This window comes from Chanodichthys erythropterus, chromosome 22, assembly GCF_024489055.1.
Source record: "Chanodichthys erythropterus isolate Z2021 chromosome 22, ASM2448905v1, whole genome shotgun sequence".
Lineage (NCBI taxonomy): Eukaryota > Metazoa > Chordata > Actinopteri > Cypriniformes > Xenocyprididae > Chanodichthys > Chanodichthys erythropterus.
In genome coordinates this window covers 6,003,495-6,075,583 of record NC_090242.1, presented here as the reverse complement: position 1 = coordinate 6,075,583, position 72,089 = coordinate 6,003,495, and the positions used below count along the sequence as shown (strand labels likewise).

General features: G+C 39.0%; 3 protein-coding genes across 5 annotated transcripts; 2 read left to right on the top strand and 1 right to left on the bottom strand.

Moving 5' to 3' along the window:
* Positions 1-8,616: 8,616 nt before the first annotated feature.
* Positions 8,617-9,862, bottom strand: gpr34l (G protein-coupled receptor 34 like). Its single transcript, XM_067377040.1, has 2 exons — positions 9,813-9,862; positions 8,617-9,680 (listed from the first exon to the last, which is right to left on the bottom strand). The coding sequence occupies exon 2, from the start codon at positions 9,598-9,600 to the stop codon at positions 8,617-8,619; it is 984 nt and encodes a 327-aa protein (XP_067233141.1). The 5' UTR covers positions 9,601-9,680; positions 9,813-9,862.
* A 25,279-nt stretch (positions 9,863-35,141) lies between these two features.
* Positions 35,142-62,645, top strand: mpp1 (MAGUK p55 scaffold protein 1). 2 transcript variants are annotated; one of them, XM_067375047.1, is made up of 12 exons: positions 35,142-35,497; positions 46,831-46,959; positions 51,628-51,706; positions 53,139-53,224; positions 54,043-54,111; positions 56,118-56,314; positions 56,439-56,545; positions 56,642-56,722; positions 59,016-59,096; positions 59,640-59,842; positions 60,032-60,106; positions 61,334-62,645. In XM_067375047.1, exons 1-12 carry the CDS (start codon positions 35,375-35,377, stop codon positions 61,508-61,510), a joined length of 1,407 nt encoding a protein of 468 aa, XP_067231148.1. In that variant the 5' UTR covers positions 35,142-35,374; the 3' UTR covers positions 61,511-62,645. The 2 variants fall into 2 exon arrangements, with proteins under 2 accessions (XP_067231148.1, XP_067231149.1); XM_067375048.1 differs by lacking the exon at positions 35,142-35,497 and adding an exon at positions 35,933-36,082.
* A 1,316-nt stretch (positions 62,646-63,961) lies between these two features.
* Positions 63,962-71,187, top strand: ndfip1l (Nedd4 family interacting protein 1, like). 2 transcript variants are annotated; one of them, XM_067376575.1, is made up of 8 exons: positions 63,962-64,134; positions 66,396-66,483; positions 67,035-67,165; positions 68,952-69,039; positions 69,299-69,417; positions 69,695-69,761; positions 70,687-70,787; positions 71,081-71,187. In XM_067376575.1, the coding sequence occupies exons 1-7, from the start codon at positions 64,105-64,107 to the stop codon at positions 70,785-70,787; spliced, it is 624 nt and encodes a 207-aa protein (XP_067232676.1). In that variant the 5' UTR covers positions 63,962-64,104; the 3' UTR covers positions 71,081-71,187. The 2 variants fall into 2 exon arrangements, with proteins under 2 accessions (XP_067232676.1, XP_067232675.1); XM_067376574.1 differs by having other exon boundaries at positions 69,299-69,423.
* Positions 71,188-72,089: the final 902 nt, after the last annotated feature.

The following is a 72,089-nucleotide window of genomic DNA, read 5'->3' as shown; positions in this document are numbered from 1 at the left end:
ACGACCAGCAGATGGCACCATAGACAATGAATTTGACAAAAAAAAAAAAAAAACACATTTGTTTTTTATATTATATTATATTATATTGTGTGTGTGTGTGTGTGTGTGTGTGTGTGTGTGTGTGTGTGTGTGTATGAAATGTTATTTTACCAGTGCCACATCATATAAATAATAATCCTAAACCATTGTCATATACTTATGAGCACTCACTTTTAAACAATTGACATGACAGTACAATATTTTGTACAACATAAAACAATTAAATCAGGAATAAATATCTGGACCATTATATTATATTATAATTATATTATATTATAGTATATTATATTCAAGCTTCAGAAAACATACGCACACTATAAAAGTATAAAAGTGGTCCATACAAGCTATACAGTTCTGTAAAAATATGAATAATTTTAACAAAATAAGAGATCATACAAAATGCATATCATTTTTTTATTATTATTTAGTACTGTCCTGAGTAAGTCCTGAATATTTTACATAAAAGAGGTTTGCATGTAGTCCACAAGACTGAATTTATTAAAATAACCCTGTTCAAAAGTTTGGGAATCATTGCTTCTGAATACTGTGTGTTGAACCATACCTGGATGAACGGTCTAAGTTTTTTGTTTTGTGATGAATCTTTTGGATGTTCAGGAGTCCCTTGTTTGTTCTGAGCAGTTAAACTGAACTATTTTTCATAAAAACCACACAGAGTATAAAGAAGCAATAGTTCCCAAACTTTTGAACAGGGTCATTAATAAATTCATTATTTATTTTTTTTGTCTTGTGGACTAGACGTAAACATCTTTTACGTAAACCATCTTACTCAGGACTAAATTAATAAAAATAAAAAAATAGCATGCATTTTGTATCTCTCTTATTTTGTTAAAATTATTCACATTTTCACAGATTCTGCAAGTGGTTCCCATACTTTTTCATGCAACTGTAAGTAACATCGTCTGACAAAAAGACCAAAATGAAAAAAAAAATAAATAAAAATTCACAGCTAAGTCATTTTTAAAGCTTGAAAGCTTCAGTACCTGTTCATTATACTTTAATACAGGTTCCACAGAAGATAATGACAGAATGTCATTGATGGGGGAATGAATGGGGGGGATGTTTAGCGATCAAGGAATGAGCAGCTCACTCTCGGAAACTGTAACTCTGCAACTATGAAAGTTCATATGTGCAAATGCACTGGTGACCTCTCACTTCATGTAACCACATCAGGATCAAAAGAAACACTGACTGTCTGATCAGTCAAGTCTTTCACAGATACTTTGTTTTATAGTCCCACTGAAGAGCCTTGAAACGTGTATTATTCAGTTTGTTGACGTAATTTCCACTGAAAGAGAAAGACAAGGCGGCACATATCGAACAGCTCCTCATCTTTTTAAAATGGCCAATAGTGTTTCGTTTCACCACTTGGCCTTAGTGTCACAGGAAGTCACAGAGACGAACAGGCAAGATCCATTTGCAGCAATTTAATGGTGTAATCCAAAGCGTAAATCCAGAAACAGGCAAGGGTCAAAATCCACAGTAACAGTCCGTACACAAAAAAATAAAAAACACAAAGAAACCAGGAACATCTATAAAGACACCATAACAAAAGAAGAGACAAACCAGGTATGAATAGACAGACACTAATGAACAAACACAAAACAGCTGGGTGCAATGAAACATGATAATGAGTCCGGGAAGTGAGTTATGGGTAATGAAGTCCAACAGTGAAACCAAGAGTCCGGGTTGGAGTGCCCTCTAGCGGCTGATTAGGGCACTCCCACTAGTGATCATGACACTTAGTCTTTGAGTGCATTAAAGCCACAGTTTCCTCCTAATCTCTAACCGTTTCTCCTCTTAATCTCCCCCATATCGCTTTAAAATATAGCATTCTGTGCAGAATTCAAATGGGTCTGATATGTTTTGTAGTGTGCAATGACTTACGCATTTGATCTGCTCTGTGTCGTTGTGTCTCTGGACCGGAGCAGACTGTGTGCACACTGCGGCGGTTCGCGTAACACTAATGTGAAACTAGATGTCATTCCCCCCAGTGGAATGCATATTTACACTGTCTGAATCATTCACTATCCTCTATATTGTACTATGTGCCATTCACCATGTAGAAAATAGTAAATGTGAGAACAAGTGACCGGTTTTAGATGCAGCTTCAGTGTCAATTTATAATGTAGGGGGTGGGATTTTAGATATAGAGACCATTTGATTGGACAAAAAATCTTATGAGAAGCTGAGGTGCAGAGTGATGTCATCAAAATCATTGATCCATATTGGCGGAAGTGAGGATGATTTCACACCTGTGTAACAAATTAGCTCAAATGGGTGAATATATATGGTCTAGAATTAGTTGTAGTTTTAGAATTAACTGAAAAAGGAAACTGCAGGTTTTGTCCGCCAAAACTTAAGTCGGACGATCTTTTATCAACTTCTTCTGGCCAAGAGGAATAATCTTCTATCCTAGCACCAGTAGTACAAAGCATATAGCTAGCAAAATCAGATACGTTAATGTGACTTGGTTAATTCAGAGCATCAACAGAGACAATAAAACGTGAATATAATGAATTTAATATATGAAACTATGAATACATATGACTAACTCTAAGCAAAGAATACATGTATATAGAATAAACAAAAGTAAAGTCAGGAAAAACAGGGATGATCAAAGAAAGGCAATTTACAAACAGTTAAACGTTTGAGAGCCAACAAGGAATCACATCAGACAATGTATGATTAAAACGCATCAGAAGAAATGGCTTTATACTTGCATAAGTAATATTGGGTGCTGTGGTTAATGCGCCGTTCTGCAGAAGTTTCAGTGAGTTCGAGCTGGAGCGTCCGATGGGTCTTTCCCCAGGTCAAATCATCAGCAGGATTTTCAAACGGAGTTTAACTTGAAAGTAAAATGGCCAGAAAATAAGAAAAGAAGAATCAATCTCGTCCAAAGATAATGAAGACTGACAATGAATGAGTGTGTGTTGATCTGTTATGTAGGTGAATTGTTCACACCTACTTGGGATGAACTGGCCAATAGCTAGTCTGGATTCTTGAAGCGGGAAAATCCTTTGTGTGCTTTTACGACTTAATTTGCCTGATTTACGAAGTGTCAGATCTGAGTAGGTTTTCTCAAAAGTACTTTAAAAATAAAATAATGCATTTTACCGTAACATAACACCTATAGTTGGTTAAGACATCCGTAGAGGATTAAAACAAGACCAAACACGATATAGTGAGAATACATTAACTCAGCGATATATCCTTACACTTGAATATAAACATTTAGAGTTTAACTAACACAATTAAAAATCGTGACTAATGCTTACATGACAGGGGAAAATGCATACACACAGGGAAACATTTTGGAATAGTCATATTTTAGGTTTAAATGCAGAGAAAGTCTCTAAGTGTGTGCATGTGTGTATTGGTGATCGTCTGGCCACACAAAGAATGTGCCTAGTTTGGGAAATTTGATCTGACTTGATTAAGATCTTTGTGAAGTCAAAGGGGGAGGTCAGTGGTCGCCTGTTTACCATCGACACAGGGCAACAAACGTGTCAAGTGTTTTGTAAAAGTCAGCCAGGCCAGAGCCAACGTGAGATTTACATAAGAAGTTCAAGAGGCTAAAAGCTTTCTCAAAATTTAAAGTTGGTTTGATAATGTGTAATAATTTGATAATCTAAACACAATCCACCGTGCCATCTGCAGATGCCAACTAAAGCTCTATTCATGCAAAAAGGAAGCCACGTGTGAACATGGCTCATTTAAAATGGACTGTTTCAAAGTGGAAAAGTGTTCTAAGATCAGACGAGTCCAAATTTGACAATCTTGTTGGAAATCATGGACGCAGTGTCCTCCGAGCTAAAGAGGAGGAAGACCTTCCAGCGTATTATCAGCATTCAGTTCAAAAGCCAGCATCTCTGATGGTATGGGGGGTGCAAAAGTGCATAAGGTATGGAATGGTTTTGGAAGGCACTATGAATGTATATAAAGGTTTTAGAGCAACATATGCTCCCCTCCAGATGACATCTATTTCAGGGAAAGCCTTATGTATTTCAGCAGGACAATGCAAAACCTCATACTGCAGGTATTACATCGGCATGGCTTTGTTGTAGAAGAGTCCGGGTGCTGAATTGGCCTGCCTGCAGTCCAGAGCTTTCACCTATAGAGAAAAATATGTCAAAGACGACCACAAACTCTTCAGCAGCTGGAAACCCATATCAGGCAAGAATGGGACCAAATCCAACACCGAAACTCCAGAAACTCTTAACCTCGATGCCCAGACGTCTTCAAGCTGTTTTGAAAAGAAGAGGAGATGCTACACCATGGTAAACATGCCCCCGTCCCAACTATTTTGAGACCTATAGCAGGCATCAAATTTTAAATGAGCTCATTTTGTGCATAAAATTTTAAAATTTCTCAGTTTAAACATTTATGTTATCTATGTTCTATTGTGAATAAAATATTGGCTCATGTGATTTGAAAGTCTTTTAGTTTTCATTTTATTCAAATTTAAAAAACGTCCATTTATGGAATTCGGGTTGTACTTTGTTTGAGCTGACCAGCCAGCTATGGTAGTGTTCAATGATTTTCTAATATGCATTTCTAATTACAGAAGTACAAATATTAAATTGTACAAAAGGAAGCGCAGGCAGTCAGACTATTCAAAATTTGAAGTTATTTTTGGAAAACTTAGACGCCATGTCATCCGGACTAAAGAGGACAAGGACAACCCAAGTTGTTATCAGCGCTCAGTTCAGAAGCCTGCATCTCTGATGGTATGGGGGTGCATGAGTGCGTGTGGCATGGGCAGCTTACACATCTGGAAAGGCACCATCAATGCTGAAAGGTATATCCAAGTTCTAGAACAACATATGCTCCCATCCAGATGTCGTCTCTTTCAGGGAAGACCTTGCATTTTCCAACATGACGATGCCAGACCACATACTGCATCAATTACAACATCATGGCTGCGTAGAAGAAGGATCCGGGTACTGAAATGGCCAGCCTGCAGTCCAGATCTTTCACCCATAGAAAACATTTGGCGCATCATAAAGAGGAAGATACGACAAAGAAGACCTAAGACAGTTGAGCAACTAGAAGCCTGTATTAGACAAGAATGGGACAACATTCCTGTTCCTAAACTTGAGCAACTTGTCTCCTCAGTCCCCAGACATTTGCAGACTGTTATAAAAAGAAGAGGGGATGCCACACAGTGGTAAACATGGGCTTGAATAAAATATTGAAATTTGAAACTTCCACATCAGTGCATTCTGTTTTTATTCACAATTTGTACAACGTGAACAGCATCAGCCAATACTGAGCCGGCGTTCTAACGTAGTACACAGAAGATCTGCACTGTCTATACAACATAAACCGCATAGGAGAATTACGGGAGAGACAAATTTGTTGAATAAAGTTGTTATTTTTGTTTGTTTTTGTGCACAAAAAGTATTCTCGTCACTTCATAACATTAAGGTTGAACCACTATAGTTACATTGACTATTGTAACAATGTTTTTACTACTTTTCTGGATAATGAATGTGGTAATTATTGTGCTTTCTGTAGGGGATAAAAAAACCTAATCTTTTGTATTTCATCAAAAATATCTTCATTTGTGACCAGTCACGGAAAGTAGGGACACAAGTCGGTTCTGGGGCATTTTGAGTTATTCACAGATTCTGAAAGTGTAGTCTCCAAGCTTTCCAACGATGTGTGACACATGGAAATCTGATAATATTTGGAGAAGTTAGGCACTTAAGAAAGCTCTATAGGGAGAAAAACGCCTCTAAAGTTGCAGTTCTCGCCTGTTCTCACCTGCTGGGAGTGACAATAGGGCTCATTTACATCTCATTTAGATAAGCCATACCCCCTGTAAAGCTGCATGGACCGAATACTATTAATAATAAAGGTTAATGTGCATTGTAAATGTCAGTAATTTATCTTTTTTGACTTTTATAAAAATGATTTAGAGGCTGAAATATGTGACTTTTTTTGTCAAAACTCTATTTGAAGTTGTGCATTGTGATATGATGTTTCAAGACACTCCTTTAAAATCTGCCCATCATTTTTAATGTTATTATTTTAATGTTTATGTAAAGAAAAAGTACATATTGATGCTAATTGTATTTGTTATTTGCTGGTTTTCCACATAAAACTTGGTGAATTGACTTTTTGAACAGGATTCTGTGACAACCGTGATCATTTTGGTCACAATAATCATGAAATGAAATTTTCTCACATGAGAAGCCTGTTAAAGAAGAATAAGCAATCCAGGAACTAAATGGACTAACAGAGGCCAGAGGTCGCTAACTATGGCTATTCAAAACACTTTTCAAGACAATAAATACACGATTGAGACGATGTATGCATGTATTGACTGAATTTGCATCTGAATAGCGCTCCCTCCGTGGGCGTGGCCGCATTAACGGATAATGAGCTGAATCACAGACTTCTGACATGGCTCTCTTTTCATACAGATTAGTTACATAAACAAAGAAGGTTTGTTTTCGATTTGACTGACACGTTTTAAAACTTGACATTTCAACGTTTTTTCAGACATAAGTATAATTTTTTTATGATTAGTATTCACTAAGTTACAGTTCATTTTCTGAGAACTATCAGATTGGACTTCGTTCAGAGGGAGATGAGAGATCACGCATCATGTTAGTTTTCTTTATTTTTCAAAAAGCACAACATTTTGTTTTTACTCTGAGTGTACACAAATAAAAGAAAACATTCTATAGTTTCAATTGATATATTACTTATGTCTCTATGACAAAAAATGACGGAGTATTTTAAGTCTGTTTTGCTGCAATGTGAAAAAAATCCTGAAAAATGCGCCGGCGCGTTACCCGACTCCAGAGAGGTAATGTCTTATTATGCCGCTTTCATCGTCGCTCAGATCGTCTTCAGAATCAGTGAGCGCTTGTTCATAAGAATCCGGCTTGTCGAAGAAGTACTTCAAAAAATTTTCGGTGTAACGGCCACGGTTCTTCATTGAATTTTGATATCAGCTAGAACCGGCCAGAGCGCTGCATAATAAGTAGCCACGCTTCCCAGTATGGAAATACACACAGACAATGACACGCCCCTACTGCGTGCTAGAATCTCCGAAAAACAAGCCGATTTCAACCTCAAAATGTACGCTTTTAAATATACCAATACTGCTATCTCAAACATGGAAAGGCTTCTTCATGATCTCAACTAATATATTCTGCAAAAAAACGAAAATCACCCATTTAAAAAAAAATGTTTCTTTCTCATTTTGCTCGAGAGTTGTGCTGCCGACTTGTGTCCCTGGTTTCCGTGACGGGTCACATTTGTGTTCTGAAGATGAACGAAGGTCTTACTGATGTGGAATGACATGAGGGTGTGCAATTAATGTCAGAAGTTTTATTTTTGGGTGAACTAATCCTTTAAGTGGAAAATTATCTGAACTTGAAACTCATCAAGTAACAAACAGGATCCTGCAAGTCACCCACACGCTGCAGAAAAAGAAAAAATTTTCTCATCAGCTCATCATCGCCGTTAACAAATCTGTTGATCAGAAACAAATGACAACTTCAAACTCACACAGCAGCTTTGAGCATCATATCAAGCTCACTAAACCTATCATTCTAAGAGATCAGCTGAGAGCTACAGAATTTTCTGCAACAAACAATGCACTGACACACAGTGAGATGTTATATTTAAATTGCATTTATTTTACATTTTATTCTTAAGAACAATACAATATTTATTACACTTACATTAATATGGCTTTAGCCAGATTACAAATTGTGCAAATGTGTATACAGTAATGCATTTTATAACACACAAAATGTACAGTTTCATAGTATTTGTTAGGTTACTAATGCAGTATGCAGCATGGCTAATTTCTTAAAAAACAAAATCAAATTAATTGTTTAAATAAAAAGTGCAAATATCCTTTAATCAACATTTAATATTGGCCCAGATTGCTTTCATGTTTAGAAATAAAGTTTGTGGTTAACACATACGTTTATCACCACAAGCATGGGTGACACTAATAACATAACAGTACTCATGTCAACCACATGGGATCTTTGTCATAAGGGAAAACCATAACATTTACAAAGGTCTTTTTTTTTTTACGTACTTAACTTGCACAACTAAAGGTCATGCTCTCAGTAAAATAAATTAATAAAGGAAATGTAAAAAGTCTATTCACAAATAAACAGTCAGAGTACTCAAGCTCAGTTGTGCTTAACTGATAATGCTTCCTCTATTTTGTTGTTGAAGTCAACAGCTGTGCACCCCAAAAAACATTAGATTAATAAGTTACTTGGTAGAATATAGTCAGATAATACAATGCAAACATGGACATGATGCGTGACATCCTCAAAAACTAAAAATATGAAAAATGAACAAAAATATGACCCACTACAAGTTTTGTTTTTGGGACCACCACAAAATCTGGATCAAAGCAAAGCCGTTTGAGAACCACTGCTCTAGTGCAAATGCTACAGCTACATATTCAGTCATGTGTGTCCAAACTGTCAACCAGTAATGTATGTAATTTAAAACTTACAAAATTTGATTAATGTAGTCATCAAAAGTCACAAATGGAAAAATCATCCATTAAGACTAAATTTCAGTGAGTGAGCGGTTTATGCTGATTCTCCTTCTGTTTAAAGCATGCATGTTTTTAAACTTGCCTTGAATGGCACAGAGTATGGTTTTCCTGTACGCACTGGATAAGAAGTAATAGACAATTGGGTCCAGACAACTATTTAGAGCAGACAGTAGCAAAGTACTCTCATTTAAGATGTGCAACAGTTGTTGGCTATGAAGATCCCCGATCACATTCATCTGAGCCAGAACATATGGGATTCGTATCACATGGTAAGGCAAGAAACACAAAGTAAAAATGGACGGTACCAAGAAAGTCTTCACGATGACCCTCTTTTTGCGACTCTGTGCTTTAGGGTCACCATTACCCATGGACATAGTCCTGAGTTTATTAGTGATCTTCACATAAAAACAAAGAAAGGCCACATAAAAAACAAGGAAGAACACCACCGTTGTCAGGTTAATAGTCCCACCGACAGTCCCCTTGCTGTGGAAGTGGAAGCAAACTTCATCACATGGATGTTTCAGGCTGTTGCTTGTCAAAAAGGGGATCATTCCAGAAATGAGGACTACCCAGACGATGTAGCTTGCCATGTGGCTCCACTTGGTCTTTTGGATGCTGAACACCCAAACAGGCTTGATGATTTTCAAGTAGCGATCCAGACTGATGAGGCTGAGGAACAGGATGCTGGAATACATGTTCAAGTAGAAGAAGATGCCCACCACCTTGCACAAGTAGAAGGGACCTACTTTGTTGTGGTAGTAAACCCGGACAGGCAAACACAGGACCAGCATAGTGTCTGCCAAGGCGAGGTGTCGCATGTATACGGCCATGGAAGAGTCTGTATGCCGCCGAAGGAAAAATATGTAAAGGGTGACGGTGTTGCAGAGCAGACCGATGCAAAAGATGAAAATGTAGCCAATGGGCAAGAGGGGTGAAAGTATGCCATCATGAATTTTGCAGGTCTCGTTCGTGGTTAAATTGACTTCCAGCGACATTGTGACAGCCGAAAAATTGGTGTACACTTGCCGTCCACTGCTTCTTAAAAAATCTTGACACACAGAGATATTTGGTTGTCCTATTGGAGCATAGGGGAAAATGGTCAAAGAATAGTCTGTATTTTGACAGGTTCTTACTTGATCTTTCCTACAACTTGTTGAATTGCTATTGGAAAAATGCAAAGATGTCAAGAAAAGAAGAGCACTCTTACCTGTGTGAGTAGTTTGCTTGCTCTTGAGCGAGTGACTAAGTCCATGTCTGTTCAGAAACTAGAGCACCTATGCAGGAAATTCTGCCTGTATGTGACGTCAGACCTGGTTGCTGTGGTTGACGATGCTATTAACCCCAGCAGATATGCAGATATGTCAGTGCTAGCTAAACCATGTTTCTAGAAAAGCAAAACTCACTTCCACTCTCAGAGCACAGCTAATGATCATTGCCTTGTTTTTACCCCAAAACTGTGCACAGTTGTGGAATATACACTTTAGAGTTTTTTGGCTTGTAACAACCTTACAAGAACCTTAACAAAAACATTTCGTAATATAAGTTTTTTAGCAGCTTTAATAAGATTAAACTAAAGATTGAACCCTCTTTTGTTAGATAACTGCAGTATAAACCAGATTTTTACAATTTATGAAGAAAATATGTGTTATGTGAGTTTTCAGGGTGGTTGTTTACTGGCAGAAGTAGAAGCAAAAGTTTCTTTAATATTCTGTTCTCACTTGGTTTCAATACAAGTTTATAGGATTTTTTTTTTTTCTTTTCTAGTTTTATTTTCCCTGTCATTTATGTCTACCACTGGACAAATGTCTGCCATTTAGACAATAGTATGTACTATATCTCACTTACTATATGTGTGTGTGTGTGTGTTTGTGTACATATATGATACACAAACACAAATGTGTATAATGACATGGGTAATACAACATAAACCAAACGACGTAAAAAATACTAAACTGTTTTTTGAAATTTGAGTTTTCTGTGATGTATACGTTTGGCTATACACTGTGTGCAGAATTATTAGGCAAGTTGATTTTCTGATCATTCTTTTTTTCCAAACACATTTTATCAATTCCAAACCACATCATTCTTAATAACTACTATGATGTTTGTATTTAATCATTTATAAATGATGTATAATTGTCAAGGAAAGCTGGAAGTGAAAATGACATATTCAAGCGTGCATAAGTATTAGGTAGATTTTCTTTTACAAATAAAATGAGCGAAAAAAGAGATTTAACTCAGACTGAAACGTCAAAAATTATTAAATGCCCTTGAGAAGAATGCAATACTATGCAATAGAAATTGCAAAGTTAAAGCATGACCACTGGACAGCAAAATTCTCGTTGGGTCAGCAGGGTCAAACAAAAACAGACATAGAAGAAAAGACACATATTAACTGCAAAATAATTAATAAGTATAAGGTAAAGAATTAAGTATGAAAACATCAGGAACCCTTTAGTCTCCAGCACCACCATTTTCCAGAACTGTAACCTACCTGGGGTCTCCAGAAGTGCAAGCGGTAACAGAATCTCAGAGACTTAGGTTAGGCAAAGAATCCTAAAAACTAACCCTACTTAATGAGAATCACATACTGAAGTGTTGTAAAATACATGAAGAATGATTTTTATAGGCTTTATATACAGACAGATTGAGAGTGACTCTTGAAGAACCATCACCATATCCTCTTGTACCACTGTTTGAAGAATTTATCTTCCAGAATCTGGCAACAAGTTTTGCAAATTCATTTTTTCTATCCTTAAAAGTCTTGCAGAGATGGACTAAAAATGATCATCCAAAACTTGCTGCCAGATTCTGTGCTCATTCAAACACCCTCCTCAGTTGAAAAAACATAGGTGTATATTTGCCAGAGTTACTTCCTATTTCACATGGTTAACCACATAGTATGCTTGTTAGAGTTGATAGTATTCCTTGCCACTTAGGTGGAGCACACTGATCTCTCCATACAGTGCCATGGCATTGTATCAAAAACAGCATTATAGGCGTAGGACAGATGTCTCAAACATACTCATGATCATGAAAGCACTTTCTTTGTAGGACATGCCAAGTCCTGCCCCAAAGGTTTTAACTTTGCAATAGCACTGGACAAGGTTCCAGTAGTGAAATTAATTACTGCAACAGAATCCGATATTCAGAGTAACAACATTCCAGAAGTGGAAATCGAACAGCTTTGCACACAAATTTAAATTAACTCTGTCTATTGTTAAGCCACCACCTCCTAATTTTAGTAAATAATAGAAAAATGCTTTTTTGAGCAAGGATCAGAACATCACAGTCCTTTCAGCGGTTAAGGGAAGATGTACAGTGGTGTTGAATACAGAGGATTATCATGAGATGGTTCTCACACTTCTCAATGACAATAATACATATAAAAGGTTGTAGCATGATCCCACTGGCAAATATAAGAAACGTCTCGGTTACAAAGGTAACCCTCGTTCCCTGAAGGAGGGAACGGAGACGTACGTCGGACAGACCGACGAATAGGAATCTCGCCAGAGAAGCCAATCTACTTCGAGTGTAACTAAACGAGCCAATGCACATTGGCATGCAATCATCTGCATCAGCTGCTCACCTCGCAGCGCGGGTATATAATGAGCAGCAGGTGCGTTGCATCTTCAGGTTTTCGCTGAGGAGCCGAACCAAGCAGGCGGCAGCACAGCAGGACAACAACTGTGGCGACGGGACGTACGTCTCCGTTCCCTCCTTCAGGGAACGAGGGTTACCTTTGTAACCGAGACGTTCCCATTCAGTCGGTCACGTTCGACGTACGTCGGACAGACCGACGAATAGGAATCCCTACCAAAGCGCCACAGGAGCTGCCCTCCTCCAGCGCTCTGTTGTAAGCCACCTGAACCCCCTTGCCTGCGGGCGGTGGGACAGGGCTAACACACAGAGAGGGTCGATCACTGTTGTTCCAAAACCCATTCAGTGAGACTATTGGATAACGCTGGGAAAGCGTAACCTTCGTTTGAAGGAACGCTGCGGAAGCCACATCCTTCCCCGAAGGAGTTATGTGGAGAAGTACATATGGACTAACCCTGTAGGGCTGTGCTACATATGGAAGAACTGGGGTGACTCCAACTCGATAGAGATGGGTTCTCCCAGAGGGAAAGACACGGGCTTCGTTTAAGAGCAGCCGTGGAAAAGCCATATGGGATCCCCGTAGGGTCACACATATGGAACCCAGCCTAAATCCGGTTCTCAAGGATACAACGGAGTATAGGCCTGGCGCCAGACGCTCCGCCACGTCGGCTGCCGAAGGGTAACCGGAGGACTCAACAGGGTCTGCCCGTAGGGACTCTCTGGAGATAGAACGCGCATGTAGCGCAGCAAGCCGACACTAAGCCGGGGCCTCTCCGTGCCTCTGACCTGAGGCGAGAACACGGGAGGAGACCGGCTCGACACGAAGGCTATAGTATCTAGCGAACGTGTTAGGTGTCGCCCAGCCCGCAGCTCTACAAATGTCTGTTAGCGAGGCGCCACGAGCCAGCGCCCAGGAGGATGCCACACCTCTCGTGGAGTGAGCATGCAACCTGAGCGGGCAGGGCACGCCCTGAGCTTGGTAAGCCAGGGCGATGGCATCCACTATCCAGTGGGCCATCCTCTGCTTGGAGACAGCCTTTCCCTTCTGCTGGCCTCCGTAACAGACAAAGAGCTGGTCTGAGGTCCTGAAGCTTCGAGTTCTGTCTATGTACAGTCGCAAGGCGCGAACTGGACAGAGCAAAGCCAGGGCTGGGTCTGCCTCCTCCGAGGGCAGCGCTTGCAGGCTCACTACCTGGTCCCTGAAGGGAGTGGTAGGAACCTTGGGCACATAGCCAGGCCGGGGTCTTAGTACCACATGGCTATCACCCGGCCCGAACTGTAGGCACGATTCGTCGACCGAAAATGACTGCAGGTCCCCTACCCTCTTGACGGAGGCCAATGCCACCAGCAGCAAAGTCTTCATAGACAGAATCTTTAAGTCTGCTGACAGCAAAGGCTCAAAGGGAGCAATCTGAAGTGCTCTGAGCACCAGAGTAAGGTCCCAAGAGGGTATGGAGGGGGGACGAGGAGGATTTAACCGTCTCGCCCCCCTAAGGAACCTGACGACCAGGTCGTGCTGACCAACAGATTTGCCATCTATGTGGTCGTGGTAAGCGGAGATAGCAGCAGAATGGACTTTGAGGGTGGAGGGGGACAGCCTACGCTCCAACCCCTGCTGCAAGAAGGAAAGCACGACACCGATCGAGCATCTTCGGGGGTCTTCCCGGCGAGAAGAGCACCACTCGACGAACAGGTTCCACTTCGAGGCGTAAGCACGTCTCGTAGACAGTGCGCGAGCCGAAGTGATGGTGTTAAGTACCTCGGGGGGTAAGTCACCTAGAACCTGCCAAAGAGTGCCCCGTCTCTGAGAAAGAAGGTCGTTCCTCAGAGGAATGGGCCAGGGAGGGGCTGTCGCGAGGAGTGAGAGTTCTGGGAACCAGGTCCGGTTGGGCCAGTAAGGCGCAATCAGCAAGACCTGCTCCTCGTCCTCCCTGACTTTGCACAGAGTCTGTGCAAGTAGGCTCACTGGGGGAAACGCATATTTGCGCAGGCCCCGGGGCCAGCTGTGTGCCAGTGCGTCTGTCCCGAGTGTTCCCCCGGTCAGAGAGTAAAACAACTGGCAGTGGGAGGTTTCTGGTGAGGCAAACAGGTCTACCTGAGCCTCTCCGAACTCTCTCCAGATCAGCTGAACCACCTGGGGGTGGAGTCGCCATTCTCCTGGCAGCGCAGCTCGTGATAGCTCGTCGGCCACACGGTTGAGCACACCGGGGACATGAATGGCGCGAAGCGACCTCAGAAACTTCCGACTCCACAGGAGGAGATGGCGGGCGAGTTGCGACATGCGACGGGAGCGTAGACCACCTTGATGGTTGATGTACGCAACGGTCGCAGTGTTGTCCGTACGGACCAGTACATGCTTGCCCCGTAGCAGGCCTTTGAGGCGGCTCAGAGCAAGGCGTACTGCCAGCAACTCGAGGCAGTTGATGTGCCAATGCAGATGGGGTCCCGTCCAAACCCCTGACACTGCATGCCCGTTGTACGTGGCACCCCAGCCGGTGGCAGAAGCATCTGTGAACACCACAGCATGCCGGGACACCTGTTCTAAGGGCACTCCTGCCCGAAGAAACAAGGGGTCCGACCACGGACTGAAGGTTCGGCGGCACTCCTGAGTGATTGACACCCGGAACGTGCCACGCTGCCACGCCCATCTCGGGACTCGGCCGTGAAGCCAGTGCTGAAGCGGTCTCATATGAAGCAGACCGAGCGGTGTTACAGCCGCAGCAGCCGCCATATGCCCCAGGAGCCTCTGAAAGAATTTCAGTGGGACCGCTGTCCTGCCGTTGAACGTATTCAGGCAGTTCAACACTGACCGAGCACGTTCCTCTGTGAGGCGTGCTATCTGCTCGACCGAATCCAACTCCATACCGAGAAAAGAGATCCTCTGCACCGGGGCGAGTTTGCTCTTTTCCCAGTTGACCTGAAGCCCCAACTGGCTGAGGTGTCTGAGCACCAAATCCCTGTGTTCGCACAACTGATCCCGGGACTGTGCTAAAATGAGCCAGTCGTCGAGATAGTTGAGAATGCGAACACCCTGTTCTCTCATGGGAACAAGGGCTCCCTCCACGACCTTCGTGAAGACGCGGGGAGACAGGGCCAGCCCGAAGGGTAGGACTCTGTACTGATATGCCCGACCTTCGAACGCGAACCGCAGGAAAGGCCTGTGTCGCGGAAGGATCGAGACATGAAAGTACGCGTCCTTCAGGTCGATCGCTGCAAACCAATCCCGGGGACGGACGCATTCGAAAATGCGTTTCTGCGTGAGCATCTTGAACGGTAGCTTGTGAAGGCTCCGATTCAAGACGCGCAGATCCAGGATCGGTCGTAACCCGCCGCTTTTCTTGGGTACAATGAAGTAGGGACTGTAGAACCCTGACCTCATATCGGCTGGAGGGACCGGCTGTATCGCATCCTTCGCCAGTAGGACTGCGATCTCCGCACGCAAGACAGGGGCATCGACATCTTTCACTACAGTGAAGTGGACACCCCTGAACCTGGGGGACGCCGGGCGAACTGAATCGCATAGCCGAGCCTGATGGTCCGAATGAGCCAGCGGGACGGACTGGTGAGCGCTAACCAGGCCCCCAGAGACCGTACCAGCGGGACCAGAGGAACCACAGGCGCACCCGCAGCGGGGCAGCGAGGTGGAACGCAGGGACGCGGCCCGGGGGGCTCTCTCTGCGAGGCGGCCCGACGCGGCGTCACAGTGTGCTGTGCAACACTTACCTGCTTCCACGGGTGGACAGAGGGAGCAGTCGAGGCTTTGACTGCCTGCTGCTCGCTGCTGTCCGCTGGCGAGAGAAGAGGGGGATGAGAGTGGTGAGGTTCTTGCCCTCCCACTGCTCTCCGAGCCCTCTTCGGACCCGGAGATAGAGGAAACTGCTCTTTTATTGAGAATTTGGGTACCGCTGGCTGTTGGGCCAGCGGCGGAACAAAAACAAAAGGAAACAAAAGATTTTCCACCCGGCCCTCCTCCGGGGGAAGGAGCGGTGCGGTCACCACCTCCTGTAGAGCAGTCCTCTCCATCTCTGGGTCGCCCGTCCTAGGGCCGCTTGGACTTGGCCTTGCCACCCTTCTTCTTGGGGGGTGGCGGGACGGGCTGGGCGCCCCGACCGCGACCGGCTCCACGGCGCCGCTTAGCCGGAGGCTGCTGCTGCTGGGGCGCGGGAGCGGGGGCGGCCGCAGGGGGGCGGCCGCAGGGGGGCGCCCTCGGCGACGAGCAGTCTGAGGTGCTGCGGGCGGTGGTGGAGCAGCAGCTGACCGCCTCGGCAGGATATGACTGATGGCCTCAGACTGCTTTTGTACAGTCGAGAACTGTTGGGCAAAGTTCTCGACCGCGTCGCCGAAGAGGCCGGTCTGGGACACGGGGGAATTAAGAAACCTGACCTTGTCGGTATCCCTCATGTCCGCGAGACACAGCCAGAGATGGCGCTCCTGGACCACAAGTGTGGACATCGCACGACCCACTGACCGCGCCGTAACCTTCGTCGCACGAAGCGCGAGGTCCGTCGCGGCACGAAGTTCCTGAAGAACTTGTGGGTCATGACCACCCTCGTGCAGATCCCTCAGTGCCTTGGCCTGATGGACCTGCAACAACGCCATAGCGTGTAGGGCAGAGGCAGCTTCCCCACAGGCCTGGTAAGCCTTGCCGGTAAGATCCGACGAGTGCTTACAGGCCCGGGAAGGGAGAGACGGCTCCCCCCGCCAGGTGGAGTTAGGGCACAGTTGCATAGCAACGGCCCGTTCCACAGGGGGTATGCGCGTATAACCCTTCGCTGCCCCGCCGTCAAGGGTGGTGAGGGAGGAGGACCCACCGACACGGTTTCGGGCAGTAAAAGGTGCCGTCCACGTGCCAGTGAGCTCTTCATGCACCTCCGGGAAGAAAGGCACTGGGGTGGGGGGCTGAGAACCAGCCCTTGCCACCCCGAGATACCAATCGTCCAACCTCGAGGGCTCGGGACACGGTGGAGGATTCCACACGAGCCCGACCCTGTTGGCGGCCCGGGAAAGCATAGCCATCATTTCCGGGTCTGAATCGGGCACAGTTGTTACTCCCGAGGGAGGCAGCTGCGCCGAATCGTCATCCGCGGAAGTATCAGGCTCACCCTCCGATGCAGCGATCGACATCCGGTCATCCTGGGGAGCTCCGAAGGATACGGATGGTACACACCTCTGGGGTGGTCCACCACGCTCCCCCGGCAGCTCTACTGGCTGCGGAGTGCAGGAGGGATGAGGGTTCCTAGGGGGTTGGTTCCCCGAAGGAAGCGCGCTCACCGTGATCCTCAGGTCACCAGTGCCGCTGCCCGAAGCAACCCTCTGAGGAGGATTGGAACGAGGCAACGGCACCGGGACTCCGCCCCTTTGCAGGAACTGGAGTCTAGACCGCAACTCCGCGACGGTCATCATCCCACAATGGGTACATGACTCGTCCACAAACGCCGCCTCAGCGTGCCTTAAGCCCAAGCACGCGATACAGCGTTGGTGACCATCCCGGGGCGCCAGGTAACGACCGCATCCAGCAGCACACAAGTAGAACGACATCTTTAAAAAGACGCGAACTACTCGTGTAAGCTCTTTCAAGGACTGACTCTTTTAGGTGCTGAAGCACGCAGGGGAATAGCCGCTGCAGCACAGACAGGGAATGTGCAGCCTGTCGTGTGCACTCTCTTTGCAGACGCTGCTCTTACCAGCTGTGAGAACAGCTTTTTAGCGCTCTTAAAGCGCACCGTCACCAGCCGTGAAAACGGCCTTCACGCTGATACACAGCTTAATTTGCTCAAATAAAAAAGGCAAAACACAAAGCAAAGAAGAAAAAATCGGCCCCGCTGCTGTGCTGTTCCTCCTGCACCGGACGAGAAGAGCAGTCAGAGAGAGAGCTGGCTCGTTGAAGTCCGTTCTTCAAACACTCGCTCGTAGAAACCACCGTGTTTGCAGTAGTTCGGCTCCGAAGCGAAAAGCTGAAGATGCAACGCACCTGCTGCTCATTATATACCCGCGCTGCGAGGTGAGCAGCTGATGCAGATGATTGCATGCCAATGTGCATTGGCTCGTTTAGTTACACTCGAAGTAGATTGGCTTCTCTGGCGAGATTCCTATTCGTCGGTCTGTCCGACGTACGTCGAACGTGACCGACTGAATGGGAACATCAGTTGTTTACAGTCAGTGGAGAAATAATTTATATATTGGAAATTGTACTTTAGCCTTTATCCTGGAGAAACCACACCTTGTATATATGAATTACATGTTACAATATGATGATTTTAATTGAGTTTGTGTTTGAACATTTCATTACTTGGATGTATTAGAAAGTCATGAATTTACATAGATTACAAGATGTTTGGGGTGACGGGGGATGAGTATGAGCATATGGAAGGAGAGTTGACAATGTTTTCCCTTTTGCTTTCTCTGTCCCGTGATCAAGCACTTTCAGCGGAAGAGCACTTTCGAACCTGTTCAGTCTATCCAGACTGTGTCATACTTGTCTGGTTTGTTTACTAGTCTGCATTTATCTCTTTGAGCAGTGGGCTCTGAGGAGATTTTAGATGCTCTATTATCTTAACCCTCTGGAGTATGAGGCTGATTTGGGCCCTGGAGAAGTTTTGACACGCCCTGACATTTGTGCTTTTTTGTTCATAAACATATTAATGACACAAGTGTCATTACACTGTATTCAGCTCAAACTAGGCTACAATAATATATGAGGAACATGTATGTACATGTTTGTGTTTTTGAAGGAATAACGTTTATGCGTGGTTATTGAAAAAAAAAAAAAAAAAACTTAAGTCACTGAAATAAGGCCAAAAAATATATTAAATCTGTGTTCAAAAGACTTCTGTGTATTGGAGGTTGTGGACTAGAGCTTTTGCTTCAAAATGATATATAAATTATCCTGCCTACTCGTTCATATAAAACAATATATTGATTTAGGTTTTGTAAGACACTTTTTGTTCAGAAAGTATGTGTGGTGGTAGCGTGAATCATCATGAATAATGGATGATTCACACATAAGAAGACAAAAGAATCGCATAATGAGCTGTAATTACCTGCTTATTAATGAGCTCTTTCAGTCAGGTAGGTTGTGAAAATGTCTCTGTGATCATGTCTCAAGCTCATCATTGTTAATGTGGCGACATCTACTGAATGGTTCTTGCTGGGTGCTGTAGACTGTTCAGCATGGTTACACCATCTAATTTGATGAGGACTGCATCATTTCAGTGTAGTTTTCCCCAAGACAGAACTCTCTGGAAGGCTTCAGTGCTGAGGCAAGAAATTCTTTCTTTCTCTTCACTGAGAAGGGGACCATAGAACTACCTCATTCCCAGATGGTGGCAGGCTTGTATAGCCCAATTGTGGCACCTTTTTTCCACTCAACATAGCACATACCGAACTGAACAGAGGAGCGCCTATCACAAAGCAGAAGATGTTTCATTGGGTGACTGATGCTATTTCTGCAGCCTATGAGGCGAGTGGCTTAGCATTGCCTCTGGGTGTTCATGCTCATGTAACCCGTAATATCACTCTAGTATTCAAATGAACTAATAAGGATGAATGGGCACAGTAGCGTGACAGTATAGTTAACGTCTAAGTTCGTAAGGAGGATTTGAGACAGCAATTTCACTACAACTTGTTAAGGAAGAAGAAAAAAATTTATTGGTACCATCAATTGAAAACAGTCAACAAAACTAAAAGGGAATACAATCAGGCCTGTTTGGAATGACCAATAAAAGAAAGGTTTCCCAAAACACTGTTCAGAGTCTTTTCCTTGTGTTACTATTTGTCTCTTCGATAAAGTCAGATCCTTCCAGGAAGAAAAAATTTGAAGAAGAAAAATAGGAAAAAGTAAAAAAAGTTAAAGTAGTCACGTGACAGAGAAAGGATTTACTACCCGGGTAGTCTTAAACTCAGTTTCACTCAAGGTATCAAAAGAGTGTGGTGTGTTGTATTCTGTATCCAGGGATTGATGACAGAATAAGGATGCTGAATGTGCTGCAAAGAAGGATGCGTTGCGACATCAACTAGGCACTGTTGGCTCGCCGTTCACTCGTCCACGATCGAAGAAGCACACATCAACAGCAAACAAGAGAAGAAGGGAAAAAAAAACAACCGGACTTCCTCGAAATAAAAGTACAAAAAGATGTTTCTTCCCCCCGTATTCGACTGGAAAAAGAACTTAAAACATTAAAATATTTGCACTCTGAAATCAACAATCTTCTATCTCCGCTCTCATTTGTAGAAATGGCTCTTTTCTCAATTATTGCGCTCATCACGGAGGAGCGCCCTCTAGTGGAGAATAGCATCACTACAACTACCCTTCAAATTAAGAGTCCATTAACCACCCTAATTATGAGGGGTAGCTTCTGTTCAGGCTCTGTTTAAGGGTGCTTGCTTGGAAGATATTTGTGTTGTGGCAGGGTAGTCCTTTCCGAAAACTTTATTCAAGTTTTATGGTCTGGATGTGGGGATGATACCTGGCTCCCAGGTTTTGTCTGCTTGAACAGGATGTTTATCCTTGGTCTTCCCAGATAAACCTACAAATGTATTTGTATGGCATTGTGGAATTTTGTTTACATACCACCAGCTGATGCTGAGTTGAGCAAACCAAGACACTGCATAGATTGCGATTCTCATTTGCTCGCTTAGTTCATTGGAAATATGAAGTGAGATGGCCCGAGCACGTCCTTTTGAGGCATATGTGACATATTCCTCATGGGGCGGTGCAATGCGCCATCAGACAATAAATTAGCGTGACGAACAATCGCCACACCTGAAGGTGTTCCCATTGCGACAGTTGACGCAACTGCTTGTTCCCTACTCACGGAACCAATGTTACAAGGTTACAGATGTTTTCCAAAGTACTTCCAAAATACAATGTGGATATTTTTTTACAGAGTAGCATGATGGTTTGTGATGCAATGCCATCTGAGGGCCCAAAGGTAATGTACATTCAACAGAGGTTTCCTGCCTTGCACAGACTGAGATTCTCTCTGGATTCCCTGAATATTTTCACTATATTATATGGTAGATGATTAAAGACCTAAATACTTTGCAATCTTGCATTGAGAATATTGATTTTTGAATTGTTTAACAATTCTCTTTTGACATCTGACACAAAGTGTTTAGCCATGACCCATCTTTGCTCTTGGTGGATGCTCCTTTTTGTAACCAAAGACAATACCCTCACCTATTATCAATTCACCTGCTAATTGTGGACTGTATCCAAACAGTTTAACTTGGATATTCTATTTATTAAAATAAATAAATTATAAGCATTGTTTCTAAAACAGCATATTATCACCTCAGAAAGATCTTCAAAGTATGTGACATTCTCTCCCCTGACAATGAGAAACTTGTTCATGCATTTTTTAAGTCTAAACATGACTACTGCAATAGCATTTTTGCTGGGTTACCAAAGAGCTCTTTTAAACACTTACGAAGAGTTCAGAATGCAGCTGCATGAATGCTAACTCTAAAATTACACTCAGATTCCTTCAGTGGCTGCCTGTACCATTCATAATTGAATTCAAGATCCTCTTATTAGTTTTTAAATGTCTTCATGGAACTGCCCCCAATATACCTTTCTAATTTGTTGAATAAATATACTTCAGCAAATTCATTTCCTAACTTCAAATAGCAATTTGTTGTGCCAAAAACACAGCAAAAAATTGGTTTGTCAGCCTTTAGTCATTTCAGTCCCAAGCTATGCAACTCTTTTCATGACAACCTACGAGCAATCGACTCACTAACACTTTGTAAACACTGTTCAGGAGAATTAACAAATCACAGATTCTATTGCATTTTTATTTTATTTTTTACATACTTTACCCTCTCAAAACAACACAAGTGATGCCAAGCTGTACTATCATTTGTATATGATTATTAATAAGATAATGTCGAGACAACTATGTGATAAATTCCTCACCATCACATTGCAAGCCTAGGTGATGAACATGTCAAATAGCAAACTGATATGAAAAACCTTGTGTGGCTGAAGTGGTTTGACCTGGATTGTGCTATTCACATTCTGTACAAGTAAAGTAAAAACTTTGTTTATATTGTTCATGATGTACTATAATGCTACTTATTTTTGGAGTATTTTTTTTCCTATCCAGATATTTAATTTATTCATAAACCATGAGAAACAACTCACTTCTCATACATTCACTGCACAGCTGCACAAGCCCTGCTATCATTGCCCACACAGGAAGTGACAAAAAAGCCTGTATCAATGCATGCCAGTCAAACCACAAATGCAGCTATAAGAAACCTTGAACTTTCTAACTGTTAAATCTGCTGCTCAGTGCTAGAAATGATGAACAGGTCACCGAAACTTTTCCAACCCACGCTACAAAAACTCCCCCAGTTTCATATACGACACAATCAGAACTAAGAGCAGTCATTCTGGTAATACACATCAAATGTAGTGTTACACATAACCTAGGAATTTCATTTTCTACTCTGAATATTTTAAAATCCACATACAGTATAAACTATTAGATTGATTAAATAAATATTAATTATTAATTCAATCCAAATGCTGAAGCAGAACATCTCAAATTATTTTACAGTATTTTTGTATGTTTGTTTGTTTCGTCTACAGATGTTTCTTGGATGGTGTTTCATGTACAGATCATTTCTTTTACTGGGCTTGAGGAAAATGAAAACAAAACAGACAACAAAATACAACTAGTAAAAATGACAAACATTCTTCAAGAAATAAAGATACATTCAGTATTTACAGCCAGGAAATTGTTAGTACATTACGACAGATTATTAAAATACTGATAATAATTAAAATCTTAATTATCTTACATTAAATTGACAACTTAATAACTAGAAAAAACTAGCAGGTCAGCAAATGAATTGGTATTCCTCTGTTCCAGTGGTGTGCAGTGGTGTTTTAAAATGAGGAGGCAAAGTCCTCATTTATATCCCTGTTACACAATTTTAAGTTAACATTACATAAAAAGATAGATCAAATACAATTCTATGTTGTTATTTTTACACTATGTAATGTTCTATTTATTAAAACCAAGTATAAATTTCATCAAGTTAGTGTTTTTACATTTATTCCAAAATAATAACTAAAGACAGTAACAATTTAAACAATGTATATTATGTATAAACTAATATCCAGCTTTTCTTTTTAATAGTCAATTTATTCTCAGCAGTCATCAAGCTTGTACGTACACACTGATCAGTGGTCACAGACACAAAGATGTAGCCTACCTTTAATTTCACCACACTGATTGCTCACTAAAAACCCCCACAGTCATCATGTTTTTATTTCGAGTTTGATTTTGACATAACACAAAGCGGTGATATGTAAGTGACAGTTGTTTACTTACTTTTTAATTAATCTTCCCATTAATGCCATCACTGTCTTCAGGCCGATTCGACGAGAATGCGCACGAAAACAAGAGGCGGGATTTATTACATGAACCAATCATGTCCAATCATAGTGCAATTGAGGCATTGCCTCCTCTCATGTGACTTTCCCCCATTCATTCTCAATTACCCCCCACTAAACCCACTGCACAGAGACGCGGACTCCCCGCTGTAACTTCACCTGCGGGTGTCGCTGTTTGACAGTGTTTCTTTTGAAAAACGAGTGACTTTTACACTTTTTTAAAGACCCCCTGTGGTGAAGATGAAGGGCCCTATAATACACCCGGCGCAATGCGACGCAAGGCGCAGCGCAAGTGTGTTTGCTAGTTTGCGTCCGGCGCGTTTGCATTTTCCTTAATATACACCACGTCCTTAAATTAGTAAATGCATTTGCACCAGTTAGTGCGCCCATGGGCGTGCTGGTCTAAAAAAGAGGTGCGTTCAGGCGCATTGCCGGCGCATTGCTATTTTAAGGAGCTGAAAATAGTCTACGCCATAGACCAACTCAAACCTGGTCTAAAGTCTAAAGTCAATGGCGCAATATTTTTTTGTTAGAGCGCATTGGTAGAAACTATGCCTCTGGGCGCGTCCACAACGCGCGTTGACTTTGCTTACTACACACAGGGATGCGCATCACACAAACATGCCAAATATTAAAAACAAAAGGATTACAGTGTAAAAAAATATTATTGTGTAGGCTACATAAATATAAAAATGTAATGATGAATAGTCATTGCGTGTATTAGAATTAGGCTACCTATTTTCAATTCAGCCTATTACTACTTATAATCCATCCATCCATCCATCCATTTTCTTCTGCTTTATCTGGGGCCGGGTTGCGGGGGCAGCAGTCTAAGCAGAGACACCCAGACTTCCCTCTCCCCAGACACTTCCTCCAGCTCTTCCGGGGGAATTCAGAGGCGTTCCCAGGCCAGCCGAGAGACATAGTCCCTCCCGGTGGGACATGCCCGGAACACAGGCGTCCAGGAGGCATCCGGAACAGATGCCCGAGCCACCTCAGCTGGCTCCTCTCGATGTGGAGGAGCAGCGGTTCTACTCCGAGCTCCTCCCGAGTGACAGCGCTCCTCACCCTATCTCTAAGGGAGCGCCAAGCCACCCTACGGAGGGAGCTCATTTCGACCGCCTGTATCCGGGATCTCATTCTTTCAGTCATGACCCAAAGCTCATGACCATAGGTGAGAGCTGGAACGTAGATTGACCGGTAAATCGAGAGCTTCACCTCACGGCTCAGCTCCTTCTTTACCACGACGGACCAGTACATCGACCGCATTACTGCAGAAGCTGCACCGATCCGTCTGTCAATCTCCCGCTCCGTCTTTCCCTCACTCGTGAACAAGACCCCAAGATACTTAAACTCCTCCACTTGAGGCAGGACTACTCCACCAACCTGAAGGGGGCAAGCCACCCTTTTCCAGCTGAGAACCATGGCCTCAGACTTGGAGGTGCTGATTCTCATCCCAGCCAGTTCACACTCGGCTGCAAACCGTCCCAGTGCGTGGTGAAAGGTCCTGGTTTGATGGAGCCAACAGGACAACATCATCTGCAAAAAGCAGTGATGAAATCCTATGGTCCCCAAACCGGACTCCCTCCGGCCCCTGGCTGCGCCTAGAAATCCTGTCCATAAAAACAATGAACAGGACCGGTGACAAAGGGCAGCCCTGCCGGAGTCCAACACGCACCGGGAACAGGCCTGACTTACTGCCGGCAATGCAAACCAAGCTCCTGCTCTGGTCGTACAGGGACCGAACAGCCCTTAGCAAGGGGCCCCGGACCCCATACTCATGTCAACCAAGACAGCCCTGCAACATCCAGAGACTTAAGGTACTCAGGGCGGATCTCATCCACCCCCGGTGCCTTGCCACCGAGAAGCTTCTGAACTACCTCGGTGACTTCAGCTTGGGTGATGGACGGGTCCACCTCTGAGCCCTCGGCCTCTGCTTCCTCAGATGAAGACGTGTCGCTGGGGTTGAAGATCCTCAAAGTATTCCTTCCACCGTCCGACGATATCCCCAGTTGAGGTCAACAGCTGCCCACTTCCACTGTAAACAGTGTTGGCAGGGCACTGCTTCCCCTTCCTGAGGCGCCGGATGGTTTGCCAGAATCTCCTCGAGGTCGACCGATAGTCTTTCTCCATGGCCTCACCAAACTCCTCCCAGACCCGAGTTTTTGCCTCCACAACCATCCGCAGTCCGCTTGGCCTGCCGGTACCCGTCAGCTGCCTCAGGAGTCCCACAAGCCAGCCAGGCTCGATAGGACTCCTTCTTCCGCTTGACGGCATCCCTTACTTCCAGTGTCCATCACCGTGTTCGGGGATTGCCGCCACGACAGGCCCCGTAGACCTTACGGCAACAGCTCCGAATGGCCGCATCGACAATGGAGGCTGAGAACATTGTCCACTCGGACTCCATGTCTCCAACCTCCCTCAGGATCCGATCAAAGCTCTGCCAGAGGTGGGAGTTAAAGACCTCTCTGACAGGGGGCTCGGCCAAATGTTCCCAGCAGACCCTCACAACACGTTTGGGTCTGCCGAGTCTGTCCAGCCTCCTCCCTCGCCATCGGATCCAACTCACCACCAGGTGGTGATCAGTTGACAGCTCCGTCCCTCTCTTCACCCGAGTGTCCAAGACATACGGCCGGAGGTCTGATGAAACAACCACAAAGCCGATCATCGATCTCCGGCCTAGGGTGTCCTGGTGCCATGTGCACTGATGGACACCCTTATGCTTGAACATGGTGTTCGTTATGGACAAGGCATGACTAGCACAGAAGTCCACTAACAGAACACCACTTGAGTTCAGATCAGGGGGGCCATTCCTCCCAATCACTCCCCTCCATGTGTCACTGTCATTGCCCACGTGAGCATTGAAATCCCCCAGTAGAAGCGACCCTCTCGTTCACCGGGGTAAACTCCAACACATTGCGGCTAAGCTGGGGGGCTATGAGCAAGCCCACACCAGCCCGCCGCCTCTCACTGCGGGCAACTCCAGAGTAGTGGAGAGTCCAGCCTCTCTCGAGGAGTTGGGTTCCAGATCCCAAACTGTGCGTGGATGTGAGCCCACTAAAAATAGCAAAAGTGGATTTGGACACGCCCTGAGTGCACCTGCGTTAAAACACTTGGCGTTAAAATAGGGCCCGAAGTCTTTAATGTTGTTTATATGTCTATGGAGTGTATGTGCAAATTCATAATTCAGCACCATTGCTGAGGATTTTATGTTTGAAACTGCAGTAAACCAAAAACAGTCTAAAACCTGCGGTTTGAAACTGTGGGTGTTTGTGACGTCACAGACTACCTTGTAACCAATCACAACAACATGCCGGCAGGCTTTAGCATATCATTAACTATGACTGCTCAGAAGCTGGAAAGTGTCAAGAGAAGCCAGTTTATCCCGGTATATTTTCAGTTGATATGAAAAATTGTGTAGATTTAGCAATATAGCGAGTCTATTACGATGAACTATATGCCTTTCTCCACTGACGTTCTGAGTTGTTCAAAGCATTTGTAAGGATGTTAGAAGGCTGTCTGACTCTGAGATAAAGAACAGGAACGGTGTGTGCAACATTAGCAAAACATTATTAGCTGTTTGATAACGTAGTCAAGCAAAAGGCTAATCATATTAATTCATATTAATTAATGACAGAACCGTTGCAAGAGCTGTGCCAAGTGTGCGAGCGCATAGGGGCTCGCACCAAAGTGACAGCTGACTTGATGTAAAGCCAATAAAGTTCATGTTTTTGTCCTTCGAAATATTTTAATACTATAAAACATAGCTAAAACAATATTGCTCTGAGCATGTGCATGTGACCATGACTCGTGTGCATATTCAGTCAGTGTGGAATCGCACATCATGTTCTGAGATTCTGGTTCAGTCCATTATAAATTCTGATTTTGTCCGTCTCTGGAATGGATCAAACCATAGATATTAGCCTACCTGATGAGTTCAAGTAAATATGCTGGAAATCCACGCTCATTCAAGGATGTGTTTATTTCATGTATGGAGAAGGCACGGGAGTCCTGCATCTGAATGTTTTTTTAAATCTCCAAAAAGCAACAAAATTGTCAAACATCAATTTAGCGCATGTTCACAGAGGAAAACGGCTGCTTGTTCTCTCAATATTGTCTGCTTTACTGAGAAATCACTTCAGGTGATTCAGTGAGAGAGCAGTCCAAAAAAAATGCAAGTGGATTCAGACCGTTTTGCAAAGACGTTTTAGTGTCAGAAAATATGAGAAATTCAGTTGCACAGCTGTTAAACTGAATATAGCAGCTTTTCTTAAATACCCACAACACAAACAACAATTTGCTCATCACTATAGCAACACTAGACTCTACAAGCTTGAGTGTGTGAGTGGAGGCGGGACTAATTTGCACATTCATTGATCTATGTATATTAAATGAGGCAAGGCTGTAGAGTTACATTCAAGCTATTTTAAGGCATGAAGAAATGTTTTCTCTTGCATTTTTTTTAAATATGTCATTTTGGTGATAGATAAAATAATTGACTACAGGGGGACTTTAATGTCAAATTTTGTAACATTTGCATTGTTTTATTTTTGTAATATTGACTATTTTCTCATCCATTTTTTTTTTTTTTGAGGAGGCACTGCCTCCCTTGCCTCCTCGGAGGAAACGCCACTGCTCTGTTCCTGTTGTTTTCTCTTTGAATTTGTTTCTCTTTGAAGGTTTTGAAGTAGGCATATGAAAGGTTAGGTTTCAAGTAATTTTTTTAAAGATTAAACACTTTGTTTTGCCCTGAATCAAAAACCTGATTTGAGCTGGAGGAGGTAGCAAACCAAAAAGCACAAAGTATTTATACTGCCCGGCCAAAAAATAAATAAATAAATAAATAAATAACAAAGTCTATGTTTGTCTGAGTCTATGGATGGATCATCATTACAGTGATTATTATTTTTCTAGCATGTTATATGTTTGGCAACGGTTCTTTTAAACCTAAAAAATGGAGTGTGTAGCGTTTAATTTCTTAAACAACCATGTATTAAGATGTATCATGGTCATATTCCAGGATGACAATGTCAAGATTCAACAGGCTCAAATTATGAAAGAATTGTTGGGAGGGAGCATGAATAATCATTTTCACACATGAATTGGCACTGATCTTAACCTCAGTGTAAGTTTTTGGGATGTGCTTGAGCAGACTTTACAAAGTAGACTTTACAAACCTATAGGAGATTTGAATTTAAATGGAAGAAAGACAAATTACAGGTGTCCTTTGTCATGCTACGTGAGTTTCTAGCCAACTATTAGAATGCTGTAAAGATGGCTAAATGAAATTATTTTGTAGAAAAAATCATGAAAAAGAGTAGTTAACCACAACGTTTAATTAATATAATAGATTCTGTAATTAATCCAACATCTCATTTGTTTCTTAACCCACTGATTATTACTTGTGAAACTTTCTTGCATTCATTTGTCCAAAAGATTTCTGATATCATATTGCAAATTAAACATGGATCATTTGACTCATTTGTACCTCTTCCGCTAGTTTCAACCATTTTGAACCGATCTCCCTTAAATAATTAGCCAGGATTATTGGCCAGATGAAACCAACTGACTGTTCTTTGGATATTATTCCAGCTAGATTGGTAAAGCAAGCTTTTGCTATTCTTGGACCCAGCATTTTATCTATAATATGTAATAGCCTTTTAACAGGGGTGGTACCGAATCATTTTATACATGCTATTGTGCAGCCTCTTTTGAAAAATGCCAAGCTGCTGTATCTAAATATCAGCCGATTTCAAAGCCACTTTTTTTTTTTTTTTTTTTTTTTTTTTTTTATCAAAGCATCTATTATGCTCTTCTGGCTGGACTTCCATCGTGTGCAGTCAAACCTCTACAAATGATTCAGAGCACTGCATCACATCTTGTTTTCAACGAGCCCAAGAGGGCCCACATCACACCTCTGTTTATCTCTTTGCACTGGCTACCAGTTGCAGCTCGCAAATACTTCAATTAATTGATGCTTGCTTGCAGATCTACCACAGGCTCAGCACCCACCTACTTCCACTCTTACGAGTCTACATCCCCTCCAGAAGCCTCTGATCAGTAAGTGAGTGACAGCTCATGGTGCCATCACAGAGAGACAGAAAAATAAGTCTCCAGAACATTTTCATTCACAGTTCCTTGCTGGTGGAATGATCTCTTCATCTGGAATGCATCTCTTCCATGAGCACTTAACCTCATCATAAAAATAAATAAAACAAAAAGAAAAATCCTATGCTTTCACTTTCCCTTAATCCCTCCCAATTCCATTTATGCTACTCTAAACAATGTCTTAAACTTTGTATTATTGGCACTTCTTGAGTTTATTTGTCTCTTTATGACAAATCCCTTGTTTGATAAAAGCATCTGCAAAATGAATAAAAGTAATTGTAAATCAATGGTCTTGGAGAATGTTGCTTTGAATCAAACAGACCTTTTTGTTTCAAATGAAATTCTTGAAAAATTCTTTCATTAAAGCCAACCCAGTATGGTATGCCCTAAAACCTGAGAGCTTTAAATTACTTACTGACTGCGGTCAACTCAGGGGCCTCAGCAGTACTTGTTTTATTGGACCATTGACCGTGAGACTACTTTTATGACTTGAAAAGGTAGTGGGAATTCATGGTACAGTGTTCACATGCTTTAAGTCCTTTCTTTCAAATAGAACCTTTTGAGTTAATGTTGGTAAATATTATTCACAATCAGTTTTGTTGTTTATCAGGGTTTCACAAGGGTCCATTCTTGGTCCGATTCTGTTTTCTTGGTATATGCTACCCCTTTGGGTCAATGTTTCACAAACCTGGAATTTCTTTTCACTTATATGCAGATGATATGCAGGTGTATTTCCCTTTGCAGAAGCATAAGAAGCAAGTAGAGTCTCTGTTGAATTGTATACATGAATCGTGGCTGGCTCTAGGCATGGGCATCCACCCAAACATCTGCCTTGCCCACCCAATCAAAATTTAGGATTTAGGATTTGTGCAATGAATCAAAACACTCTGAGGTGGGCTATATGTTGAGAAGTTTGATGAAGGGCTGTAAAATACTTAAACAATGATAATAATAATTAAAAATAAATCATTTTTATTTTCTTAGCTGAATATATACGGCAGAATATAAAGCAGAGGCTGGCAATCACACGGGCCAGAACAGACCGAAAAATGTGCATGCTATGAAGGTACGAATTACGGGGGGTTGTAGCCTAAATTACGTATAAATATTAATATATACATTTAGCTCTGATTGATTTTAAAGTGCCATTTGGCCGCCAGCGCATACTAAAATGGGTCATGTGATAAGCAGTTAAAATTGATTCAAAAACGTGCATTTATTGCATGGACGGCGCAAGAATAATGCAAGTATTTAAAATGCATATGCATTGTTCATTTAAAACATTTTTGGCTTTGGCTTGCTGTTAATACTGTTAAACTGAATGCACGAGGCAACACTGAAGTAAGAATGTTCTGTTTATCTTTGGACCAGTCACACAGAACGCGTTTTTGCAGTTAAAAGGTACGCAAGGTCTAGAGACTTCTTTTTTTTTTTTAAAAAAAAGTTGAACATATTAAATCTCCCATATCATGGAGAGGCATGTTATAAAATCTTCAGTATAAATATAGTTAAGAACAGGCCTATCTATCTACAGGTCTACAGTGCTGGTCAGAATTATTTGCCCTCTTGTTATCAAAGATGGCTGTAAAGAAATACATCTGCTGTTTGCCAAACTTTCGATTAAAATTCATATTTGAAATCACCTTTGAAATCTGACAATTGTCTCTTCAATTTTGTTTCTAAACACTCAAATCATGACAAAAACGGTATTTTTCAGGCTGGATCAAACTAATGCGCATGCACAGTCCTAAATGCGCGTCTCTTGTGCCTCGTTTCTTGTTTCTATAGGAACCGGAGCTTCTAACGGCCGCTGCAGTGACGCAATGACTTTACCAATCGGCGACTGGCTCTTATTTAGAAGGCGGGACTTATTCCGCCATATTGCTCATTGCACTTTCTCCCATTCATTTGTTAATAGTTGGTAAGTTAGTTGTTAAGATTAGATATTGTGTAAAGAATGTAGAATAAGGTCATGCAGAATAAGGCATTAACATGTGCTTAATAATTACCAATAAACAGCCAGTATTCTAGTAATATGCATGCTAATAAGCAACTAGTTAAAATACCCTAAAATAAAGTGTTATCTTTAGTTCCAGATTGGTCAATAGCTGTGTTTTATTCATCAAAATATAAAAAAAAAAAATGATATTGTTCACTGAAGCTTACTATGTAGAAGACAGAGAGATATCGAGTGACCGAGTGTATTACCTGCTTTCAGATTTAGCATTTTCCTTCAGTCCTGTTCATAATAAAAAAATCCGTCTGAATGTCCTCTGCGATCTTTTCCTTTTGACATTAAATAGGTTTTCCTGTGCCCTGCTGACACTGACAGAAAAGCTTCAGCTGCTCGATCGCGGAGAAAATGAACAACTTGCTGAGGGCGGAAACTATAGGTGCGTTCCATTCGACCGTAAGTGGACTGCGAAGTGGACTTCACACAGTATTTCGCCATCTTAAGTGACATTCCATTCCGAAGGGAGCGAACATGTTCCGTTCGAAGGGCACTGAGAACGGCATAGGGAATAAGGGAACATCGATACATCACTTTACAGGAAGTAGAGAGGTAAAATTACCCAACTGTCATTGCGCACCACGTCACCATTCAGAACTACGACGAAGCAGAGCCGTTGAAAGAGTCTAACGGCTCTCTGGTTTTGAGTATTCATACATTTTATACGAACGAAAGTATGAATGGTTATGGCGATGAGTGTTACATTTGTATATTTTATTGTATGAATAGGCATGACAAAGTAAAAGTGTTGAAAAGCAGCTAAGGCTCTATCATTTATTTTATTTTATTTTATTTTATTTTATTTAATGTTACCTCAGGAGTGTTTATGCGGCTGCGCGTGGAAAAGAAAGCGCATGAGACCATGGATTAAGAATACATTTATACAGTTAACCAAATGAGAATTAATTTCATATGGCATGACAGTTACAGCTTCAAATCTGTTAAGAGTCGATTTTAAATTCGAAAGTAAATTAAAATATCTATTTATTTATTTATGTCATCAATCTTCGCGACACTGTCGACTTTCTTTGATGACGTTTGCAGGGCGTTCCAAATGAACGATTATTGTCAGCGAAGTCCACTTCAACTGATATACCGTGCTCAGGGAGTAGGGAGCAGTGAACACTGTGTAGGGACCCTGTCAAATGGAACACAGCTTATGGTAATACAGGGCTGTCAGTCAGTGGTCGTGGGCGGGGCATGAGTAATGTGACGTCACATTACTCAGAGAATTAAAACGGCTTGATAAGACTGCTTTGGTTTATGGGGATTTTAAATAATGGAGTGGGTTGATTTTTATAATTATTTTTGGGATATTGCATAAAAAAACGCTGAATGGAAACGCCAAGATGTGTATAAATTCTAAAAATGCGCATAAAAAACGTATGTGCTCAAATGAGTAGGATAAAATACGAAAACATGTGCATGAACTATGATGGAAACACTTTTACCGAATGATGTGCATCAAAAAAGATGTGACTTTGCAATGTAACAGCATATCTGGACCGATCTCATAACAACCAGCGGACCGATATCGTTGCACATCATCTGAAATGCTGTTGTTGGTCATTCTGTTATGCCTGATCAAAGTCTGTCATTAAGAATCAAGAATATGTAATTTTTTTAACAGGTCATTTTTATAAATTCAGCTATTTTTTGACTATATGTAAACATCTTTTATGCAAAATATCTTATTCAAGACAGTACTAAATAAAAAAAGAATACACATTTTGCATGATCCCTCTTATTTTGTTAAAATAATTAACATTTTGCAGATTTTGCAAGGGGTATGTAAACGTTTGAGCACAACTGTGTGTGTGTGTGTGTGTATATATATACATCAGGGGCGTTTCCTCCGAGTAGGCAAGGGAGGCAGTGCCTCCTCAAAAAAAGGATGAGAAAATAATCCATATTACATATAAAACAACACAAATATTACAAATTATGACATTAAAAAGAGCGCAATCACGCGTATTTCTTAAGGAACACTGCCCAACCGCAGGTAAAGTTACACAGAGGAGTCATGTCTCCCTTTTCCTCTCATAGGAATCCATAGAAAATCATCAGAACCCCGGCGTGCGGTGGGTTTTGTGGGGGGTAATTGAGAATGAATGGGGGAAAGTCACGTGAGAGGAGGCAATGTCTCCATCGCGCTATGATTGGATGTAATTGGTTATGATTGGATATGATTGGTTTGTGCGATAAATCCCGCCTCTCGTTGACGTGGGCGTTCCGCGCGTAGGTTTGACTGAACAAATGATGGCGTCAATCGGAAGACTAATCGAAAAGTAAGTAAACAGATCACCCAGTTGACTGCTTTTTGTTACGTCAAAATCAAACTTGAAATGGATTGAAAGCATGATTACTGCGGGTTTTTTTAGTGCAATCAGCTTGGTGAAATTAAAAATGCAATTCGTGTCTGTGACAAACGGTGTTAATGGAGCATGACTGATGATCCAAAATAATCTAGGTTGACAATTCAAAAGAAAAACCGCAGTGAACAAATAAAATATATTGTTTAAATTATTATTACCTTTATTTTGGAATGGATGTAGAAATGCTTAAAACACTTGATGCTTGATGAGATTGACTTGGTTTTGATAAATAGAACATTACATTGTTAATGTAAAATTACAAAAATAGAATTGTCTTTGGTTTCTTTTTTGATGTACTGTAAAGTAATGTTCCTTTAACAAGGAAGATGTGTCAATTTTAAGAGTAATGCACATGAATTTACAATGATTCATAAAAAAATGTGCCTCCTCATTTCAGAACACCACTGCACGCCACTGATATATATATATTATTATTATTATTTTTTTTTTTTTCGTGTGTGGGACGCAAGGGGGCGTACATGGACTTAAATTTGATTTCACTCAAGCTTGTCTTAAATCAGCTCAATGAAATTGAATCAGTTTGACACACTGACTGAATATACACAGGAAAAGTTAATTTTCATTGTCATTATATTAACAGACATATGTATTAGTTTTCTTTATCGTTGTTTTTCTTTTTATTATTCATGTATTGTTATTAGGAAGCACCTTACAATCAGCTGACAATTCATGACATTTTCAGATCCATAGGGAAACGAAACAACTCCAGTCAGCAAGTGGTAAACACAAAACTGTATTTCGATAGAACGACGTCAGCTCATTTTAAAATCCTACTATGGAGAAGATCCAGTCACATTACATAATTCATATTCATGAGCCACGCCTTCAATGATAAGTGGCGCCTGCCTACCGACGCTGTCTTTCAGCCAATCAATTTGGACCACTGCGCGAAATTCGCGTTACGTAATTAATATTCATAAGTTCAGTCTTTGCCATAGTAGAGATCGCTTGCGGTTCTGTCAGGGATAGTAACTACGCAAGTGCGCACTCTGAAGGGAAGCTGCAGTGTGCCAGCCCCCTCCTCACACTAATGTTTATGTGCTTTGTCAGCTGTGTCTTGTCTCTTGCGCAAACTCCGGACTTCGAGCCCGAATCTCAAGCGTTATCTTCAACTATCTCAAGCTTTCTTATCACGCCGTGTCGCTCTATTTGACCCACCCCTTTCGGACCTTGAGCAGACCCAACTCGGTCCAGACTAATTTTCTTTTTTTTTTTTCTTTTCTACCCCCTCCCCCTCTTAACTGTCAAACATGACATTAAATTCCAATAAAAACGAGCCTGCTGTCATTCTGGAGCGTGTCAACAGCGCGCGGACGGCTCTCTCGGATCTCTATCTGGAACAGCTGCTGCAGAACAAACCCAAGCCTGACAAGGTAAGAAGATTCGCATTAAACAACCCATTTCCTTGTTTCAGCATTTACATTTGACGATCGGATGTTGACCGTGTCTGTCGATAGTTTATTATCAGTGTCACACACACAGATATAAGAGTTTCTTCTGTACATAAGGGATGTGCTGGTCCAGACTGGTACAGCCCGGTTTGACATCAGCATCATCACACTGCTGCTCAGAACAACTTCCCTCTCGATAAAATTAGATATTTTGACGATTTCAGCTAAAATACTTCGCAGCATAACTATCAGAAATGTTACATGACTCATATTGAATACATTATTGAATATTATTTTCGCATGACGCATCGTGACGTCACGTTGATAGTGACTAGGAAGTCTGACTCTTTTCTGCGAATCGGTTCTTTCGAACAGAACTGATTCTTTAAATGCCATGACGTTATGTCGTTGTCACGCGGTGCATATTAGAAAATCTATTTTAAAACATTGAAAATTCGAGTGGAGCCATATATAGGCACATTTGTTATGTTATTACGTTTTTTCCCCTTTTATTAACAGGGTTTTTGTTTGTTTGTTGTAATTTCATATGTCTGATGCAGCATGCATGTGAGTATGTCAATTATATTTCCAGTACCAAATGTTTTATTTTTTATTTTTTTTCTGTTTAGCTATTCAGCAACTTTAATTCGGAGAAGAACGACTTAGTCTGCTTTGTGAACAAATCTTTCAGACCGGTTTAGTGAACCGGTTCACCAATTCTTTGAAAATAAACGATTCATTTACGCAATCGCTACATTATGGCTGTTTGTGCGTCGTTTCTTTCTGAAACAAATAAATCAAATTATATTAGTATATCATTTAATGCTGGTGGGTATTTTTTACACTGTGTCTTGAAACATATTCTTATGCTCTCAGATAACTTTATACAGGCCTCTACTTTTTGCTGATGTCATACTCTAGTCACCAGTCATCTCAAATTAATAGTTTATGCAAAAATAAATAAGGAATTTGTATTTCTTAAAAGTTGCTCTTTTATATCACGACACCTAATAGAGTTCATTTAGTTTGTGCTTTTCTCAGATTTTATTATTATTATTATTTTTCTCGACACAAGTGTGTCAGTTGTGGACATAAAATATTGAGTTTTAATATTTAATATAGATATAATAGCTCAGATGATTTAAAAGAATTTCATGAGTAGTGGGTCTGTAGTGTTTTTTTTTTTTGTTTTTTTTTCAGGAGAAAAGAGTAAAGTCTCAATTTAATTTTGTTCCTTTCGAGAAGAAACAATAGACAATAAAGTGATCAGATTTATCATTCCTATGGGCTGGCAGAGATAATAATCATAGCATATAATATTAATCTTAAAATCACAATTATACTTTATATGACTGTACTGATAATTAAATCAATCATCGTAGTAATGTCTCAGATTCACACATCAACTTATCATCATTACCAATCTCTCTACTCTTTACTTGTATGAGTTAATGCCATTAACTGCTTTTCCTTTTGCTACCAGCAAAAGAAAAGTTCAAAAGAATTATGATTTTTCATGTCCAATTTTGTTTACCAATTTTTTTTTTTTACAACCAAATGAGCTGATTCCAATATTAATTGCCGGTTTTTTCTTTAAGCAACAGGTAAGAAGGATTGAAAATGGTATATGAACATGAAATTAAATTACAAGATATCATCAGCAGTTTTTTATTAGAGCAAAAAAAATAAAATCTAGAATGGTCTGACTTTATTGTAGCTTTGTAAAATTACATAAAACCAAAATAAAATGATCTTAAACATGTTATGAATCGAATTATGTCAATGTAATTTTAAGATAAAATAAGATTACAATCCTATAGGCTATATTGCCTTTTTTATGGCTTCACAGACTTTGTAATATTACATTTTGGGAAATTACATCTCTACCTGGGACATTGTGTTTGAAAAGGTAAAGACATTTTGTTGTGAAAGTCTAGTGAAGTAACAAGGTTAATGATTGTTTCCTGAGATAAACCTCTTAAGTCACTGATGATATTACAATAGTACTCATGTGGCGAGGATAGGATAAGTTGCAGGAGGTTTGCCATTTTAAGGCATATTAGTTAATCTTCTTGGTCCAATGTGTGCTCTCTAATGGTTTGAGGGAGACCCACTGAAACTACCCATGCATGATTATGGATTTTTTCCCTTGCTCTTCAAACTGAAATTAACGTCTGATGTTTATGTCTGTCTCTGGGCCTCTCTAGCTGGAAAATGTTGCACATCCCTTTGGCTCTGTTTACACCTCTGGTATCACAAGTAGACGAGGGAGCACATTCCAGTTTACACCTGGTGTTTTGTCTCATTTGTCCACGTTTGACTGCTTCTGTCCTGATTACTTCGAGGAGAGGGTCTATGGGCAGTCACTCTGTTTTCATCAAAACACCAGCGGGAGGGTTACATGTCGATGCGCACTGATATTACATCAGAGCATGTATAATATATGTATATGTATGAGCTTTTTCAGATATTTTGATGCAGTGGATGAAATAAGCTCACACAACTTTCATATGCTTACAAAATCAGAAAAAGATGAGGCGAGCAGACACTTTTGTTTATTCAATAAAAGCTGCAAGACATTAAAAAACTTTAAAACCCACCTGTCCAGTGTGCTTCCCAACAACACGTCCCACGATGATTACGCATTAGGTCAGTAGGTGGTCTTTTGCGGCTGTTCGAGCGCATTCGACCACATGAGCGTTTACATTATGAAAGCAATCCGCGTTTTCGACCTCCTCTGGAAGTAGTCGAAAGTGGACAAGCTTTACACCTGTCTTTAGTGTTGTCCACTTGTGATTGGACCGACAAAAATGCATTTTAATACCAGGGGGAAAAAAAGGCCTTTGATTGTCTTAAAGGCACAATACGTAATTTTCGCCACTAGAGGTCGCTTACCGCTTATTTACACTGCACACGTCTGGGGCGCTTTACGGCTGCGACGCGGCTACCGTAGTTGATCCGCACTTACTCTAGTCAATGCTTGTGTTTACACCAGCCGCACCGTGCCATGTTTCAGAAGCGTCCCAGAAGCGGCTCGCTTCGCTAAATATAGACAGTCTATTTTTGACGAATGCCGCGTCCAAGCCGCGCAGCTCAAATACAAAATAAAGTAAAAATAATAACCGTGTGAAGACCCCTGCTCATATTTCACATCACTAGGAGGCCAGAAATGATTTTTAAGATTTACAAAACATTTTCAAGTTTTTCAACTTTCGAATCTCTTGTCGTCAATTTCTGACGACAAGAGATTCGAAAGTTGAAAAACTTGAAAATGTTTTGTCCTTGTCGTCCATAACTGGTCTTTTAAATGTATTAACTTCGTCTGTAGGCTACAGCAAAATAAAGTAGGGCATAGCAATAAACACAATTAAACTGGACAAAATCTATCCATATAGCCATTAAAAACAACGTCGGACAGGCAAATCTAGTGGTTGAGAAAATCCAGCCGTATCGCTTCTGAAATGCTTCTGGTGTGAGTTGACACCGTGTAGAAGACGGAACAAAACGCCAGAGCCGTAACGTGCCGTAGACGCCTGCAGTAAACAAGGGGTTATTCAAAACAAAGGCATAGCTTGACGATGCCTTGATTTTGTGGAATCATGAGAGGTGTTGTCTTCATGTCTACAGCCGGTGGAAAAGAAGAGACTCAGGCAGAAATCATGTTCATGGATGAACTAATGTATTAAAGATTTAGTAACATTACTGTTGTATGAAGCAGGGTGTGGCTGAAAACCATTGGAGCGGATCGAGGCCGCTGGAGCAATTGCGCGCGACACACATCTCAAGAGCAGCGAGCTTTTATTATGCCACGGTCAAGCACTTCCGCTTCTTCCGGTCAAGTGAGGTAACGCAGCGCTGCTTATCATATTTATACATGTATTTCATACATTTGTGTGTTGAAAGTTGTTATAATGCTACTCTTTGCGTTTGCTCGGCGGCTGCTATGAGACTCTTGTTGCACACTGCAGTAAGCTAGATCAATATTAGGCATGGTAAAACATGGCACTCGCGGTAAATCAAGAAAATGAGATTTAAACTTACTGTGTTGAGCTATATAACATGATTAGTTTTCTGTCGATGAATGTGTCCAAACAGTTACTCACCTGTCTAAGAAAATACATAATATATTAAAGTGTCTTTGGTGTTTCTACAAAATAAAACTGTAAATCGATGATAACATGGGTATGATGTCTTTGATAAGCGACGTACGGACACTCCGTCCGTGTCAAAGTTGCTTATTTCTCTGGATTTAAACATTCTTGGAAATATTTGCGATAATCTAAGTAAATAAGTCAACAAAATATATAACACTATTCTAGTGGTTTTTGGATATTTAAAAAAAAAAATATTACATATTGTTTTTAGATATATTGGTGTAGACATTGCCAATAAATCTTTTTATGCCGTAGTCAGTATACTAAAATCTAATGTGTACAGTAAAGCTTCACTGTGTAATTTCATGTTAAATCTTAAATTGAAATCAAAATTTATTTTACAGTACAAAATATGGAAAGCTTAAATATACTCCGATTCTGACTGTCCTGATATTATCTGCTTATTCAGCGCTAATATTGGCTGATAACATTATGGCATCGTCATATATAGATCAAAATATCACTTGTAAATGGATCTTTTGACTGGGCAAGTAAGCTATCGTAGCATAAACCACTTTTTAAATGAGAGTCATGGAGACAATATGAGACAAAGTTTGTTTCAAATCTACTTTGATTAACCAACATCTCATCAGAATACTAAACCTGTATGTTAATATGTTATTATTTTTTCTGCTCAGAGCATTATGGGTGCTGGCTTGCTGGCAGCAGCACCCTCTTAGTCATATATCTACAATTCTTCACTAGTCAAACTGAAGAAGCACAAGCTTTCTATAAATAGAAGCCATCATTTTCTCTGCAGATAAAGGGGGGAAGTCTGGAGAACAGTTTGGGGGTGCTTGTGTAAATCACAGCGTCCCTGCATTGTGTTTGCTTTAGATAAAAGCACCAGACATGTAGCTTCCCTGTTCACACATGGGTGATTGTAAGTGCAGAGACTACTGGTGTACATGGAGATGGATATTCCCCGTGTAAACTTTGGTTGGTCAGGTGAATTCACTGCACTGACCGACAGAAAAGTGACTTATCGTTTACAATGGAAAATGGGCCTTTTTTTTTCTTTTTTTTTTTTTTGCTAAATGTTGCCAAAATGTGAGTACACCTTTTCACTGTATAAATATAAATTAGCTGGACCATTTATTAATTAATTAATTAATTAATTAGTTTATTTATTTTGTTTCATGTTTGTGAAATGGTTTTATGGAAACTTTATGTGTAAAGGTCAATTCACATCGCACAGACAGACGCCAACAAACACAGACAATCAAGTTGGCCATTGGATTTTGTATTTTATGAAAAATATCTGTCATGTTCGCACTGCCCCAACAGACACAGACAAACTTTGAGTCAGAATGTCTTTACGTGCCATTTTTCGCCTGAAAAGAGGGCGTACAAAACGAAAGAGGTTGTGGAGGAAGCCGTGGTTGGAAAGACGGGCCACATACTTTAATTTACGTTGAGAACTGTAGTTGATCTGGAGAAAACTGTTTCATTAGAAAGATTAAATACTTTAGCTTTGATATTTGTTAACTGTTCATGCTAAAATTCGGTTTGGTTTCTTAATTTATGTCAGGAGTGCAAAATAATCAATTGGTAACTTATGATATTCATATTCATATTCAGTCACAGGTTTATTTGTGTTCACACAGCTGCACTGAACAGCGTCCATTAGGGCTTGGAGAAATATATACACAAGCTAGTTTAGTATTTATTATAGACAGATTCATCATTTCTATTCATTATCCACTGATTTATGCGATCTGATGACCATTAGTGGCTTCCTGTGAGGTTTGTTTGTGTTTTCACTTCCCAGAGAAATGTTTCTACACATGAAACATGGAGCTAATAAACACATGATTATGATAGTATATGATTTGTATGAGATTTTCATGAGGTTTGGGGTATTTTCATCTCACTAAAGGATGTTTATATTAGAATATGTTAGAGTTTGTTGGCATTTGTTGGGAAATCATATCACACTGCTCAGACATTCCTGATAAAAGCCGATTGAACGTGTTCATTCGTTGTAAAAACAAACTTCGACCAATGCCAACAGATGCGTCAGGGGTAACACACTGATCTGACAAACTCAGACAGACATGTTTGTTGGCGTTTGTCTGTGCTGTGTGAGTTGACCTTAAAATATTCAAATGTAAATTCATCTGGTTATTCGGGCCAAAAATGTATTTGCGCTTTATTCCTCTCAAATTGAAACATTGATTGAGCCAAATTAAAAATCAAAATACATATTACCATATGCGCAAAAAAGAGAAGATTTGGCTGATCAGCACTGGCACCATCATGTAAGTGTATATTTACACATAGCATGTGAATAAAAGATTGTATTTATATGTGTTTAGCAGAGACACATTTAATTTTTTTTTTATCAGATAGCACTAGCAGTCCAATCGAACAAGATTCATGAAGTAACCCTTTCAGGCAGATTGGTCTACATGGTTTGGAAGATGACACTGCTAAAACTCAGTAGTGTTGTTCTGGCTTGTGTTCGCTCAATGCAGTCTTCATAGATCAGTAGTGTGTTTTGTTCCCAGGGGGCACAAAACTGAAGAGTCAACACACTGCAGGTATCCGCCAGAGCCATCTAGTCTTGTTTCATACTTGTTTTGGTAAAGTGCACTGCAGTGCGTATCTCCAGAACTCTTCTTTGTTTTAGTTTTGTTTGCTTGCTTCGGATGGAGATTAAAAGACTGTAGAGTTTCAAAATGAAGTGATTATTTACATGATTTCAAATGTGTAGGAGTGTCTTGGTTATTGCTGATGTTTCTTTTCGTGTTTAGCACTGAAAATCATGTGACCGTTAAACGTCTCAAGCCGACACTGCCCTGAAAACAGAGGGGGGTTTTCTTTGTCTGTTGAGTCACATGACAGTCCTGACTCAGTGAAACTCAAAAGTAGGAAGTGTAGTGAGCTGAATAAGGATATTGTCGCAGACCATTATTTTGCCATTGGGAATGAGGATGTGTAAGGGCCTGCCACAGGTTCTCATCGGCCTCATATGCACTGCAGATGTTTGGGAGTGTTCAAATAAAGTGCCTAATTAGCATTACAGTCAATGGTTAGGGATTTGACGAGAATATGACCTGCTGTAAACTGTGATAGCTGTAGTTATGCCAACACTGAATTCAACTTGAAGTGTTGATTTCACAAGACCTGAGTCAACATGTTTCTTTGCATGGAAACGTATTAGTAGGTTCTCTTTAGCTGACCGACGCATTGATGTTTTATCAGCCAAATCATGGCATGCAACCTTTGCTCAGGATGTAATACTGTTTCCTTTCAACATGTGACTTCCCTCTAATGATGACAGCTTTGTCAGCAGTATGAAGCAAGTTTACAGGAGGCTTCACTGATGATTTGTCTCCAAGCTGGTGTGGTTGGTATCAACTGGCAGTGGCAGCTGGTGGGATTTAAAATAGGGGAAGCATACTAAATTATAGTGGAATCCAGAGGATTTCCTTTTTCTTTTATTATTTTGTGAACAGTAGACAGCTATAACTGTAAATATATAAACCTGACAAATGCCTTGAAATATCTGAACATCTGAACAGTGTCTTGATGTGCGGTAGTATAAGCGGAATAATTGACCCCGGTCCGTTGAATTATTAGAAAATAATGCGAGGTGTAATGGCCTTGTAACGTCATAACCACCTTGGGTGTGCATTATTTTCTAATAATCCAACGGCCTGTCATTAATTATTCCTTCCTTACATTTATAGTTATCATTATAGTTATTGTCTTTTAAGCCGTATGGAATCCATTTTATTTTTTTCCCCAAATTTCATTTTTTCCCCTCCATTTTAATTTTCTGAAATAAATGTTAATAATAAGTTTAATAGACTAAATTCATAAAACTTTAACAATTTCATATTTAATCATTTTTTGTACAATAGTAGGACCCTGTGAAATGTTTTTTTTTTTTTTAATTCTATGTTTATTTTTTAAATTTTTTATGAATTTATGATTTAGTACAAATTTATTATCAAAACAGTGATAATAAAATGAAGGCAAAAAACATTAACAATTTACAATCTTTTAAAATGTAATCAAATTAAATCAATTTCCTTTTTTTTTAATTTTTTTTTTTGGCAGAGGAAGTGCTGCAGACTTCTGTTAAAGTTAAAACATGGACAGCAATTCTGTGATGTCCTTAAAGGCACCATGAAATCAAAATTGACAATTTTTTATTTTAATGGAATATTGCAGTATTTGTTAAAAATGATTTATCTATGATTTAAAAAAAAAAAAGAATGTGCCCTCATAATCTTTAATCGAAATAACCCCTCTCTCTTGTAACAACGTGTCTTCTTTAATGATGCGTTTACTGGTGTGAGGGCGGGGCAACCTGTCACTCACATGAGATTCACCAATAGCAAACCACAAGCATCCAACGATCCAATCCATTCCTGATATTCTCGGATATACATCACAGTAGGGAAGAAAAGACTATAGCAGCTTTTATTTCATGCTGACTTTAAAAAAAATAAAGAACTGATTATTAATATATTATTATTATTACTTTGAGAAGTCCATTCTAGCTACTGTACAATAGTAATATATTTCTGTCACAATGTCTTCAAAACCAAACTTAAACTGAACTTTTATTTTGATTTAAAATTAATGCATTATATTCAAAGCCTTCAATATTCCTTTAATCACTTTATCATGAAAGACCCTGGAAGTATCTCTGTTGGTATACTAAGTGCAGTAAAATAGCAGTGTTTTGTACCCTAAACAGGTTTGACTAGAGTGTCCACAGCAATATGCACTGGCAATTGCATTTTTAACTGACTCAACTTGTGTGTTTAAGGGCATTGAGACATGATATTAAAATTGCACCTCTGCCTCTGGTCTTAATGTGTCTCGGCAGATGCTATATTTATAATGAATTGAATTAAGTGTAAACGTATATGAATAAGCATGTGTTTCAGGATTATCGTACAGTATGTGTGTGTAAATGGGTTTCTGCAGAGAATCCATACGATCAGGAAACACTAGAGCACTGATTTGATTTCCTTAATGTAGTCTCCCAGATCTGGGACTGGGAGATCTGTTATCTCACTTACACTAATGGACCCAGTCATAACCCTGTTACCTTCATTGTCAATATCCTTTAGGCTAACTTAAATGCAGAACATCTTGCATGCTTTGATACAAATACTGACTTACAGTACTTTTCTCATTGAGGTTTAGACAAAAGCATCTTTTGATTATGACCTGAATCTCATATAATGTGTCATAAAAGTTGGTTTTTATTTGTATAACACTTTTCACAATACACATTGTTTTAAAGTAGAGTTACAGGAAATCATGATGTTAATATTTATAATATTTTAATATATTAGTTTACAAATTGTGATGATATATCGCAGACTAATCAAATTTATTTGCTCCATTTGTTAAACATTTTGCTGCCAAAACTTGTCATGTGTCAGCGATTTCCAGTGTTTTTGCAATGCTGTTTTGCACTAAAACTTTAGGTGTGTCAAGTTAAAAGAATGATATTACTCATGAGTCATGACAAGCAAGATTTGTGTCATTCTTTGCTTTCAAAAACAACCTCTTTCAGCAGTTTCTAATAACTTAAGATTCATGGTCCACTGGAAGGAGCCAGATATAATACATGTTGATGAATTGCCAATATATAAAGCCGTGCCATTATTTTTTTTTTTTTTACAAAAAAATAGCCATAAATGGTTAAATGATGAATGGTAGCTGTGGGGGTAAAGTGTGCCATTGGCTCAACTAAAATGTTTGAAAATTGTTTCACTATATTCACATTATTAAACTTTTTGCTGGCTAGTTAGATTGATTTCTGCTCATTTTCCTTTTCCTTTTTTCCTTGACTTTTTTGGGTTTGGCTACCAACATTCTTCATTTTTTTCTGCTCTCCACAGAAAAAAAGTCATTACGTTTTGGCATGACATGAGAGTGTATGATATCAAGTTTTAATTTTGGGGTTAATTTTATCTCTGACTTTACGTAAAAAGTGTCACATCTTACCCACTCTCCCTCATGTGGAAACTCCATGAAGACATAGTGGATTTCACAATGTGGGAAAACATTATACATCATCACAATATCTAGCTGACACCAGATTATGCTGGTTATCAAAACCTGACATCAGCCAATCGTCAATCATCATGTCTTGAAAGCCGAGTTCCAAAGTCCTGATCATGTAATAGTAGTAATGTGGTGTAAACTTTGCCCTGATCTCGGATCATTCATGCGTTGTCATGCATTTGCTGAATATCAAGTGTACGTAAGAGCCTTTCTTAGATCACTGCTTGAAGGGTTGTAAAAGTAAGAAATTGCATTTTTATGCACGTCTTCATAGTATGATTAAAATGACTGACTGCTGCCCCCTATAGGTCCACTGCTGTGTCTGTGAAAGCAGATGATTGACAAACTGAGCATCTCTGTGATGCTCAAAATTAATGCTTGAGGGCAGGTGATATACTTCTGACACGAAGAACAAAACGGTTACTTTGTCACGTCCAGTGTAGACATGGTGTAAAAGATCACGCACAAGCTTGCATTTTTTCCCCCTAAAACAGGCTAGTTTGTTGAAAAATTGACTATCCAGCATACATGGAAATACAGAGATGATTAGAGCCATTGTTATGTATAAACAAAAGTAACAAAGATTTGAAACTTTATTCTTATGTGAATAAAAATGAATGAAGATGGGAGTGTTTATATTTTAGAATGAAAATAATTTTTGAAAAGTTGGTTATAGAAAAAAACAAACTTGTGTATTGGACTACTCTATTTAACATAATAACACTAAAGCATTAAAGAAGGTACCATTATTATCTTCTGAGGAAGTTTGTTTAGTCATGCTAGTTGAAATCAAGCCCCCTCATCAGACAACGTAACCATGCCAACCAGTTCCCAGCATTGCAGGATTTAATGAAGTGTTAAGATGTGACCGTTTAATCGTTAACCCAGGACAGATGTCCACAATGACCCCTCAATCCATATTACCACGTTATTTTATGCCTAGACAAAGTGCTGATATATATGTTTGGATACACTTTATTTTAAAGTGTTCTTGTTACAGTGTAATTATACATTTAAGTACTGGGTAATGTTAATTAACCACAGACAAAGCTAATTATTAGGATCTCAAAGGTGCGTTTCCTGTAATACAGAGCTTAATGTGATCCGTGTTTGCATTCCCAGGCCGCCATGCAGACATACGACAGCAAAGCACAGGAAGTCTACAGCAACGGCAGCGCCGGCCATATGAACGGCAAAGACGTAAACAAGATGAGAGAAGTGGCCTTTGAGAAGAACCCCTCTGAGCCACTGGTATTATACCTTTTATTTTCATATGTTTCATGTCTTGTATTTACGAAATTAAAATTATTTGAATTCTTATTATTTACATTATTTAAATTCTCTTTAAAGGAATATAATTCACAGATTAATTCTGTCATTATTTTGTTGGCTTGACAAATCATGCTAGCAATCTGCTAAAAAATGTTAGCATCATGTTAAAACATGTTAAATTGAGACTGTCCTCCTCCAAAAAACGACCCTGTAGGTCGTTTTTTCAAGCACCTTATTACGACCTATATTTATGTTTTAAAGTCATGCGCCCTCTAGCAGGCGTAAAAATAATGAGGGTCGTGTTACGCAGTGTTGGGGAGTAGTTAACTACATGTAGCGGCGCTACTAGTTTAACTACATTTTTCAGTAACTTGTATGTACTTCAGCTACTTTTAAAATAGTGTAGCTTTTCCAGTAGTTAACTACATTTTCCAGCAAGTATCAGTGTAGCGCGACCAAAAGCTACAAGGTACTTTCCGTTTTGCGTTCTGACGAGTTTGTCTTCAGCGTCTTCAGATCACGAACTAACATCGTGCATTACCGCCATCTATTGTTATATAACGCATCTTGCGGCTTTATCAGTTCATTGGCAGTTCATCGAGAAGAGATCGCCTGATGATTATGTAAGGACAAAGCATCCGTCAACTTTTTGAAAACAAAATCGCGTTATAGCTTAGTGCCCTTATCACACGGCAAAGGCTGATCTAATAAAATCGGTTGCTCGGATATAAGAATGTTCACGCGAGAAGCGCATGATTCGCATCTCAAAGCTTTATAACTGCATGTGCTGTGAGTTTGACCTGCATTTTTCTGTGTATCCAATTTAAGTTCCGGTTCGGTTTACGTTAGGGATGTCCAGATCCGATCACGTGATCGGAAATCGGGCCCGATCACGTGGTTTCAGACTCGATCGGAATCGGACGTTACCTCCCGATCAGGACTCGGATATATATGTATTAGGGGTGCAACGGTTCTCGGTAAAAAATCGAACCATACGGTTCTCCACTTATTATTTATTATTTAAGAGCTGCTGTGCAGCCAAATTATGTACCAGTTATCAATGTAAAGCTGCTTTGACACAATCTGCATTGTAAAAAGCGCTATATAAATAAAGGTGACTTGACTTGACGGTTCGGTACGCACTTGCACCGCGGTCCATCTCGAATGACGACGCATCTATTGGTTAATATGGTTTGTTTAAAATAGTAACGTGGAAAACAGACAGAGTTCAGATAATGTATGTTTCAGTCGATGGATGCACAAAACGTTACAACAACGATAATCAGAAAGCGTGGACAAAACAGTCACTCTTTGTAAACTGTTAACTGCGAGTGCCGTCTGCTCTCATGTCCAGTCATTTACGCCGTCATCACCCGGGTGTTGATAGCGCGCGAGCGCAGGTGAGACCTGAACAGCACACGTTGCTGTCTGTGTTTAAACTAACTCATTTAAGCCTTGCTGATTTAAACCTTCAAGAACAAGACGCGAAAGAGAACTCACACGCGCTGTGAGAAGATTTGTGTGCGCTCATCCGAAGCGCGCACGCTTATTCCAGTCAGCGCGCAAATACTGAGTTCTCTTTTAAGTCTTGCGCTTCGGCGGCCACATTCATACAAAAATTATGTCAACATGCCCGTCCTAGCGAGTATCCTAGCAAACATAGTCGGTTATGTCTTAAGTGAACGTATATTAGTCGAGAAAGACAGCGCATGTGGAACAGTATATGTACTGGATCGTGCATGTCTTAAAGGGAAAAAAACTATTCTTGCTGCCTGTATTTAATGTTAAATCAAACAACAAATAACAAAGAAATCACTCACTGCTCTTGACTGAATAGTTTTTGTAACTTCAATAATGATTAATCTTTATTTATTTTATACAGTAAAGATAATATGCAGTGATATTTTATATTTGATTAATGTTAGATACCTGAAAAACCTGAAAAGCACTGTTCCTGGATCTGTTTTTTCGCTCTTCTTTATTCTTTTTTATGTAGGCTATTATAGAAGTATCGGATCGGGACTCGGTATCGGCAGATACTCAAAATCAAATGACTCGGACTCGGACTCGAGGGCAAAAAAACGTGATCGGGACATCCCTAGTTTACGTGCAGGTCCGGTTCCAGAATCAAATCATTGAGGGTGCTTCTGAAATAAGTGATGGTGTTATTATAATTAAGTGCAGATGTAATGTGTAAACAACGGCTCCACCATAATAAGAATAGCAATGCATAGTGAGACATTCAAGATTTTAAGTCATTTTACAAATAATTGGAATAGAATTTCAAAAATATTGATTCAAAAATTCTAATATTTTTCTAGTCTGCATTTACATTGCCTATTCTTATTCTTATTATTGCATATTTTTGTCCCGTGTTATGGTTATGGTAGCAATTTTGAGCATGAATCCTGCATTTATATGTAGAAATCACTTCTGAAACTGCAGAGTGCAACTGGTGGTCAGTCCTCTCATAGCATGAAAAACAAAATTTATATTAAAATTCTGAATGTATTATATATAAAGCGTGCAAAGAGAGTCAGTTTGAGATATAGGCTACATTTGAGTATTGTATCTTTTGATATAGTTTACAAAATAAAACAGTATGCTTTGAAATCATAATTGTAGTGCATTGCTTTGTTTTAAACTCCAAACATCTTACTTAAACATTCTTCATGAACAGTTATTTGTAATAAGCTATGTCATTTAAAAAAAAAAAAAAAAAAAAAAAAAAAATCAAAGTAGTTTCAATGTAGCTAGCTACTTTTTGATAGTAACTTGTAGTGTAGCTAACTACTTTTTCAAAAGGGTAGCTTGACAGTAGTTTAACTACTTTAATTTATGAGTAGCTTGTAGCTTGTCAAACTACAGTTTCAGAGTAGCTTCCCCAACACTGGTGTTACGTCTGTCATCATGAAATGACGTATGACTGTCATTGCATTTAAATGAACATGCATTTTGATTGGTAATGTGTGGACTTTTAGCAAAACTAATTTTTATATTAACAACTACACCCACCCCACCCCTAAACCTACCCTTAGTGATTTATAGTGCATAAACACTTTATGAGCACATGCGTTCCATGGGATCGAACCCACGATCGTATGATCACATGATTGCATATTGTAATATATTGCAATGCTCTGCCAATTGAACTACGCGAAACCCAAAATATAACGCAGATAAAAGCGAACAATGCATTAAAATGAAAGTGTCCTGTTGTCGATAGGGGCGCAACTTTATGGGTCGTATTTCAGGGAAGTGACAAACGACTTATATGGGCGTATTTGTTGGAGGACATGTTGGTTATATTAATATTAGCAATGTGTTAAAACATGCTATCAAAGTGGTAAAACATGCTGATTCATATTAGCAACATTCTAATTCATGCTAGCAAAGAGTTAAATCATGTTAGCAATTTGCAAAAACATGTTAGCAATGTGGTAAATCATGCTGATTCATGTTAACAATAGGGCCGAACAGTTCTCATTGTGTAAACGTTCCATTCCGTGCCGATCCCGGCCAGCAGGTATGGTTCCGGTTTCATTTTCCACTGCGGGGCTGATAAATGGCCGTTATTTGAAATGTAATACAAAAGCGTCAATCATTGCCTTGGTAACGCAACGGCTTACTGTTATTATGAGATGTAAATAATGGCCGCGTTAGGGAGGATGATCAGATATTTCTTTTAATTTTATCATTAACTTGCGTTTATGTTGCTCAAATAGAGCGCTTAGCCAGCTACAGAGAAACTGGTAGCCAGGAAACAGACAAGTGACCAATCCTGAGTGGTGAGGTCACTTCACGGATTCTACCAGCATGATTCGGCGTGCCGAATCATGCTGGTAGAATCCGTGAAGTGACCTCACCACTCAGGATTGGTCACTTGTCTGTTTCCTGTCTGAATTCCGGGCCGAGGTTTGCAATCATGCCGTGCCGAACCAGGCTCCAGTGGAAAGACAACTGGTACCGTTCCTTACCATTCTAAGAACTGTTCGGCCCGATGCTGGAAAAGCAGCTAATGTGTTAAAACATGCTAGCAGCATGCTAATTCGTGCTAGCAAAGTGTTAAACCATGCTCTAAATGTGATAAAACATGCTGGCTACATGGTAATTCAGGTTAGCACAGTGTTAAAACATGCTAGTTCATGCTGTTAGCAGCAAGCTAAAACATGCTTATTAATGCTAGCAGTGTTAAAACATGCCAATCCATGCTAGCACAATGCTAAAACATGTAAGCAAAATGCTAAAACATGTACACAACATGCTAATTCATGTTAACAGTGTTTAAAATCATGCTAAATCATGCTAACAGTATGCCAAAACATGCTAGCAACATGCTAAAACATGTAAGCAAAATGTTAAAACATGTACGCAACATGCTAATTCATGTTAACAGTGTTTAAAATCATGCTAAATCATGCTAACAGTATGCCAAAACATGCTATCAAATCATCAAACTTTACTCATCTGGTTTACTTGTGTTGTTCCATACTTGTACACTGTTATTTATTTTTTGAATGGAACAAAAAAGGAGTATTTTAAAAAGATCTTATCCATCCAATGACAATTCACAGTGAACATGTTTGAAAAGCAGTTTTGAAGTCTCTAAACAGCAGAAGAGTAATATTGTGCTCTGTGTCTGTTCAGGGTGTAACTCTTAAGCTGAATGAAAAGCAGAGGTGTACAGTGGCGAGAATATTACATGGAGGGATGATACACAGACAAGGTACAGTGGATTCTTGGTTTGTTTGTTTGTAAATAATTATGCAATAATTTCCATAAGGGATGTCCTGAGCCCGATCGGTATCGGGCCGATTGTGCTTTTTTTCAACTGATCGGTAACAGCTATCCTAAGCCCGATCTTTTATTTTACGTCATCTGTCATGCAGTTGTCATACAGTAGGTGGCGGTATGCACCTTCAGGTGGGTTTGCCAACCGCTGTTAAATGGCCTTTAAAAAAGAAGCAGCTAAATTGAACCGATGAGGTCTGTTCTAGCGCGTCACTAAAACATACATTCAAGCATATTTGGTGCACACTTATCATTCAAAAGTAATTTATTTACTGTTTATTTTTATCTGCCATCAGACTTTCTGAGACGTCATTGCTGTAGGTTTTGTCTTGCTTCAGACTTGACTGACAGCAAATATTACAAAATGTGACATTAAAAAGTGTAAAAGTCGCTCATTTTTATAAAGTAACACTGTCCAACAGCGACACCCACAGGTGAAGTTACAGCGGGAGGCTTGCCTCTTCTGTTCCCATTGACTTTAAACAGACCCCGTAAAGTGTGCAGTGAGTTTAATGGGGGTAATTGAGAATGAATCGGTCACATGAGAGGAGGCAATGCCTCCATCGTGCTGTGATTGGATATGATCGGTTTTGATTTGATATGATTGGTTCACGCGATAAATCCCGCCTCTTGTTTTTGTGTGCTTTCTAATCGGCCTGAATGAAGACAATGATGCTGTTAATGGGAAGACTAATTAAAAAGTAGGTAAGAAACTCAGCCATTTCACCGCTTTATGTCACGTCAAAGTCAAACTTAAAATAGCATGAAAACATGATGACTGTGGGGGTTTTTAGTGAGCAATCAGCTTGGGGAAATTGAAGGTACATTTTTTGTGACAGTGTCTGTGACCAGTGCATACAAGCTTGATGACTGCTGAAAATAAGTTGACTATTAAAAATAAAAGCTAAATAATAGTTCACAAATAATATATAATGATTAAATTGTTACTGCCTTTAGTTATTGTTTTGGAATAAATGTAAAAAATGTTTAAAAACACTAGCTTGATGAAATGTATGCTTGGTTTTAATAAACAAAACACATAGTTATTGCATAAAATACAAAATAGAATTGTATTTGGCATCTCTTTTTTTATGTTATGTCTATTTAACCAGATAAGAATAACGAACATAAATGTAAATGTGATATACAGTATATAAAAAATGTGGAGACTTTGCCTCCTCATTTTAAACACCATCACACATCACTGATTGGCAGATACTCAATATTCAATGACTCGGATCAGATCAGGGGCACAAAGAAATTTGATCGGGACATCCCTGCTTTCAATACAGCTAAATGCATAAAAGCTTGACCTTTTTTTCTCTCTCTCTCTCTCTCTCTCTCTCTCTCTCTTTTTTTTTTAACAGGTTCTTTACATGAAGGTGATGAAATCGCAGAGATCAATGGGAAAAGTGTTGCTAATCAAAGTGTAGACCAACTGCAGAAGATTCTGGTGGGTTGTTTTGTCATTATCAAAGTGTGCTTTTTTTTAGAAATAACACTTTAAAAAAGAAAATACTAAAGTGTGAACTGAATGTAATGATTTCTTAATTGCAAGTTATTGTAACTTACTTTAAAGTCAAATTTAATTTGACATAAAAATACAAGTGTGTTAAGAAACATAATCATAAGTGGCCTTTATTTGATTAATATTATATTATCAGCAAGTACAGTGTTTTGAAATATATAATTAGAAGTTTTGAAGATTTGAAGTATGACTGAAGTGCACATTCAGTGTAATTAACCACACTTCTTTTTCAAAATGGGTGTTGAGGAGTAACTAACTGAAAGTAGTGACCTACCTAACGTTACACAAACTGTGTAGCTTTTCCTGTTACTTATGTTTTCTCACAAGTGGTGTAGCATGAAAAAAAAATCTGCATAGACTGTTTAAATGTCACATTGTTTTGTGATAGTACACAACGAACTGGAGAATCTCCTGAAATTAATCGAATTTTACATTTTTACACCATGTTTTGTAAATGCATAGTAAAAATGAAAGCATATATAATGGCAGCATTTGTGTACAATGACCAGGATGATTTTCATTACTGTATACCAAAATTAGAATGAGACATTTTTTACATTTTATGCTAAATAGAATTTTTCTGTGAAACTGAACAAAGAAAGCATCTGTGTAAATTGCTACTGTCTGTTAGTAACTACTACAATTTCAAAGCAGCAGTTTTTAAGAAGAACTGGCACTCTGAGTTGTGTTTGTGGTCATGTTACTGTTGATTTGATGTTGTTGAATGTTGTTTAACATTACAGAAAGACACAAACGGTGTTGTCACATTGAAAATCATCCCCAATCAGCAAAGTCGCCCTATGGCATGCGAGGTGAGTGAAACAACAGCTAAATCATTCTCACATCCTGCCTATTTCTTGCTTCAATACATATATATATTTTTATGATCACAATCTACTCATCTCGCTTTACCCTTTGATTTGTAAATATGCGCTCAAATTTGATCACTTATTTCTTTGTCTGTCTATTCTGTATCCTTGATTAAATTAAGGTTTGAGGTTTATCATGGGAATGGGAAACCAATGAAAGACACAGGTGACTATTTAAAGCATCAATAGCAGATAACTCTACACTTACTTTTCTCATTAGATGAAGTAACTTCAAACCCTCTTCTGCCATCTGCTGGTCACACAGCGTCAAACGGCACAGCAGTGAAACCTATAAAACATTGTTTGACATTGTGATGAGCTATGGCAGGATTCATCTAGAGGTTTGCTTATCAGTTTTAGACTGTAGCAGTAGATATTGGCACTAATATCTATCTATCTATCTATCTATCTATCTATCTATCTATCTATCTATCTATCTATCTATCTATCTATCTATCTATCTCATCTATCATCTATCTATCATCTATCCATGTCTATCTGTCTTTCTGTTTTTCTGTCTGTCTTATATATAAAATCAGCATATTAGAATGATTTCTGAAGGATCATGTGACAATGAAGACTAGAATAAATCACAGGAATAAATTACAAAATATATGAATAGAGTTATTATAATTGTAATAATATTGCTTATTGTAACAATAGTGCTATTTTACTGTATTTTTGATCAAATAAATACAGCCTTGATGATCTTTAAAAAATCGTAATTATTTCTAAATTTTTGACCGGTAGTGTATGACAATTATATATAAAAAAACAAAAATGAATGCATCACATACAGAGATACTTTTTTTCTTATTACAACAGGATAATATTTATATACATACAGCATGATTTACAAAAGTAGGACATGTTCCTGGATCAACATCTTTTGTTGACCCTGGAAACACACAAAAAAGACGTTTTATTCAAGTGTGCTATTAGTATACTTATTTTAAACTAAAAATAAGAAAGTATACTTTCAGTCATATACTACTATGTTCATAAGTACATAAAAAGTACATGTAAAATGCAAAAATTATATATATAAATAGTAAACTAAGTATTATGTTCACTTACAAGTATACTTGCAGTTACACTTTTGTACAGTACACTGCAGTGCCCCTTTCACAAGATGTAATATAAGTCTCTGGTGTCCCCAGAATATGTCTGTGAAGTTTTAGCTCAAAATACCCCACAGATCATTTATTATAGCTTGTCAAATTTGCCCCTATTTGGGTGTGAGAAAAAACACGCCGTTTTTGTGTGTGTCCCTTTAAATGCAAATGAGCTGCTGCTCCCAGCCCCCTTTCCAGAAGAGGGCGGAGCTTAAATTTACAGATCACGCTTCGGTTGCTCAACAACAACAAAGCTGGAGAATCTCACGCAGCCAAAATGAGGATTGTCAGTAACGGTGTTCAGCCTTACATTGTTCAAACCGGAGTCGACACTGATGGAGAGACTCAGGAAGAAGTTACAACTTTTAGTATTCAACCTTTTGTTGTAGTCCAAAAGAAAATATCTCTCTCTGCATTGAACTTTGAGCGTCGTAACTTTGCAGATGTTGTTTATGATCAAACAGCAACATCACACACTAACTAAAGTTAAAAAAATGAAATCATAATCAACCACCCCTTTAAATGTATACTTTATATAGTAAAAAGTGGGCCAGTATAGTCTTAAGCAGTATTGAAACAGTATACTTACAAGTTTACTACTAGTACATTGATATTACTATATTATACTATAGTATTAGTTTATTTACTACTTAAAATGTACTTGAACATTACTTAAGGATGCATACAATTAACTTGAAGTAAACTTCTTTTTCGTAAGGGGAAACCAGCCCCTAAAATTTGAAGGCAATGACAAATCATCTGATAAACCATCTTTATGAAGCACTTGTGACGGTTTTATGAGAGAGTAATGTTTTCCGGATAATGTTTTTGCAGATGTACATGAGGGCACAGTTTGACTATGACCCTGCCAAAGATGACCTGATCCCATGCAAAGAAGCTGGCCTGAAATTTAAAACGGGTGACATCATTCATATCATCAATAAGAAGGATCCAAACTGGTGGCAAGGGAAGGTGGACAGCTCCTCCACAGACTTTGCAGGACTCATGCCTTCTCCAGAACTTCAGGAATGGTACGATCTGACCTGCATTCGTTTTCCTGTATTTGATGACAGATGAACATTTGCAAGGACTCAGTAATGTACATTTAACATTTCCCTTTCTTTCACAAGCTAAACATTTCTGATGTTTCTTCAGGCGAGTAGCGAGCAAAAGCAAAGCGACACGGGAAGTCGGACAGTCCTGCAGTCCTTTTGGCAAGAAGAAGAAATGCAAAGACAAGTACCTTGCCAAACACAGTTCAAGTTAGTGAAGCTCAGCTCTTTATAATTTCTAAGGCCTGTTTTCTGTATAGAGCTGTAGATGCACTAGCATTAACTGATTAATTTTTTCTTCTTTAGTCTTTGACCAGCTTGATGTAATATCCTATGAAGAGGTAGTGAGACTTCCTGCATTCACCAGGAAAACTCTGGTTCTGATCGGTAAGCATCATCAAACTTATCAACTTTAAATATTATGTCTCCATTGTCTTTGACACAGCTCAGACTAGCAAGGAATTCCTGGGAATGGAGGATTTATGTGTCACATCATGGTTGCAGCAGGGTAGAATAAAACGCAGAATTTAATCGCAGCAGTTCCTTCATTTTCCAAAACGTAACAAAACACTCTGAAAACTCTGATGGGCGATTTCAAATAATGAAGCTTTGAAACCTTTATGAATCTTTAGTTTCAAATCAGTGGCTTCGTGCTTCATAACTGTTTCGAAACGTTTCTCTGTGAACCCATGAATCATGCGGATTTACTGAGAGTCGCCCCCCAGTGGTGAACTAATGAACAAGTGTCTGTGGTTTTTACCTGATCTCTGATCAGTTTTATGCATTTGTAGACATTTCAATTACACATTAGTATAATTAAAAAGAATAGAAGTTTAGGCCTGTTTAGCTGAACCATTCATGGAACAAACAAAACAAGTTTTTAATATTAATAAAAGAGCACATATTACACAGACACTTGATGTTTAATATTATTAGATGATTAGTTAATTGCATTTGATAGATTTTACTTCCAATAAAACATTTGCAATGTGTTTATGTAAGGTGTTTTTAATTCATGTTTGGCCTGATTTTTTTGTTGCATTTACACTGTTCTGAACAGCAGGGGTCACCAGCGTGTGGTGTTGCGAACACTTGAAAACAGTGAATCATTTTTTGTCTTCAAAAACATGAATCTGTGAAAACAGTGACGTCATGCACATGCGTATTACGTGTTTAAAGGGATAGTTCACCCAAAAATGAAAATTTGATGTTTATCTGCTTACCCCCAGTGCATCCAAGATGTAGGTGAATTTGTTTCTTCAGTCGAACGCAAATTATAATTTTTAACTGCAACCGCTGCCGTCTGTCAGTCAAATAATAGCAGTGATTGGGAACTTGAACAATAAGAGTCGAAAAAACTTCCATAGACAAATTCAAATTAAACCCTGCGGCTCGTGACGACACATTGATGTCCTAAGACACGAAACGATCAGTTTGTGCGAGAAACCGAACAGTATTTATATAATTTTTTACCTCTAATACACCACTATGTCCAACTTCGTTCAACTTCCGGTTAGTGAGGTCTGATCGCACTCTGACAACGGAAGTGATGTCTCGCGCTCATTGAAGTATATGGGCGAGACATCACTTCCGTCACCAGAACGCGTTTTTTGACCTCACTAACAGGAAGCTGAACGAAGTTGGGCATTGTGGTGTATTAGAGGTAAAAAATTATATAAATAATGTTCGGTTTCTCGCACAAACCGATCGTTTCGTGTCTTAGGAATTTAATGTGTCGTCACGAGCCGTAGGTTTTAATTTTGATTTGTCTAAGCAAGTTTTATTTACTGTTATAGTTGAAGTTCCCAATCACTGCTATTATTTGACTGACAGACGGCAGCGGTTAGTTAAAAATCATAATTTGCGTTCGACTGAAGAAAAAAAATCACCTACATCTTGGATGCACTGGGGGTAAGCAGATAAACATCAAATTTTCATTTTTGGGTGAACTATCCCTTTAATCTATAAACCTTATTTTGATAACGATGAGATCGGACACTGAACAGAACAGACACAGAGCTTAAATACACAGGGAGATAATCAAAGAAACTCAGAACAGGTGTGTAACTAAATCAGTAACCATGACAACCAACTCAAAGCACTCAGACAGGCAGACAAAACCCAAACTAGAGCACAAAGCAAACAGACATTATACAGAATAAATATTATAATGGACCCTTATCACAGACTGTGATGACGCGTTTGCAGTTATTAACGTCGTAAATCTAGCTCAAGTTTTTTTTATATTTCCTTTTTTAAGTATATTTATAAAACTATACTTTGTGTTATATTACCTTGGCATTACATTTCAGAAAACTAGTTAATGCTGCTGTGTTTCTAATACAACGGCTGAGGGAGTGACATGTTCTCTCTTCTAACCCGTCTATAGAATTTTTTTTTTTCTTTTCTTTTTTCCTGTTTTGGAAAGGCATCGAAACGCTATTGTGGAGTTGGAAGAAATGGGAATAAATACATGATGAATTTCCATTCACCACTATAGAAGTTTATCAAACTATGATGATTTTAGCTTCTGAAAATCCCGGCAATGTTAAAAAGAATCCATTTATAAAATATAAATTGCCACGTAGATCCACAAAAATGAGCTTGATATTCAAAAATGCATTTAATTTCAAGTTTACTGGTTAAAATGTGTTATTTGATGTTTTGCTCTTGTTTACAGGTGCACCTGGAGTTGGAAGGAGCCATATTAAAAATTCACTGCTGAGCAAATATCCTGAGAAGTTTGCCTACCCAGCACCACGTATGTACAGTGCAGCTGCATCCCTTCTCACTTTAATTTTCTTAACTCCAACCTGTGTTTAGGATTGTTAATATTTAAACAGAGCAAAACTGCATTATATACAGTCACAAATCAATGTGGATACCCTGCTGAAAAATCCAGCATTCCTGTTGACTAGCATAAGGAATGTTTTGCATGCTGGGACCGGCAGGGGATGCTGGTTTCTGGTTTGCTGGTCTCCAGCATGGGAAGCAGGAGTGCTGGTGGACCAGCTCAGTTTTGCTTGAGAACAGCTTGACTGTTAGTGTTGGGTATCGATACAGGTGACCCGATTCCAATTCTGATTCACAAGATCTCAATTCGAGAAACAAAACTGAATAAGATGTTATGACTATAAGAAGAAGACATATCTTACAAAGATGTAAAGATTATTCATTTATTATATATTCTCTGAAAACAAGTTATATAGAGTTTTGCTTCTTAAATAAAATATGTCTTATTGTAAGGATGTTTACTGGAAAGCATGACAAAATAATAAATCATTAATAATTGTTTTCTTTGCAGACACCACTAGACCTCCAAAGAAGGATGAGGAGAATGGCAAAGAATATTACTTTATTTCCAACGATGAAATGACCAAATGTATTGTCGGGAATGAGCTACTTGAATACGGCAGTTACCAGGGACACATGTTTGGTACTAAGATCGAAACTGTCCACAAGATTCACGAACAGGGGAAAATTGCTTTGTTGGATGTGGAACCACAGGTAATCAAACACTGTTGAGTCTGCTGTCAACTAAATTAGCATAGCATTTGATCCTTAGCATTGTGGTGACAAGTGAGAACTCACATTTTCTTCAAAATCTAGTTTGTTTTTATTTCGATGAACCGTCAGTATTTCTAGCTTTGTCAGTCAATTGCTTTCTGAACTCTTTGGGGGTTTTTTTTTTACCAGACGCTGAAAGTGCTCCGAACGGCAGAGATGGCTCCTCTTGTGATGTTCATTGCTCCTACTAACACTGCCAATCAGGTTAGAAAAGTAATTATTCAGGCTTTAAACCCCAGGGGCTGGATTCACAAAACATCCTTAAAGTGATAGTTCACCCAAAAGTGAAAATTATCTCATGATTTACTTACCCACAAGCCATCCTAGGTGTTTATGATCTTGTATGAGATGAACACAAGTGGAGTTATATTAATAAATATCCTGGCTCTTCCAAGCTTTATAATGGGAGTGAATGGGGCTCGAGATTTTGAAGTCCAAAAATGTGCATACATCCATCATAAAAGTAATCCATAGGGCTCCAGGTGGTTAATTAAGGATAAGTGATAGGTTTTTGTAAGAAGAATATAGTAAGTTGAAAATATGGATATTTTTCTTTAAAAAAAAAAACCTTTATTAACCCCCTGGAGCCATATGGATTAATTTTATTGAAGGATGAATGCACTTTTTTGGGGGCTTCAAAATCGTGAGTGCCATTCACTCCCATTTTAAAGTTTGAAAGAGCCAGGATATTTTTAAGTATAACTCTGATTGTGTTCATCTGAAAGAAGATAATCATATACACCTAGGATGGCTTGAGGGCAAGTAAAGCTTGGAATAATTTTCATTTTTTCTCTTTTCATATTAAAATTTCCTGATAATTTACACACCCCCATGTTATCTAAGATGTCCAGGTCCTTTTTTTCTTCAGTCGAAAATAAATGAAGGTTTTTGATGAAAATATTCCAGGATTATTCTCCATATAGTGGACTTCAATTGGCCCCAAATGGTTGAAGGTCAAATTTACAGTTTCAGTGATGCTTCAAAGGCCTTTAAATGATACCAGACGAGGAATAAGGGTCTTATCTAGTGAAACGATCGGTCATTTTCTAAAAAATGTATATGCTTCATATACGCCACATTCGTTCCGTAATTTGAATAGGGAAGGTGTTGGACATACGGCGTAAGTTTTGAAGAATACGGCAGGTGTTCTGGCGGAAGCACTTGCGAGGCGAGCATTTGTGTTTTCGAAAATGGCCAACCGTTTCGCTAGATAAGACCCTCATTCCTCGTCTGGTATAATTTAAAGCCATTTGAAGCTGCACTGAAACTGTAATTTTTTTTTTGTTTGTTTGTTTTTTTTTCCAAGAATTGCGCTTGGGATCATTTTGTGAATCTGGTCCCAGAAGCATGCTTATGACCTGAAGTTTATAATAAAGCAAACTTTCCTTTGTACACAAGATTTGTAATCTAAGTTTCCATTCTACTTTTCAGTCAGAGGCATTGCAGAACATCCAGAAAGAATCGGACGGCATCCTCAGTGCATACCGCCACTTCTTCGATGAAATGCTCGTCAACAATGATGTGGATGAGAGTGTTAAAGGTGTAGAGGAGGCCATCGAGAGAGCCTCCTCGACCCCACAGTGGGTACCAATCTCATGGGTGTACTAAAAACCCCAGTCTCTTTCCTCAATCTCCCCTCCCAAAATACCACACGAGTGAACCACTCTCACACGGTCATCAAGACAGTTTGCACATGAATAAGTGGTTTATAGAATGTTTGAAAAAAGCAATAAGTTTGTTCTTTTTGTTTAATATGTGAATGATTTTCAAATGCCAGAGTGCTGTAACCGTACCAGTACAGTATATATATATAGCATTAAGCGATGACATTGTTAGCGATGCAAAAAGGACCTCTACTGTGATTCCAAATACCACTCAGTTCATTAAGGTCTGTTGGTTTTTGATCTTCCCTGGAGTTTCAATGTGTTTTTATACCATGTGCCATGGTGTTCTTCTTAAATATAATTACATTAAAAGAAAACATGTTAAAAACACAGGGAAATAGTATCAATCTATATTTGAAAGCAGGTTTGTCTTGTCCTGAAATGTTTCTCATAATGATGTATGTATTTACCTCAAGTCAAAATGTAAGGCACTTTTAAAAGAACTGAATAAACGTCTCCCTACACTTCAGTTGTGAGACTCTGTGTTAAAGAAAGGAAAACTGGTACTGTGACTATAGCCGTATTTAACCCTGTTAAACAGTTGATATTTCTGGGAGGAAACAGACTTTTGTTCTACAGTACAGAAGTTCTGTCAGGTCTACAGACTTTGATAATATGAGTTTTAAGCAATAGCCAGAATAAATGACTGTCCAAAACTGAAGGCAAACCCCAACACAATGCATTTTATGATATACAGTCATGCTCAAAAGTTTACATACCCCTTGCAGAATCTGCAAAATGTTAATTGTTTTAACAAAATAAGAGGGATCATACAAAATGCATATTATTTTTTTATTTAGTACTGTACTGAATAAGGTATTTTACATAAAAGTATATAAAAGCTGTATTTTTGCTCCAGAAGGAAACACGAATCATTAAGAACCAGGGGGTGTAAACTTTTTGAATTTGAAGATCAAGGTAAATTGTATTTAATTTGTCTTCTGGGAGACATGTAAGTATTTTCTGTTGCTTCTAAAGGGCAGTACTAAATTAAAAAATTATGATATTTAAACAAAACGTAAAAAAAAAAAAAAAAAATCATATTTATATATATATATATATATATATATATATACACATCTTCATCCTGTTCATTATCAGTGTGAAAAGATGGATCACAAAATCATACAGTCACTACTGGAAAGGGTTCAAATATGCAAAAGATGCTGGAAAATCAAATTTGCAAATTAACTGCTCAGGACAAACAAGAGACTCATGAAGAACCATCACAAAACAAACAGCTGTGGATCATCCAGGTAACCACACACAGAATTAAGAATATGTGAACTTTTGAACGGTCATTTTTATAAATTCAGCAATCTGTTTTACATATTTTATGTAAAATATCTTATTCAGGACAGTACTAAATTAATTATATATATATATATATATATATATATATATATATATATATATATATATATATATATAATTAAAAATAACATTATGCAGATTCTGCAAGGGGTATGTAAACTTTTGAGCATGACTGTATATATTATCTAACCTATATAAATACAACCACTGATGTTAATAGACAAAGTCATAGACTGTGAAATGAAATATTTAATGACTACAATGCATATTTTGTATTATAAATGGAGTCATGAGCTGATAAATATTAACAAAGATTATATTTATAAAATTGTTTACTTCTTTCGTCCACTGGTTCATTGTATTCCATCTTTTAGTTTAGTAAAAATTTTAGTAATAACAGCCTTGCAAACTGAACATTTCAGAAGATAATCAACACAAGTTTTTAATAGAGTAAAAGGGTAAGCATATGTATACTGACCACTAGATGGCTGTATAGGATTGTGTTTAAGGTAATAAAGAATAATTAGCAAGTGAACTATGTAGTGCACTTGCTGAATTCAGACCTGTGTACTAGTCTGGCATACAGCTCTTTCTTTTTCTGCCATATTAAGATATGGTAAAAATGGTTCCACAGACAGGGCTTAGACTAAGTCAGGATTAGGCCTTAGTTCAATTAGGGCATCTTAGTAGCTTTTATGAAAGTGACCTATAAAAAAAAAAAACATTACTAGTGTGCATCTTGAGACAAAACAATGGCTCTGGCATATTTTAAGATGTGTCATTTCAGTTAAAACAGCTCACACATGCATTTTAGTCTAGGACTAGCTTAAGCCTTGTCTGTGAAACCGGGGGTAAAGTATTTAAGCTCAAGTAGTAGATTCAGCCAACATAATAAAACAGCTCTACAGAAGATAGAGTATCATTATTCAGTTCACTTGTTTTTTTATTTATTTATTCTCATTCAACAGTGTCAGTAGGCTCAGTCAGCTTGATGGTATTTTCTGAAATATTAATATTTTGGCGTGTTTTATGCTCGTTTTGTCCTGTGATGGCGCTACAGATCACACTCGTCTGACTGACATCACAGGAAGCTCACAGGCGAATCTGATCTGATGAGGGCTGTGGCTTTGCCATTAACTAGTTATACAGTTTCATTTAGACAGTTTGCTGCTTGAATTGTGTCTATACGGGGATTTTTTTGGTATCTTCTGAAGCTCGCTGAGGATGGCTGAGCCAAGCGGGAGATATCAGCAGGTTAGTGAGCTCCTCTGTGCCTCGACGCAGTTATTGTTAAAGCAGACCCGCGGCAGGCGCGTCCACGGCGGGGAGTGTTTTCGTGAAACACCGAGGCTCAGACAGGATGCAGGCCGCAGTGTTTTGAAATCAATAACACGACCATTTAAATGATTGCGACATGACAACACTTGGATCGTGTTGAAACAGTTCGTTATTTTAAAATAGTTTTCAATGCTAATATGCTAAAGTTTCTTGCTTACGTCAAAGTTTTCATTCATGCAATATAAGCCACGTAACGTTATTTCATTTACCATGCAAAAAAAATAAAATGAATGCAGAGTTACTGCAGATTGGCTGGAATTTATGTAGAAGGAACCAGCCTTGTCAAGTTGACAAAATATCTGGTTAGATGATCACTAGTAGAGACCAATGTAATATAATATCCCACAACAGCAGACATGTTTGTTTTTTTTGTTTTGTTTTTTTAATCTTCTTGTATTAAGAAACAACCTACTCAATGAGATGTCTTATCATGGTTATTACACTGGGTCTTATGGTGCAGTGTTTGGTGTCAAATACCGTGGTAATTTGATACTACTATTATAGAATGATTATCATATTCATATACCTTCTTCAAAAACTATGTGTGTCATGCTATAACCATGATTCTTGACATGTAACATGTCTCCAAAAACTATGATTTTTCCCATAAGACATAACCGCAAAACACTGTATTTCCATGCTACATGTTTTAAAGACCATAATGTTGCTGTTACATGTCTGGAAAACAATTAGCTAACTATTATAATACTATGGTAAATTTTAAACCATGTAAAACAAAGCCTATAGAATAACAGTCAATTTAAATTGTAATAAACTGAAATGGAGCAGTTTATTGAACCTTTATACAAAAAAATTAACATCTGAACATCTAAAAAAAAAAAATGCATGTAAATCAGTAGCAGACTATTTGCCTAAAATGCATATACACATCAGCTGTCACTCTATATCTTCCAAACAATGTATTATTGATATATTTAAATGATCAGTTTTATTATTCAGGGCTTGAAAATAACTTTTTTTTACTTGGTAGCACTGGTGCTCCCAACTTCAAAAAGTTAGGAGCACCAGCAAAAGTTTAGGAGAACCACTACTAAAAAGTAGCAACAGATTTTTGTGAGATTTTTTTGTCTGAAAAATTACAACTACATTAAATAATGTTATGAGATTTGTTTATTTTTTAATTTTTTTTATTTGAATATACAAATAAGAAATGTTGGAAAGAATGATTACTTTTAAACATGAAACTAAACCACCAGTAGGTGGCAGCAGGTGAATGTCTTAATGAGTGAGTCATTGAGTCATTCATTCGCACGATTTGTTCAAACGGATGATTCATTCAATAATGACGCAGTTGTTTATGAATGGGTCATTGATTCTTTGACTCAACCGATTCGATCAAAATGCTGAATCATTTAGTAATGAAAGAAAACACGATTGTGTTGTCATGAAATGTGCGATGGTTCTGCTGTGATCTTTGTTTGGAACTATTTTCTCTGCTGAAATAGAACAAAAACAGTCACTATTGCATCTAAAATGTAAGTGATTTAATTTTAACTAGCCTACTTTTTAAAATTATGCTAGAAGGTCTTTTACTTACTAAAAAGGTTCAACTACCAATCGAACAACAGAAGGCAGTGTTGTGGATTTGGTTCAGCAGGTTTTTTAGTGAAAATTGTTATGTTGATAATTTAGAGGCCTTTGAAATTCATGTATCAAATTTGAAACAGTAGGCTTTATAGAGTTAATCTGCATCTACAGAATGGTATAATTTTATTTCGACGTGTTTTATTATGGTAGTCACTGCTTATTTTATTATTTAGTGAATTAAAAAATAATAATAAAGGTTTGCATTGTCCAGATTCCTTGAATATTGTTTTATGTAATGAATGTTTCTGGTCATAATTAATGAAAGGTGGTTTGGTAGTCCAGTTTTTACCTGATTTATGAAATGTTGAAGGTGAACTCTCTCTTGGAACAAATGCGTGTGTTTGGTAGTATATGGGCATTTGATGAGTTTATGGAAATTCATGTGAGTTTCAGCTTAGGATTACATTTGTCATGGTCTTGCATAGTTTCAGGGAATATTAAGGATTGAAATTTTAAATTCTCTCATATTTTCACCTGCCTTTAGACCAAGGTTGTGTTTACAGTGCAACCATGTCGCAATCAAACTTTAGGATTTCATGCAGCCAATGAACTGTCTCTTGTGTCCCCAGCTGCCCAATGAGGAGGATCCAGAGGAGGGACCTCAGTTGGCCAGTGATGCTCCGCCCCCTTACAGCAGTATTGCAGCGGACAGTGCAGGTATGCAACTTTTATATGGCTAAATCTGTTTTCATTTTGCCTCAAATTCAGTTTTATTTTTTCCCCAAATTACATGTTTTCTGTTTTCATTTTTCTGGATTTCGTATTAATGGTTTAGTTAAAACTCTCACATCTCACATAGACTAAACTAGACTTGACAAACGGCAGACGGTTTGCACTCCATTGCAGCTTTCACTGACATGTCAAGCAACCAATCACAGTTTGTTTTTAAGGGCGTAAAAATGTAAAGATGATGTCCCTGCAATAACAGATTGGAATGTAAAACTTTTGGAAGTGTTTTGAAGAGTCTATGCCTTGAACTTCACATACTTCAGAAAATCCAGCATTTAGTTGATCCTGATAAGCGTCAAAGTTGTGATCCTGCTGTGATCCTGACTGTCACAGTTGTAAACACATTTTCATACAAAAAAATCCACATTGTGGAAATCATAGTGCCCTAATTACAGGAGACCTGCATAGTTTTTCATCTCAGTATGCAATAGCATATGTATGTAAGTAATCACTAATTCATATTTTTTCCCTCTTCTCAGCATATTTTGATTACAAAGATGATGCAGCATTTCCCAAGCCCCCTTCTTACAATGTAGCCACATCACTTCCGTCGTATGATGAGGCTGAGAGAACCAAAGCAGAGGTTACCGTCCCACTGGTGTCAGGTCGAGTAAGTACCACACATCTCACCCACAAATCCAACCAGCTCTGGGACAAAAGTCCTTAACAGCATCACCACAGGAAATACTGTTTTAATGTTTCCCCTGTTCACTGCTCTGTTTCTCTGCCACACACTGCTTGCGTACAGCACAGGGAACGCCTGGACACATTCGATGATGTAACTCGCTGTGCGCTGGAGGTACAGTAAGAGTGTGTGAGACTGTAAAGTGTGATGGTACAGGTGACGTCCATCGAAGACCCCAGAGCCCTGTGTTTCTGACTCCAACCTCAAAGTGCTGCATGTCTTGACTAGGGAGAGGCTATCTATCTATCTATCTGTCTGTCTGTCTGTCTGTCTTTCTCTCTGAATATCCATCCATCCACCCATCCATCATCTATCTGTCTTTCTCTCTGAATATCCATCCATCCATCCATCATCTATCTGTCTTTCTCTCAGAATATCTATCTATCTATCTATCTATCTATCTATCTATCTATCTATCTATCTATCTATCTATCTATCTATCTATCTATCTATCTATCTATCTATCTATCATCTGTCTGTCTTTCTCAGAATATCCATCCATCCATCATCCATCCATCCATCCATCATCTATCTGTCTTTCTTTCTATCTATCTATCCATCTATCTATCTATCTATCTATCTATCTATCTATCTATCTATCTATCTATCTATCTATCTATCATCTGTCTGTCTTTCTCTTAGAATATCTATCTATCTATCTATCTATCTATCTATCTATCTATCTATCTATCTATCTATCATCTGTCTGTCTCTCAGAATATCCATCCATCCATCCATCATCTATCTTTCTTTCAGAATATCTATCTATCTATCTATCTATCTATCTATCTATCTATCTATCTATCTATCTATCTATCTATCTATCTATCTATCTATCTATCTATCTATCATCTGTCTGTCTCTCAGAATATCCATCCATCCATCACCTATCTTTCTTTCAGAATATCTATCTATCTATCTATCTATCTATCTATCTATCTATCTATCTATCTATCTATCTATCTATCTATCTATCTATCTATCTATCTATCTATCTATCTATCTATCTATCTATCATCTATCTAATCTGTCTGTCTCTCAGAATATCCATCCATCCATCCATCCATCCATCCATCCATCCATCCATCTGTCTGTCCTTCTTTGAGTATCTATCTATCTGTTTGTCATTTTTTCCCGATATTCCCGACTGTTATAATCGATATCGCAATATGTTTGAGACATCATCAATTTAGGATAATATTGTCATATCACCCATCCCTATCACAGATGGAAAATTTCCATGTCAAATAAGGCGGAGCCTCAGAGTTACACCTACCTATAACATAATCGCCACGGACCAGTGGTAGTTTGGTTATAAGCCGGACCAAACTTTTTCAGAAAGTTTTCTTTACCAAGCTGTTTCGAACGTGCAACTGTCTTCGCTTTGGCCTGATTTTGTTCGAAATGACGTCACACTAGATCGTTCTTTGATTTCACTTGAAGTATATCAGGGCCCTAAAGCTACATTTCTACCAAATTCACTCTTAAAATGTTGCTTTAGTGTCACTTACTTTTATGTGTGTCTGGTTTTTTGATTCTGTGAATTTTATGCACAATGCATCCAGTCCCATTTCTTTTCTGTCATTATGAAGTTCTGTTTTCTCATTTAAACGATCACATTGTTTTTCCCAGTGTGTTATTTTAGTCTTGTTTACTGCTCTGTTATACATTCAAAGTTGATACTCATCTCTGTCTCTGTGTTTTCCTGCAGGATGATGACTTTGTGGCCAGAGATGACTTTGAGGATGCTGACCAGCTGAGGATAGGCAACGATGGCATTTTCATGTTGACATTTTTTAGTAAGTGTTTTCAGCGATGATGGAGGATTCAGAAAAAGTTTTTGCACTTTCTCTTTGTTCTGTTATCTCCTTTCGATCAAGCGGGACTTTCCAAACATAAGTTAAGGCATGACTGTTGTCAACCAAATAAAGAAACAAAAAGGAAATGATGGTGATGAGGGTCGTGTATTTTTTTTTTTCATTTTGGTTTTGGGAATGGGATGATGGTACAGGAAAGATTGGTACAGATTTAAGATTTTTTATTTTATTTTCTCCTCAGTGGCATTCCTCTTCAACTGGATTGGCTTCTTTCTATCATTCTGCCTTACAACCTCAGCAGCCGGGCGTTATGGCGCCATATCTGGGTTTGGACTGTCACTCATCAAATGGATCCTCATTGTACGGGTATGCTACCACCTAGACAACTGCAGCTAATTGTACACATTTTGTTCTATTTATTATAGTTTATATTGGTTAACCATTTTGGCTTGGCTGGGAAGCACATTACACCGCATTAGTAATCACCACAACAGCTCAAATCTGATTAAATGAGTTAAACAAGCTGTGATGTATTGTAATGTGTTTTCTTCACATCTTCATGACATTACAAGTCCGAACATGATTGGTGTTTTATTCATGCTTTTCTTTCTCACTCTTCCTCTCTTTGCATTCTCAGTTTTCCACTTATTTCCCTGGTTACTTTGATGGACAGTACTGGTTATGGTGGGTGTTTCTGCTGCTTGGTAAGTATAAGGACACTAAACACAACTTCTACTTTTCCTCTGCTTTCCAGTCAAAAGACATGAATTATATCCGTTGATTTTCGTTGTGTGAAATGTTTTGGTTGTAAAGTAGGCTTAAAGGGTTAGTTTGCCCAAAAATGAAATTTCTGTCATTAATTACTCACCCTCATGTCGTTCCACACTCGTAAGACCTTCGTTCATCTTCAGAACACTAAGATATTTTTGATGAAATCCGAGAGGTTTTTTATCTTCTAAAGAAAGTGATGAAATTACCACATTCAAGGTCCAGAAAGGTATTAAAAACATCCTTAAAATAATCAATGTGACTACAGTGGTTATGAAGCGACAAGTATACTTTTTGTGTGCAAAAACGAAATAAAAATAATTACTTTATTCAACAATTTGATCTGCTGTCATACGCATTTTTATGTTGAAGACACATTGCAGAGCTTCCATGTTCTTTATTTTCCATGTTCTATATTCCGTGTTCTTCCGTGACAATATTTTTGTTTTGTTTTTGCACAAAAAAAAGTATTCTCGTCGCTTCATAACATTAAGGTTGAACCACTGGATTCACGTTAACTATTTAAACAATGTCTCTGCTACTTTTCTGGACCTTGAATGTGTTCATTTTGTTGCTTTCTATGGGAGATAAAAAACTTCTTGGATTTCATCAGAAATATCTTAATTTGTGTTCTTAAGTTGAGTGAAAGTTTTTCTGGTTTGGAACAATAATTAATGACAGAAATTTCATTTTTGAACTAACCCTTTAAGTTGTATGTCAATAAATCTCAAAACTTAGTTTGGACTTTATCTAGTTTAATGATATTCAAAATTTTAAGCGAGACTTAAGCATCCAAAAAATTATACGTTGTTGAATGGAGCAAGAGGCACAAGTGCTGATATGAGTTTCTATGACCTACAGGCTTCCTGCTCTTCCTCAGAGGCTTTATCAACTACGCAAAGATCCGAAAAATGGCAGATTCCTTTTCTACTCTTCCACGGACCAGAGTTCTCTTCATTTAGGTAAATTGTGTAAATGTGTGTGTGCATGTGTTTTTGTTTTTTAACCAAAAAATAAAAATATATGTGTATATGTGTATATGCAATATTAAATTAAAAGCCCCTTTCTTACTATTGTATTATGAATTACTGAACACCCTCTTTTGAATTCCTGATTAACTATCACTATCATGAACTATCCCCCCCTCCCAATATAATAATAATAATTATTATTATTATTATTAATGTATATAAGTTGCAAGTTGAAAATAATGACTGGCCAGTCAAGTAAAGTACATTTTTTTAATCTACTCTAGTCACTTGCCGGAAATGAAACCACATGTATGGGCCTGTGTTGAGCCACTGATCCAGCGGTGGAAATGTATTTAAAAAAAAAAAAAAAAAAAACCTTCCATCTGTAATCTACTCATCTGAACGGAAGACAGCGGAATTCCAGAGCGCTGGAGGAAGAACTTTTGTTTTCCACCCTCTTCTTTCGAAAATTCTGTTTGGGTGTCAGATAGCAGGATACTCTTTTTACATTTCTAGATGTAAAGTAGTGGATGCTAACAGCTCTGTACCTGTTCTGAAATCATTCGTGGATTGATGTTGAGTGCTATTTGCTATTTTCAGTATATTTCAATGTGTTTAAAAAAAGCCTTATGTATGAGATCTTGTTTGTAGTAAAAGCACATGCTATGCTCCCTGTTAACCAGTAGGGGGAAGTCTTGCTTTTTTAAATTTCAGTCTGTTTTTTTTTTTTTTCCCTTCATTCAAGTTACATTTGACAAGAAGGCAACCAGTCACTGCTGGTCACCATTCATGAAGAGCTTTTCTCTTTGTGAATGGCAGTGTGAAATGAATTGAATCTAAAACAGTCAATGCTTTTCTTTTCTTCTATTCTCTTCTACGGTTTCTCTTTCTCTGTGCCTCCCCACATGACATGAAATTAAAGTCACTGTTTTTAAGTTGTCACTTTTGATGTGGTTTAGACATGTTTTATTGGCTGTGTAGTTATTTGAAATAGCTTATTAAGACCAAAGTTAAGATCCAGAAGGCACATGAATAGCATCTTGCATCAGCAAATGCAAATTATGTTTTTACACTGCACATTTGGCATCCACAAAAGGGCTCCTAGAGCACCATGTTTGAGTACTTGCAACTTTTCACAAAGAAATAAAAACTGATATTGTCTGCGTTGCAATCCAAGCAGTCAAACCTTTCTTCTTTTATACTATGAGGCTGATGGCGCTGCACATTTTTCCTTTGAATATACATTTAGCCGGATGCCTCTCCCCCCACCTTGTGTAGTGGCCATGATAGGGG

Excerpts from the sequence above, each read along its gene's own strand:
- gpr34l (XM_067377040.1), bottom strand. The coding sequence starts at position 9,600 with ATGTCGCTGGAAGTCAATTTAACCACGAACGAGACCTGCAAAATTCAT.
- mpp1 (XM_067375047.1), top strand. The coding sequence starts at position 35,375 with ATGACATTAAATTCCAATAAAAACGAGCCTGCTGTCATTCTGGAGCGT. Across the intron at positions 59,097-59,639 it reads GTTTGCCTACCCAGCACCAC|ACACCACTAGACCTCCAAAG; the intron begins GTATGTACAGTG and ends TTTTCTTTGCAG. Across the intron at positions 59,843-60,031 it reads TGTTGGATGTGGAACCACAG|ACGCTGAAAGTGCTCCGAAC; the intron begins GTAATCAAACAC and ends TTTTTTTACCAG.
- ndfip1l (XM_067376574.1), top strand. The coding sequence starts at position 64,105 with ATGGCTGAGCCAAGCGGGAGATATCAGCAG. Across the intron at positions 69,040-69,298 it reads TTTCATGTTGACATTTTTTA|TGGCATTCCTCTTCAACTGG; the intron begins GTAAGTGTTTTC and ends TTTTCTCCTCAG. Across the intron at positions 69,762-70,686 it reads GTGGGTGTTTCTGCTGCTTG|GCTTCCTGCTCTTCCTCAGA; the intron begins GTAAGTATAAGG and ends TATGACCTACAG.